General features: G+C 35.0%; 1 long non-coding RNA gene across 1 annotated transcript; it reads left to right on the forward strand.

The window, feature by feature from the left end:
• Nucleotides 1-6,300: 6,300 nt before the first annotated feature.
• LOC145114851 (uncharacterized) lies at nucleotides 6,301-15,950 on the forward strand. Its single transcript, XR_013711287.1, has 3 exons — nucleotides 6,301-6,404; nucleotides 6,802-6,882; nucleotides 15,888-15,950. It is a non-coding gene; the product is annotated as an uncharacterized LOC145114851 (long non-coding RNA).
• The last annotated feature ends 56,139 nt before the right edge of the window (nucleotides 15,951-72,089 follow it).

Below are 72,089 nucleotides of genomic sequence, written 5' to 3' on the forward strand. Positions count from 1 at the left end.
AATATGAAATATTAAATGTCATTTTTAGAAAACAAAATCCATACACTTTATCCAATATTTCAAAAAACAAACATAAATATCAATACGGATTAAAAGTAAATTCAATTGAATTTTCTTCCAGATAATGTGGAGCGAGTTTTAGGAGTGTGCTCCATAAAGTTCCAACCTACCTGCATAAGAGCATAAAAATGGATTAATCATGGAAGAACATCAGAAATGTTTATCTTTCTGAGTTGATCGGGACACAAAACTACTTTTCCATGAAAGCGATGGACAAAACTGCCCTCGCAAGCAGGACTAAGCTCTTGAGGGCACAAACTGAAAAAGAAATCCTGCAATCTCCTAAAATGAATCTTGCTGCATTTTCAGTCCCTATTTTACTACTTCTTAACATTTTTCGCATCGTAAAAATTACCAGTCATTTTGTTAAATCAAGAATAAAATTACCATTTTACCCTTATCTTCTTCATAAAAACTGAAATCAAACCTAAATACGAATCCAAAATCTAATGATATCAAAACTAATAATTAACAAATTATTAGCCACCAACCTACTACATGCGAACACCAAAATATTCAAAAATCGGATGGGGCTGGCAACATAATTTTTTATTAAAATATATATGAGGTCAAAATGGTCATTTTCATAAAATTAACGAAATGGTTGTTTACATGGCCAATTCATGGCAAAAAAAAGTTCAGAAACAGTAAATAGGAATGCAAAATGCAAGAAGACTTTTTTTGAACCATATCAAAAAAAAAAGTGATAGAGTAGAGGGGCCAAAACTATAAATTTTAGAGTTTATTTAGAGATAGCTTACCCAAATAAGTTGTTTTCGGATATTTGTGCCAATTTCAATTTGATTGATGAAGGATACCAATGCCTTAAGGTACCTCCCAAGAGTTATTGCTATTGGGAACAAGATCTTCGAGGCACAATGAGAACTGCATTTATGTGTAACAAGCTATTGATTAACTTTAAGTATAAGATTATAGATAGAATTTTATATGTAGTCATCATTGAGATGAAAAAAATGAAATCAAACTAATACATACTTATTATTATCTTTTTATCATACAAACAAAAGGCTACCTTTTCACTAGAGACAATCTTCTTTCGACTGTTGCAACTCTGAAGATGCTAAAAGAACAAATACATAAATGGATTAGTGAATAAATGTGTTTAATCATACATCATCAGGGTATGAAGAAAGAAGATAAAAAAATGAAATCAAACTAAAGATCAAATAAATACATACTTATATTGTAGATAAATTGCATTAATAAGAAAAGGGAAGTACATTGTTGTTATTCTAATCTTGAAAACATCACAAAGGTTGAACTTTTGTTCTGCACTTGAAAAATAGCAAAAAGGCTGAACTTTTATATTGAACTTTTATTATTTTCCTACCATTTTATTTATGTCTTCCATTGCACATGTTTAAGTAATTATTATGAACAAAAATATTCTTATCATATTCCCTCATTTTGTTGGACAATTGATTCATTATCCGTTTTAGCATAAAAATATAAATACATGTACTAAGAACGGACTCTTGTCCTTGTTGTACTTGCATTTGTACATGTTTTTTAAGTTATATCGTGCAATGTAATGGTCAGGAATCCACCACTTCCATGGGACATTACCTCCTAGTAGGGATAGTTGATCCATATTCAAATCAATAGTTAGATTTAAATGTGGCTCTTGTTCTTGGTGTACTTCTTCCATAATTACATGAACATCATATAATACACAAGGGGCACTACTTTAAACCACATACCAATTTTTGCCCAATTTTAAATCAGGTGCATGAAAAACTTGTTTGGCTTGTTGTCTTTGGGACTAATGACGGAGTTGGCAAGGCTTTTCTAAATATATCAAGCAAAGCATCAAATGATTTGATAGACCAGCCAAATCATATATTGGGTCCTTTTCCTATGAACTATGTTCTTTCTAGACTTGTCCATATGCTATGATAAAAGAATTCATGAAAAGAGTATAAATGTATAATGACAGTGATAAAATTTAATAAAACTCAAGTGGGATCGTTAAATTAAGCAATAAGTTAATCTAAACTTTGTATATGAGATGGAAACTAAAATGTACTACTAACTTACAGATCTATTAAAGATAAACTAGCATGCAAAATAGTCTAAACTATAATCCGGAAGTTGTGAGGTTTAATAACTCTTTTATGTTATACATGTAATTACTTATTGAGGCCATCACATATTTCATGACTCTTAAATAAAGAAATATTGCTTACAACATATTTATCTGTGTACATGCCTTGGAGAGGGGGGAAATCATGAAAAAATATCAATAAGTTACAAAGCCAAAAGAGATAATATCCCTTTAGAATGCTTTGCTTTATATCAGCCAAAACAACCAAATAAAAAAAACCTTGATAAATTTTCTGATGTAAGAGAGATTTTTAAGAATGAATGGAATTTGGTTTTCCGTTGTGACTGATGAAAGCAAAGTGTGGAGACAACCTCAAAGCATGGTTCGAATTAAACAGTTTGGTATAATGGCAGAATAAACAAAAAAAGCAGTTGATTGTAAACTATGTGTTATTTTAATCAAGTTTTTCTGTTTGTTGAGAAAATCATGTTTCTAGTTGCTATGATTTTAGCTACTATTTGGTAGAATGGAATCAGGGAGCCGAACGATTAGGAATTGAACAATTGATTAGCAGGAAAGTGATGTATGCCACATGAGAGCAGAAGATGTAGCTACATCGATGGTAGCAGCAGGGAAAAGAGTACTTGTTTGACTTCTAGTGGAGAATCGAGGTGCGTCGATGGAAGGATATGGACCGGCGACAATGGACCAACGTCGATTGACCGAAGACGGTGGATCGGTGACGATTGACGGCGACGCAGGTACCAAAATACCGATGGTTGGTATGGTGATTTAGGGAAAATATGAGAGATGTGTTGACAGAGAGGCGGGTGACTTTGAGTTTGAACATTAGGCTATGGGGAGTGGTCACCACCAACCCACAGAAAAAGTGTTGTCACCTGTGCGTCTCGTCAGGTTCACCACCAACCCACTAGACATTGGAAATGGTTACCACTACACAATATTTTTTTTATTTTTTATTTTGTAACATTATATTAAATAAAAAATGTAATTTATAACATAAATAAATTTTTTGAAAACACAAAAAAAATAAAACCACATTTCATTAATTAAAAACATAAAAATTTAAAACCTAAATTACTAAAATAAACATAAAACATAACAAATAAAACATTACACTACTTAAAAAACATAAAAATTTAAAACATAAAAACCATAGACAAATACTACTTGTCGTCGTCATCGTCCTCATCCGCCTCGTCGTCACCATCCGCATCTGCCTCGTTGTCATCGCCCTCATCCTCTTCGTCTTCATCGTCATTTCCCCCTTGGAATTTTCTTTCCCATATGTGCTCGGTCAAATCGTGACGTAGATTGTGATGTGTTTCACGGTTTTGTATTTCCAAAACCCTAGAGAAGTATGTCGGGTTGCCAACTTGTATTACTGCAAGTGGATTAAGTATATCGTTCCCGATATATGAACAAATAGCCCTTCCCTATTCTTCTATTATCATGTTATGTAATATAACACAAGCAGTCAACACTGTCGCTAGTTTTTCCCTATCCCATGTTCGTGTCGGATGTTTGATTATGTGCCACTTTTTTTAGGACACCAAACGCTCGTTCCACATCTTCTCGTGCAGATTCCTGTGCTAACTTGAACAATTTTCGTTTTTCATCAGATGGAAATGAATATAACTTGACAGTTGTAACATACTCTAGATATATCTCATCACCTAGGTAATACCCATACTTATATTCATTTCCATTCATGACATGTCTGGTGCTTTACCCTGCAAAATATTGTTAAATAACGGAGACGGTTGAAGCACATTCAATTCATTGTTGGACCCCGCCATACCAAAGAATGCATGCCAAAACCATAGGTCATGTGAAACAACCGCCTTTAATATAACAGTCGGGACCCCATGATCACCTCGCGTGAATTGACCACGCCACGCATTTGGACAATTTGCTCACTCCCAATGTGTACTATCAATACTACCAAGTATCCCTGGAAAACCATGTTTAGCTTAATGTGTGACATACAACTGTTCGACATCACTTTTAGTCGGATGTCGCAAGTATATGTCACGGTACAGCTCTATAACATACTCACAAGAAAGATATGTACAGTCTCGACCCGTCCTCTCAGACATTTTCAAATACTCATTAGAGGCGTCTGCGGCTATGCCATATTCCAATTGTCTAAGAGCGGCCATACATTTTTATATTGTAGTAAAACCACGTTTACTTCTAACATCACATATTAATTGGAAAAACTCATAATTACGTTCCGAATCTCTAGCTATACGTAACAATAAATTTCTACTAATACAAAAACGTTCTTCAAATTTTGATAGATCATATAAACTATCAGGGGCAAAATAATCACGTACCAAAAGTTCATTTGCCGCCTCTCGATCCCGGTTGATCCATTTTCTATGCTTCTTCTCGTTGTGTGAACTTTCACGGACCATGTCTTGTGTCGCAGACAATAGTGTGTGTAATACCAACTCATCATCAGAATCGTCATCCATTTTTTTTTTGATGAATGTGTGTGTTTGATTTGAAAGAGTTTGTGGGTTTTGTTTTGAAAAATATGTGTAAAATGGATGTATATATAGAGAGAAATTAAATTTAAAAAAAAACATAATTTTTTTATTAAATGCTCAAATGGTCGAAAAGTTGACCAACCAATCAGTTCTTCCGTTTTCTTTCGTCATCGTCGCCACGCCACGACCAACCCACCAAAGTCGAGGGCGGTGTTCACGAGTGGAGAGAGCCTCCACGTAAGCAGCTCACGCGTGGAGCTCTCTCCACTCCGGATATCCTTACGATGAAAATAGAAAAAGGACATCTCAACTTTTTCCTCAAGTCAGTAAAAGATAAAAGAGCCCAAGTATAATTTTAGGGCACCTGTTCTCAGAAGGGTAGTATAGTAAATATGTTTGATAAAAATGTTTTGGTTAGCTGTGGATGAGTGCACAGGGACTTAGATAAGGACTTGTCAAATAAAATGAGTCTTTGGAAAATTATGTTTGAAAGAAACTAAAGCTCCAGTCAATTTCAAAAATAAAAAATATTAATTAATGACAACAATTGATAGTCACTAATTGTTTTTCAATTTGTAAATCAGTGAACACTATTGAGTCGTCACAGTTTGGCCGCATATGATTTACAATAACAAAGAGTAATTAGTGACCATAATTTTTGGTCACTCAACCTTCAATACAATGATCATTATTTTTGGTGACTAGGCCTCTAACACCATGACCATTCTTTTTAGTCACTAATAGTTATTATGATATAAAACAAAAGTATTTTAATTTTATTCACGGTTTAATAATGACCAATTTAGTGACCACCACATATAGTTGGTCATTAAATTTGTAGGATTACCAAAATTCAATGACGACTAAATTTTTGGTGACTAAATGATGTTGTTAGTGACCAAATTTTTGGTCGTCACTAAAAAATTGATCACTAATAAGGACTTTTCTTGTAGTGCATGTAAATGCGAACCCGATTAGGTTGGGTTCATTAAACTTGTATGCGAGTACAAATGTTGGAATCAGCCCTATTTATAAAGCCTCCTCCGGGGTGATTGTTTAGATACAAGTGGAGATAGTTGGAATCTTATTTGATATGTAAAGCTAGAAAGTGAGTAGATATTAATATGACATAATTGCCCCTCTTTTCAATTTATTTTATCTATTGTTGATTTGTTTCAGTTAGCGACAAACGATCTCCGGATTTCATCAACATTACCAAGTTTCTCTTTACAAAGAAAACAAAAACAACCCATGCATTTGCAAATTTCTCCATATTTACCTTTGCAATGGTTTTGTAGCAAAACCAAGTTTCTTGTAATGTTTCATGTTGATTCCAAATGTGTCTTAAAAAATGATAAACGAATGATAAAGATAAAATAAAAAACAAAACAAAACAGAATTGTTTGAAATCATTTTTAATTAAACCTACATAATCATTTTTAATTCAACAGATAACCATTATTAACAAAGAACCAATCGTGAACATCGAAAATCATAATGATCAACGGCGAGGGGCGGAACCAACTAATAGCCAGGGGTAGCACGGGCTACCCCTCAAGTTTGTCCGAAAAATGTATATTTTTTTTGAAGATGAAGTGCGACTCGCGTATAACATATTGTGCTACTCCTTAGCCCAATTTTTTTTGAAGAAGATAGGAAGTGAGGATGAAAAGGAGGAGCAGTGAAGTCACCAACACAATATTCAATTGCAATCCAACTTCTGATTTTTTTGTGCTATCTTCTCAATTCCAATCCAACACACGGTAGTTGTCGTACTTTCTTTCTGATTGTCTAAATATTCAATGAGGATTTCTGATTTGCTACAGGGGTTTTTCATATGTGCTTTATAGTTTAATTTGTGGTCTCTTTTTTTTATGAACACCAAGTGTTTGATAAAACTCTTCAATGAAAAACATCCACAAAGTTTCAGCTCCTCTTGTAAGCTGAGTGTATTAGTTTTTGTCTTGTATTCGATCACGTAATTTTTGAAATAGCATGTCACTTTTTTCACTTGTAAGTTGAGTGTATCAATGGTGTCCTCTTTGTTGATCCCCATTCCTTGTATCTCTAATGCATCAAGAGTTCTGGACCTTTTTGTAATTCTTTAACAACAAAGAGGAACAAACATAGTGACACTCACTGATGTGGCGACCATTGCAGCTCCAACACAATCCATGATGGCAACTGAAATCTGATCAATGGAAACATAACAACTGCATCAAATGAAATCTCCAAAAACAGGTACATTACATCTATATTTGATATAGCATGGTTACATTTGTTTAGCCACACTCTATTGTTCACCTTGTCTATATTATTCTCAAATTCAACTATACTCTACTTTTCAATTTCTAAGTGTGCCTCTATAAGAGTGAGTCTACAATATATATTTTCTTAATGATCACTCTGATATTGTTACTCTCTTGCATAGTCTATAGAAATAACCAACTTAATACCCATCTATACATGCCCCTTTAAACACTATTTATTGTATTATTGTATATCATTGTTCTTGTTTCAGCAAGACTTAATCTTAGATAATGATTCAACATTCAAAACCGGGTAATTTTTTCGGTTTTACCCTTGAGTTTAAAAGGTGCATCTTTAGTCCTTACACTAGAAAAAAATTTGTGCCACCCCTAAACTTTTTTTCTGGTTCCGCCACTGTCAACAGCCAAGGGAATAGATATACACTTGTAAATTGGACGCACATACACTGACTATACCATAAACCCACATCTTTACCAAAAAACTCACCTCTTTTTTTCGTTTAATTTTTTTAAGCCAAGTTTTTTATTGAAAAAAACCGAATATACCTTTGTTCACGATTTTTCGTTTTCTTTCTATAGAGATCCATGTTGATTTATAAACACAAACTTTTTTTTTCAAAAAAAAATCAATTCCTTTTGTTGTTTTTTTTCTTCAATATTTAAGTTTATTTTTATCTAAAAAACTAATTATACTAAAAATCTCAATTTTGTGTTCACTATTAATAAACATTAACATCGATTAAAAAAAACTCAATTAGTTCAGATTCACACTGTGAATTTAAACTGTAAATATTTCAATTTTAACATTCACAATGTGAATCTGACTTACTATTTTAACTCTTTGATCATTCAGAAATTAAGTGAAATTTACATATGAATCGAAATATATTTCCATGTAGCTTTATAATATTTTAACGTTTTGATTATTTGTAAATTATTTTTGTAAAATCAACAAATTGATTTATTTACATTGTGAATTTGAACTGTATATAATTTGGTTTTCAAAATTCACAATGTTCTGACTTACTATTATTCAGACTCACAATGTGAATCTGAACTGAAATTTCGATTTTTTTTAAAACATCAATATGAATTTATGTTTAAAGAGTACCAAAAAATATGAATTTTGATATATTTATTAATTTTTTTCGATAAAAAATAGACCTTAATTTTTTGAAAAATAAAAAAAATGAAGTGGTTTTTTTTTAAGTTTATTTTTTTATATATAAATATGAATCTCTATGGAAAGATGACGAAAAATCATGAACAACGTTTTATATATATATATATATATATATATATATATATATATATATATATATATATATATATATATATTCGATAAAAAACATGGCCTAAAAAATTAAACTAAAAAAAGGAAGTGGGTATTGCTATAATCCGGTGCATGTGCGTCCGTTGTAAAAGTTTACAACCCTTCATTTTGCCGTTGATCGCTTTAAATTCCGACGCTTTGGATTGGTTCGTTAATTAATAATGGTTATATGTTCAACTTTTCTGTGTGTGTGTGTGTGTATATATATATATATATATATATATATATATATATATATATATATATATATATATATATATATATATATATATGAAATCAATCGGTTGTTATGAAATAAAAGCTTGGTATTTTTTTTTAGAAAAGGAACCATCTTACTCTCACAATGTCTAGAGTACTAGTGTTTGCCTGTTATCAATACCTTGATTATAAAAAAAAAGGTTTAGCAAACATGCTACTTAATTCATGGATGAAACATTAGTTAGATGGCCTATGGACTAAAATCTATTAGTGTACTTGTATATGTCGTGTATGCATTTGTTAGGTTAGCCCATTATAGCCTTCTGTATTATGTGTGATGTATATAGATTTCATATCAATGCAAATATCAATCATGGGAAAATATCATTTGTAATATGGTATCCGATTTAATCCTTCTTTTACCCTAATTCTCGATCCCATCCTCTGCAAGCAACCCTAATTTGCCGGCCCTCTATCATCTCTCTCTCGCTTTTTTCCAGCTTTCTTTTCACTTTCACAATGTCTGAATCTAGAAGTTCTACACCCACCAAAAATCAAAAACCATTCGGATTCACAAACATTAAAACATTCGTGCCTCTCATACTGGACCTTAATCAGATTAACTATGATGAGTGGAGAGTATTATTTGTTACACACTATCGTGCCTTTGGTGTTATTGATCGTCTTACAAGAAAATCCAAACCCACATCTGATAAAGATGAAGACTGGTACACACTTGATTCTGTGGTAAAAGCATGGATCTACACAACCCTCACTCATTCTCTTCTGAATACCATCTTGAAGACCTGAGCTACTGCACACACGTTTTGGATTTCTCTTGAAAGCCTGTTTCGTGACAATAAAGATACCACTGCCAATGAACTAGATAATGAGTTACATTCTATGACTCTTGGAGATCAGCCGATTGCTGATTATTGTGAGAGAATCACCACCATCTCCAATCTCCTTGCAAAAATTGATCATCCCGTGCCCGAGAGAACTCTGGTCACTCACCTACTCAACGGTCTCTTACCAAAATATGACCATATTGCCATGATTCTTTGCCAAAAAGACCCGTTACCAACATTACTTCAAGCTCGATCAAAACTCATTGCTGAGGAACATCGCCTTAACCGCCAACTCCCTCAACAACCGGCTCACTCGGACCATTCTTCGCCACCCACGGTATTGTACAACAGCACAAACTCGAGCAACACAAATTTTTCTCACGGAGGTCGTCATGGTCATGGTGATCGCTCAAATCGTGGAAGCAGGAGTGGTGATCTTCAACGACATCAATACTCTACCACAACACAATTTTCTTGGCCTTATTCACCACCATGGGCTCCTTTTACTTGGATGTACTTAGCGCCATGGACCATAAACAGACCTGTTAGACCAGCCCCATCTCCACAGTAAAGACAACCAGCCCAACAACCTTCACATGGGCTTCTTGGACCTCCACCAGTGCAACAATCATCCCATCAGCCCCCATCTTCGCATGTTGTTGCATATCACACATCCACCATCACACCAGGTCTTGTCACTCTTCAACAATGGTTTCCTCTTATGGCTCAAGATCAAGCAACTGACCTTGCTCAAGATTACAACACCATGTCCTTAAATGATGGGTCAGATTCTTTATGGTACATGGATACAGGAGCAACCTATCACCTTGCATCCAACACCGGTAACTCCAAAATAATAGTCACGAAAAAATCATTTTTGTTGGAAATGGTCATTCCATACCCGTCAAAAACATTGGTTACTCCAAAATCGATTCCATTCACCGACCCTTACATCTTAATAATGTTATTGTTACACCCAACATCATTAAAAATCTTATTTTTGTATGTCGCTTTACAACTGATAATCTTGTTTCGATTGAATTTGATCCTTGTGGTATTACTGTGAAGGATGTGGGCACTCTCTAGGTCCTGCTTAGGTGTAACAGACCACTGTGATCTTTACCCTGCTCCTCTATCTCTTCATACTTTTGTTGCCCTTCTTTCCACCAGTTCATTATGGCATCAATGTCTCGGTCACCCTAGCGCTCATGTCTTCAATAAATTAATTTCTATTCATTTTATTCCATGTAATAAAACTGTTAGTGCAATTAATTGCCAAGCTTGTCAACTTGGCAAACACATTCAATTACCTTTCTCTAGTACTATTTCTACCGTTTCTAAACCTTTTGAAATTGTTCATTCAGATCTATGGCAATCACCAATTCTTAGCACAAGTGGTATTCAATTTTATGTCTTGTTTTTGGATCATTACTCACATTTTCTTTGGGTATATCCATTGCGAAACAAAAGTGATGTATTTAGAAAGTTCTTACATTTCCGTGTTTTTGTCAAAAACCAATTTCAAACTGATATTCAGAATTTACAATGTGATCATGGCGGTGAATTTGATAACACTATGTTCCATAACCGCTTTGACCAAAAAGGGATCACATTTCGTTTCTCTTGTCCTCGCACTTCCCAACAAAATGGAAAGTCAGAACGCATGATACGAGCCATCAATAACATAATTCACACATTACCTTTTCAAGACCATCTCCAACCCACATTTTGGGTGGAAGCCCTTCACATAGCCACTCGCCTCCTCAACATCACTCCTTCTACATCAATCAAAAATGAAATCCCATACACCAAACTTTTCAACAAACCTCTCGTCTTCACTCATATTCATGTCTTTGGTTGTTTATGCTACCCTCAAATACCTACCCCATATAAATTAGCTCCTCGCACCACACCATGCATCTTTCTCGGGTATCCATCCAATCATCGTGGTTTCTGATCCTTCAACTTAGCCACACGAAAAATAATAATTTCCCGCCATGTTGTATTTAATGAAGAGGTGTTCTCTTTTCAATCCATGAAACCAAATTGCACCCCTTCATACAATTTCCTTGAAACTCCTCATACCCTTTCCCTCATTGTCCGTGATTTTCTCACCTCCGATCATCACCCTTCAAATACCTCTCCTTCCCAAGATCAACCCGATCCTCCATCATCTAGCACATCTCCTCCTACCAGCCCTTCGGCTGTCTTCGATCTCTCGGACTCATCACAACCTCCCACTCCCGACTCTATCTCGACACCTACTCCTCCTCTTTTTTTACTCACCCTATGATCACCTGATCCTCTACCGGTATAACAAAACCTATAAATCGTGTAAATCTCCACACCACCACCAAATCTCACCTCCCTCGGTCACACCTCCAAGCTCTTTAAGAACCAAACTGGACCATTGCCATGAAAGACGAATTTCGTGCTCTTATTGACAACAGAACTTGGGTCTTGGTTCCAAGACCCCCGGGGGCTAATATTGTTCGCTCTATGTGGTTATTTAGAAAGAAATATAAAGCAGACGGGTATCTTGAGCGCTACAAAGCGCATTTAGTCACAAATGGAAAAATCCAACGATCGAGTATTAACTTTGTTGAGACGTTTAGTCCGGTTGTTCAACGAGACACCATACGCACGGTTTTAAGCCTTGCTATTTCTAGGAATGGCCCATTCATCAGTTAGATGTTAAGAATGCTTTCTTACACGGTCAACTGAATGAAACTGTGTACATGCATCATCTTCCTGGATTTCAAGACCCTCACTGTCCTGATCATGTGTGCCACTTACAACGCTCTCTTTATGGACTGAAACAGGCACCTCATGCATGGTTTCAACGATTTGTTGCTCATATCACCGAGATGGGATTTTCTCACAGCCGATGCAATTCCTCTATATTTATTTTTTGCAAGGGGTCAGAGGTTGCATACTTACTTCTACATGTGGATGACATTATCATCACTGCTTCCTCTATAGGCATATTACATTGCATTATCTCTCTCATGGCCTCTGAGTTTTCCATGAAGGATCTAGGTGACTTGTTTTATTTTTGGGGAATTTCTTCAACACGGGACGATAAAGGAAATTTTCTATGTCAACGCAAATATGCGTTGGAACTTCTCGAGAGAGCTCACATGACAAATTGTAACCCATGTCGAACTCCTGCTGACATACAATCCAAATTTGATCCGTCAGGTACCCTCGTCTCTTATCCCTGTTTATACCGCAACTTAGCAGGGGTTGTAATACCTCACGCTCACCAGACTTGACCTTGCCTATGCAGTCCAGCAAATCTATCTATTTACGCATGACCCTTGAGAGCAACATATTCATGCCTTAAAACTCATTCTCAGATATGTTTGTGGCACCCTAGACTTAGGGCTACAACCTCATCCCTTCTCTACTACCTTGTAACACCAGTCAAATTTAGGTCAAAAATAAATTGTTCAATAATCTTAATTGGGATGAACAAAGTGGTAGATATTGTAACAAGGTTTCCAAAAATATAAATAACACTGAAATCCGAGTTATAACGAAGAAGTTATGACCAATCGAAGATCCACGACAAAACCGGCAAAACACTGTTCAGTATAAAAATGAATTTTCGATAAAAGGCTTTTTAGCCATAATAATCTAATTGAAAAAGTTGTAGATTATGTTAAACCGAGAACTTTCATAAAAAGAACGTCAAAATCTGACTTCATATGAGGGAGTTATGATTTTTCTAAGTTTTAGTATAGCAACATACAGCTAAAAACTCGAAATAAAGATCGAGTGATTTTTAGCCGACACAACCTAAATGAGAATTGAAGGTCTCGTCAATAGTAGTACAACGGTAAAAAGACAGACAAAAACGGACGTCGGATAAAGAAGTTATGAATTTTTAACGGATTTTCCTGTCCCGGTCTGTTAAAATTAATAATATTAAAAATAAAGTCAAAATTAGCCGACGAAGTCTAAACGAAAGTCGTAGAGTATAATTTTGCCTACGCGTGCATATAAATAACGTCAAAAACGGAGTTCGTATGCGAAAGTTATGAATTTCGGAAGATTTAGGCTCAAAAACCGTGAAAAATTGGATAATACCGGCGAATCTCGCATGAACAGTAACCGCCACGCCCGGATCCGACACGCGTCGCCTTCTGATTCGACCGAAGTCGCAGTCCAGTGTGCGTCCGACGCGCCTCGCCTCCCTGTCTCGCATCCGAGCTTCGGCTCGTGGCCTTCGCTGCTGCTGCCGCGTGTCCGGTGACTCACCCCTTCGGCCGAACCCTCGCAGCCTATATAAGGGCTGCGAGATTTCTCGGATTTGGCACACGTTTTTCACCATTTTCCATCCTTTTTCACCCCTTTCACTCCCACAACCTCACCTACAACCCCCAAAGCCCCGGTATCAAGTCTAAAACCCTAAGCAAGCCTCGAAGCCCGAAATTCTCGAGAAGCTAACCTCTTTCCAGTCGAAGTGCTGCCTGCATAAAGCCCGATTTTTAATCAAAAACTCACGGTTTCTTCGAGAAAGATCATTTATAGAAACGAAGCGCTGCCCAAATCACCACTTATCAAGTGAGTTCATACCCCTATAATATACCTTTTTAATGGTTTTAAATGCTTTTTAATGGGGGGGGGGATACAAGTTGAACACAATCTAAATTGTGTTAATAATTGTATGTGATAATAATCACACAAAGGATTTCCTTATGCTTTTAAGGATTATCAAATACTTCCAAAATGACTTAAAGCCATGTTAAATATTTAAAGTGATGTAAACTCTTTTGAATACTGTTAAATTCTTTGAAAAAGGTTTTATAAACTATTTCAAATTATAATTATCAATATCATGTTCATATATGTATAAGTATATAAATAAAACTTAAACGACTTAGGACTAATGAGTTGCCTTATCTCCTTTTCCTTATTTGGATGTGGATTTGAGGTCAGGTTAATTGTCCGAATGTCGTTTCCTTCTTAATTATATACATTATACATATGGGAATATAAAAGGTTACTTCAGTCGGTATCATTACCTTTGTATCATGCTGAGCAAAGGGGTACATTAAGGAGAGATCATGCTAATCAGATAGAACGTATAAATTATAATAGGTATAATTTATGATTCAAAACTAAATATACAAGTAAGATTCACGATTGTATACTTTTCATTCCGAGTGTATTAGGAAAGGAAAATACTAACAATTCATTTATCTACACCAGGATACGTATAATACTTTTAGTATATGGATAATATATTAAAGAAGTAATAATACATCATATCGGGTTTGCATTAACAGGGGTACAAATACAACGTGCCAGGGTTAGCAATCACGGGGTAATAATACATCATACCGGGTTTGCATTAACAGGGTTACAAATACAACGTACCAGGGTTAGCAATCACAGGGTAATAATACATCATACCGGGTTTGCATTAACAGGGGTACAAATACAACGTGCCAGGGTTAGCAATCACGGGGTAATAATACATCATACCGGGTTTGCATTAACAGGGGTACAAATACAACGTACCAAAGTTAGCAATCACGGGGTAATAATACAACATACCGGGTTTGCATTAACAGGGGTACAAATACAACGCACCAGGGTTAGCAATCACGGGGTAATAATACAAACTAAATTAGAAATAAACGAGAAATCTATTTTTTTCTAAATGAGTATACAAGGTCTAAATTACTTTGTCAAGAAAAGGGTTATAATTCAATCTTTACTCAAACTAAAATGTGATGGTATGTCTTCAGGACATAGCAATACTTGCTATGTTATATCCTTATAACCAGAATCACCTGGAGGGAGAGCGGACATTATGTGTATAGATCTATATGGGATCGACAATCCCACATCCCGACTGCTAGCTACAGTCCGGCAGACCAGCCATGGGGTGACAAATGTCACATATCCAGTTTCGATACCAGTAGGTCGTTGTGCTCATTCTAGTCCATCATGGTTACAACTTTATCACATTTTAAACCCTAATTAACCAGGTTAATATTAGGGTAGTTACTCATCGGTAGTTTATTTTAAGAAATACTACTGTATTGATCACCTTCCATAAATAAAACTAAACTGTTTTATGAGGATTTAAAACTACTATTCAGAAACGGTTTTATGGGGATTTAAAACTACTTATCAGAACGGTTTTATGGGGATATAAAACTACTTATCATATGGAACTTAGTCATTCTCTCTCTTTAAACTAGTATAACATAAAGGACCTTTAGTGTCTAATTCCAAAATTCCTTAGTTTATCCATCAGAGTTATATATAAGTAATATTCGATTGATAGTGAAATGTGTGACTTCCGCCTTACTTCATGTTCCTTGTTTGGTTGTGGGCTTAGGGCAGATTCACCTATTTAACTGTCCATTCAATATTAGGTTATATATAACTAGTATAAACTAAGTAATTGCAGAGGGAACTATTGATGTTATCATTTTATCACATAAGGAAATATAGGATTTTCTGGAGGAACCAACGAACTTTTCCAAGAACTTAGAGTATACTTTATATAACTAAAATAGTTATGAACTCACCAGCTTAAATACTGATCTACTCTTTCAAAATAACTTGTATTCTCAGGAATCCAGTAGACAGGTACACTCCCGAAGCTTTTGAGAAGACTATCTTGTACCGTACTGCGACTCTTGTCTTGTACTGTATCTACTTTGATGTTTGAATATGTAATGTTTAAACACTTATGTAAAACTTATACTTATTAATGCAATGGTTGTTTGTACTTTGATTACTATATTGCATGTGTTGTGATACTTACATGACGTCCTCCGCCCCTGAACGTTTCTGCTGTTCTGGTTTGGGGGTGTGACAGATTGGTATCAGAGCATTGTTTATAGTGAACTCAGTATATCAGTCATAAAAGATATACAACTATAAACCCATTGGGATAAAAACACTCTGACCAAGAGTTATACTTTAAAAATATAACAATATTTTATAAAAGTATAAGTACATGCAGAATATATATACTAGAATGAGTATCACAAGAAGAACAAAACAAAAGTATTTGGATGTTGGACATTACAGTTAAACCTGGACAGTTATGTAATCATATCGGGGATCAATATAGCCTGATCAACTATATTCATTTAAGATATGACCAACATGTGTTCGGGAGTGATTGTAGTGTTGAAACAAGTCTAAAACTTACCTAGGTACCAGAAAAATTCTAGAACCAAACATAAAGGTTAAAATACTATAGGAGTATTTTAGGATGCAATGACAAGAAAACTGAAAACTTATCAACTTCTTATATCTAGAAGTCTAAGAATCAAACTTATAATTAAAATACCATGGAAGTATTTTAGATACCATAAATAACTTTGGGGAAATGTTAATAAGATCTTTCCTGATAAGTCTATAATTACTAAGTGGATACGTTAAGGTTATATATAGTTGAGATTTTATAAACTTAAAATATGTGATTTTCACTCTACTTCATTTTCCTTGTTTGGATGTGGTTTTAGACTAGGATTACTTATTCGAAGGTCTATTTGATCTGGATTATATATAATCGGTACACACTATGTGATTATAGAAGGACCAAAAAGGATCACCTTCGTAAAAATTTAAAATTTCTCATAGATTCTTTAGACATTCCCATTCTCGTATAAACCCCTTAGATAGATGTAGTCACTCCAGCAATCAATAGAAGAGTCAAGGAGGATCCAACAGAATTTCATTAGGAGAATTGTGAGAAAGAAATATATGAGAAATAACGAAACTATAGAAATCATTTAGTGCCCTTACCCTATTAAGGACACCAATGAGAGAATCGCATGAACTTCCAAGATTCAAAATCTTCATTACGAAGTAATGGGGATCAGTGTCAGAATCGGAAGTAAGATAGCTCAGGAATTCAATATACCTAAGGAGGAGAAGGACACCCTATAGATACCAGGAGAGAACAAATCATTACCGCCCAGAATAGAACAGAGAACAGAGGAAAACCACGTGTGATTCATGTGAAGTGTTTGAGTGCCTTTTCATCTAAGTAATAACTAGTAAATCGATTCAACCTAGTGAGTTAGTATTTACATTACTCACATTAGGTTTTAAGCTTATCTTCTTTTCCTGTCACGGCTAATAGCAATAAATCGGATCACGAAATCTCAGTTGATAGTGATTACTTCTCAAATTCACAAGTCTATTTTATGTAGACTTTATTATGAATTGTTTTCAAATCATTTTGAAAGTTGGAAAACGATATCCACCAATCGAAGGTAACTTAGTTCGGATGACACTCGATTCATAACCATTCTAGAAAGTTATTTATGCTCCTTACCAGGATTGCATCATAGGGATGCAGGTCGAATAATTGAGAACAGTATAACAAAATGAAAGATTTATATGTAGATACAAATGGTTAGAATACATCTAGAGACAACTATCGTCGCTTACGAGCTCATTTTCTTATCGTGAAGCAGAATCATGCCTCCAAAGAAACGTAACCAACCCACCCGCAAAACACTAATCCTTCAGATAAATTCGGCTACGTTTCAAGCTGCAGTCACAACAGCTGTCATGGCACACCTTAATGCTAACAACGCAAATGTTAGTGGTAATGTTATCGACAATCACGATCGTGGTGATAACAAAGTACAGCAACGAGTACCTATTTGTAAGGACACTTCGAACCTCAAACCTAATATCCTGAAATGAAAGTTCGAGAATGAGAAAGGGAGTTGTTCAACTCAAGAACCTAACAGAGGGCAACGAACTGAGGCAGTCAATACCCCCATCAGCCCTGTTATTCCAGCACCGACCACGTCGTACTTAGGAAACCTTCCACAATGCAGCAAGTGTAACTACCATCATCATGGAGTTTGCCGAGAGCTGCATTGCAATAGATGCAACATGAAGGGGCACACTGCCCGCATCTGTAGAGCTCCGGTTGAGTTCATCACTTCAACTACCAATGTTGGAACCATTCCAATATGTCACCTTTGTGGTGAAATAGGACATTACAAGAGGGACTGTCCAACAGAGAAGAACGATGGGGGAGCAGGAGAAGTTTGACCCCAATGCATGGGAAGGCATCAAAGAACCCGACTATATTTTTGGTACGCTTCCAAACCCCAATAATTATCTATAATTATGATTACTCTCCCGTTCAAATTAAATCACAACATTCATATAAAATTTGAAACCCGAACAGGTAAGCTATGATGACTTAGTATATACATAAGGGTCATTTATAATTAAGATTTGTAGACTTAGAGTGAGTAATCCCGCCTCATTTCCTGTTCCTTGTTTGGTTGTGGACTTAAGGCAGGGTTGCTCAGTCAAAGGTCTTACCAATCTTAATTATACATGACTTGTATACACCAAGCGATTATAGAGAGACCTAGTAAGGACCATTTCATGGAAGTTCATAATTTCAAATTATTAGAACCCTCGTATTGGTAGTACCCGCCAATTTCGAATCAAAACGGGGATTCGTAACAGTAATAACAAAATAAAACCGGAAGCGTTGAAAACTTAGGTACATAGGATAGTTCATTATCCTAGTAATCATTTCCCCCAGAACGACTTAATATCTATTTTGTCGAGAAAATTCCGAAATCCTCATTCGACATGGTTTGGCCTGGTCCTTACCATGTAAAAATTCTTATACTGTGTAAAAGAACTTTTTCCTTAATCAACCGTAAGATGAAATTCTTCCAATCCATAACGCAAACCCTTATGTCATCTCTCATTTAAAAACTTCAGAAGTACCCATGCGAAGGGTACCACGCCCTTCTAGCCTACTCAGTAGACAGGAAACTTGAAACGAAAAGCACCGAAGTAGTCTTAGAAGTCAGTAACCACCGAAGTACCCCAATAGATCTCATAGGAAAATCATTATACCGCAGGTCAAGTTCAAGAATAGAGACTAAGAATTCATTAGGTTAATCTATCACTGCTAAGTGTATACGCAAGAGTAGCATATAATTTAGACTCAACAAGATTTAGGATGTGTAATTCCGCCCTATTTCCTGTTCCTTGTCTGGTTGTGGACTTGGGGCAGAGCCACCCAACCGCATGTTTTGTCGATCTAATTTATATACGACTCGTATACACAAGGTGATGATGGATGAGCCAACTATGAGTCTTATCGTGAACTTCAAAGCAAAAGCCCGCAGGCTTACTACAACAACCGAAGATACCTGAGTTGAAGTGATAACGGATTACAACGAGCTTTATAATCAACTTACCAATGCAACAGGTGGATTAGATGCCATTTTGGGTGATCGTCGACAGATTATCCAAGTCCGCGCACTTCCTACAATTTTGAAAAAACAGGCAAATAGAGAAGATAACTAGAACGTGTGTTAGAGAAATTAGTCAGAGTGCACGGTGTTCCAATATATGTTATCCCCGTTGAGATAATAAAATCATCTCCCAGTTCAGGCAGTCACTTCAGAAATCTCTGGGAACTAGAGTAGTCATGAGCATATGTGATCGACTTTGGTAAAGTTTGGGATACTCATTTACCAATTAGTCAAGTCCCTTATCATGCTAGCATTTAAGTTGCTCCATTCGAAACCTTCTGTGGTCGCAAGTGCAGATTCTATCTGCACTGGACTAAAGTAGGACACCCAACTAGCTAGAGGTCCAATTTCCACACAACACCTTTGCTGGTCCGGAATTCATCCGAGAAACTACCGAAAAGAGAATACGAACCAGGAAGCGACATAAAGCTTCCAGAGTTAATCAGAGAAGCTACGACTTCGATAAAAGAAAACCGTTAGAATTCCAGGTTGATGACCTTGTCATATGAAGGTCTCACCCCAGATGGGCAAGATACGCTTTAGAAAGCGTGGAATACTAAATCCAAGGTACATAGGACCATTCAAGATTCTTGCCAGAATCGGTCTTGTAGCTTATAAACTTAAACTACCACAAAAGAACTTAATAACATTCATCCCACCTTTCACATATCTAAACTAAAGAGGTGTCTATCCGATGACACACTTGTTATTTCACTTGATGAAATCAAGTTAAATAAAAGTCTACACTTTGTAGAAGAACCAATAGAAATCATGGATAGGAAAATCAAAAGAACCAAGCATAGTCTTATCCCAATAGTGAAGGTTCGCTGGATCGCAAACTGGGGACCTGAATTCACATGGGAAAAGGAAGATTAGATGAAACGAAAATATTCACATCTTTTCCCTAGTCCTGAGTATCACTTTAGACTTAATTTCGGGACAAAATTCCCTCTAACGGGGGGATAATGTTACACCAGTCAAATTTAGGTCAAAAATAAATTGTTCAATAATCTTAATTGGGATGAACAAAGTGGTAGAGATTGTAACAAGGTTTCCAAAAATATAAATAACACTGAAATCCGAGTTATAACGAAGAAGTTATGACCAATCGAAGATCCGCGACAAAACCGGCAAAACACTGTTCAGTATAAAAATGAATTTTCAATAAAAGGCTTTTTAGCCATAATAATCTAAATGAAAAAGTTGTAGATTATGTTAAACCGAGAACTTTCATAAAAAGAACGTCAAAATCTGACTTCATATGAGGGAGTTATGATTTTTCTAAGTTTTAGTATAGCAACATACAGCTAAAAACTCGAAATAAAGATTGAGTGATTTTTAGCCGACACAACCTAAATGAGAATTGAAGGTCTCGTCAATAGTAGTACAACGGTAAAAAGACAGACAAAAACGGACGTCGGATGAAGAAGTTATGAATTTTTAACGGATTTTCCTGTCCCGGTCTGTTAAAATTAATAATATTAAAAATAAAGTCAAAATTAGCCGACGAAGTCTAAACGAAAGTCGTAGAGTATAATTTTGCCTACGCGTGCATATAAATAACGTCAAAAACGGAGTTCGTATGCGAAAGTTATGAATTTCGGAAGATTTAGGCTCAAAAACCGTGAAAAATTGGATAATACCGGCGAATCTCGCATGAACAGTAACCGCCACGCCCGGATCCGACACGCGTCGCCTTCTGATTCGACCGAAGTCGCAGTCCAGTGTGCGTCCGACGCGCCTCGCCTCCCTGTCTCGCATCCGAGCTTCGGCTCGTGGCCTTCGCTGCTGCTGCCGCGTGTCCGGTGACTCACCCCTTCGGCCGAACCCTCGCAGCCTATATAAGGGCTGCGAGATTTCTCGGATTTGGCACACGTTTTTCACCATTTTCCATCCTTTTTCACCCCTTTCACTCCCACAACCTCACCTACAACCCCCAAAGCCCCGGTATCAAGTCTAAAACCCTAAGCAAGCCTCGAAGCCCGAAATTCTCGAGAAGCTAACCTCTTTCCAGTCGAAGTGCTGCCTGCATAAAGCCCGATTTTTAATCAAAAACTCACGGTTTCTTCGAGAAAGATCATTTATAGAAACGAAGCGCTGCCCAAATCACCACTTATCAAGTGAGTTCATACCCCTATAATATACCTTTTTAATGGTTTTAAATGCTTTTTAATGGGGGGGGGGGGGGGGATACAAGTTGAACACAATCTAAATTGTGTTAATAATTGTATGTGATAATAATCACACAAAGGATTTCCTTATGCTTTTAAGGATTATCAAATACTTCCAAAATGACTTAAAGCCATGTTAAATCTTTAAAGTGATGTAAACTCTTTTGAATACTGTTAAATTCTTTGAAAAAGGTTTTATAAACTATTTCAAATTATAATTATCAATATCATGTTCATATATGTATAAGTATATAAATAAAACTTAAACGACTTAGGACTAATGAGTTGCCTTATCTCCTTTTCCTTATTTGGATGTGGATTTGAGGTCAGGTTAATTGTCCGAATGTCGTTTCCTTCTTAATTATATACATTATACATATGGGAATATAAAAGGTTACTTCAGTCGGTATCATTACCTTTGTATCATGCTGAGCAAAGGGGTACATTAAGGAGAGATCATGCTAATCAGATAGAACGTATAAATTATAATAGGTATAATTTATGATTCAAAACTAAATATACAAGTAAGATTCACGATTGTATACTTTTCATTCCGAGTGTATTAGGAAAGGAAAATACTAACAATTCATTTATCTACACCAGGATACGTATAATACTTTTAGTATATGGATAATATATTAAAGAAGTAATAATACATCATATCGGGTTTGCATTAACAGGGGTACAAATACAACGTGCCAGGGTTAGCAATCACGGGGTAATAATACATCATACCGGGTTTGCATTAACAGGGTTACAAATACAACGTACCAGGGTTAGCAATCACAGGGTAATAATACATCATACCGGGTTTGCATTAACAGGGGTACAAATACAACGTGCCAGGGTTAGCAATCACGGGGTAATAATACATCATACCGGGTTTGCATTAACAGGGGTACAAATACAACGTACCAAAGTTAGCAATCACGGGGTAATAATACAAACTAAATTAGAAATAAATGAGAAATCTATTTTTTTCTAAATGAGTATACGAGGTCTAAATTACTTTGTTAAGAAAAGGGTTATAATTCAATCTTTACTCAAACTAAAATGTGATGGTATGTCTTCAGGACATAGCAATACTTGCTATGTTATATCCTTGTAACCAGAATCTCCTGAAGGGAGAGCGGCCATTATGTGTATAGATCTATACGGGATCGACAATCCCACATCCCGACTGCTAGCTACAGTCCGGCAGACCAGCCATGGGTTGACAAATGTCACATATCCAGTTTCAACACCAGTAGGTCGTCGTGTTCATTCTAGTCCAGCATGGTTACAACGTTATCACATTTTAAACCCTAATTAACCAGGTTAATACTAGGGTAGTTATTCATCGGTAGTTTATTTTAAGAAATACTACTGTATTAATCACCTTCCATAATTAAAACTAAACTGTTTTATGAGGATTTAAAACTACTATTCAGAAATGGATTTATGGGGATTTAAAACTACTTATCAGAACGGTTTTATGGGGATTTAAAACTACTTATCATATGGAACTTAGTCATTCTCTCTCTTTAAACTAGTATAACATAAAGGACCTTTAGTGTCTAATTCCAAAATTCCTTAGTTTATCCATCAGAGTTTTATATAAGTAATATCCGATTGACAGCGAAATGTGTGACTTCCGCCTTACTTCCTGTTCCTTGTTTGGTTGTGGGCTTAGGCAGATTCACCCATTTAACTGTCCATTCGATATTAGGTTATATATAACTAGTATAAACTAAGTAATTGCAGAGGGAACTATTGATATTATCATTTTATCACATCAGGAAATATAGGATTTTCTGGAGGAACCAGCGAACTTTTCCAAGAACTTAGAGTATACTTTATATAACTAAAATACTTATGAACTCACCAGCTTAAATGCTGATCTACTCTTTCAAAATAACTTGTATTCTCAGGATTCCAGTAGACAGGTACACTCCCGAAGCTTTTGAGAAGACTATCTTGTACCGTACTGCGACTCTTGTCTTCTACTGTATCTACTTTGATGTTTGAATATGTAATGTTTAAACACTTATGTAAAACTTATACTTATTAATGCAATGGTTGTTTGTACTTTGATTACTATATTGCATGTGTTGTGATACTTACATGACATCCTCCGCCCCCGAACGTTTCCGCCGTTCTGGTTTGGGGGTGTGACATACCTGCCTTATTGCGTACTCTGATGCTGATTGGGGGGATGCCCTGCCACTAGACGATCCAGTAGTGGCTACTACTTTTTCTTGGGCAACAACCTTCTGTACTGGTCCACCAAACATCAACCAACTGTTTCTCGTTCTAGTGCTTGTAACTGTTGGGTTCTGAGCACTATAACACTCCATGGTGCACATGCAACCCCTAGATCCTTTGGATCTATGTTTTCTCTAATTATACATGTAATTTGAATTTTTCCAAAGCATACATTCTAACTAGCATACAATAGAGGATATACCATATAAAATCAAGTTAGATGAATACCTCTTGATGTAGTTTGTAGTTCTTGGCCTTTCAAGAGCTCAGCACTTCAAGTGTGATGCCTCAAATGGTTCACAAACACCATGAACAAAGGAGGACTTTGAGAGAGAGGTTAAGCACCACCAAAATCGGCTAGGGTTCTCTTAGAACTCATAGAATGCTTAGGGTTACCGATTTTGGCTAAGAGATAACACATATATAGTGTAGGATTCCAAGAGTCATGGGTAAACCCTAATCCATACACTTAGGTTATGATCCATATCTCATGTGGGCTAACTCTTCATGGATACTTACATAAAACTTAGCCCAACATTGATCAATAGCCCAAACATTATATATATCATTGATTTACATAATCAGTCCCCGTTAGTTTAATTAGTCTCTTTTGATCACTAAATTAATTCCAAATTAATTCTTGATCAATACTAATTAAATAATATGATTTCATAATTAATATATTATACTTGCAATATATTAATAAATCATAAATAACCTCTTTCTCAAATATCCATCCTATCAGATTGTTCTGGTGAAGGCAACCCAAATGGACCATGCTACTCTCGGGTGAAGTACATACCAATTATAGTTATGGGCTTAGACACCCAATCCAACAGTCTCCCACTTGGATAAGTCTATTAACTATAATTGTAGGTACGACTTCAGAACCCGACTAGCAATCGTAGCTCTCAAAAGCCGCTGTCGAACTCTGACCTAGTCAATGACGCGTCCATTAGATAAGGGATCATATATTCCTCCATTCTCGATATCGTATGAACTGAGACATGGATTATAATCATTCTCTTTGTTCATGTGTTGTTTCCTGGTTTCCGATTTATGACGACCTGCTAATTGAACAAATCAAATCAGTCCAGGCTTGGCCAAGCACTTAGGGTTGTCATCACTAAATCATCGAGGGGCCCACATATATCGCTTTTATCCACATTGGGTAAAAGGAATAGATAAACTTCGACTCAAATTCTTGCTTGTACTTACTCATCAAATCACACGCAACAATATGTTTTATAACACCAAGTTACTGGTGCGTTTACATATGACAATGTGCAACCGACTTGTAAACTACAACTCACATGTCTTGGTTTCAAGAATATAAGATATTATCGTCTCACAATCACTCGTGATAAAATCCATGAAGTGATTCAGATGAGTGTGGGTTTAATCCAATACTCAAATCTTATTATAGGAGTACTCATGAACACTGCAACAAACTTGTGATATGTCTAAACGCCTTTAGACAATCTACAGACCCATTCATGACAGTCTAGCTTCAATACCTACTTCCAAAGTATGATCGACTGTGCATAGTTTGAATAACCTAGTTATTTGGGAAGTCAAAACATGCAAAGTGAAACACAAGAATAATCGAATCCAATATGGTCTCAAAACTTTTGAATATAAATAAAACACCTTTTATTTAATCACCATATTGATTACACATTATTCATTGTATAATGTTTCGATTAATCAACTTAATACTTGAATTAAAACAATAGTTATGCCATGCTCCAAGCATGCACACTACGTTTGCCTATGGTCCTCTCTTTGTGAAATAGATCAATTGACAACATTTCAATGATGCTCATTTCACAATATCAAATCCTTATCGTAAATGTAAGAATACCAAATCATTGCCATTTGCTAAAATCTATTAGATTCTAAACTTATATGCAATGATCCTCTTGTAATGACTATGCACAAAAGTCATAGAGACTTGGCAACAAACATTACAAAGTATTCCAATGGAGAGCAATTCCATGGAAATGAAGTCTCGTATTCAAAGTACATTCCTTTAAACATCCTTCTTGCATTAAGTTTTCTAATCTTACATAAATTATTATTAACTTCCACTTATGGCAACATTTCCATATTCCCATTTTGACTATCACTTCCGAACAAGAGTTACCTCTTCTCAGAGTATGTCAATATGGTCCTTCCAAAATTTACACTTTACTTCCAACTATCCATGAGCAACCAATCTTTGGTAAACCTCATATTGTCCTCGACAATTGCTTAACCATTTTGGTCATATCTCGTTCTAGTCCCTTTTCCCTCTTAATGCCCTAGGCATATGGAAAATTAGAACATATTAATATTATAGCTTATGTAATCGATCCTATATACGAAGCATATGGAATACGATTAATAATGTCTCACATAAAGACATGATACTTTACCAGTCTTTCGCTATAATATTTCCACATATAGAATTTCCTTATGTTGAATCATTTCAACATAACATTCACATATGTCCATGACTAAATTCGATTAAAATCTCAATCTAAGCTTTTAGATTCGAAATGAAGTATGAATTCCTCTCCCTTAGGCATAGCAAAACAACTTTTCAACCTCTGCAACTTTGCAAATCAAAACTTTTGTTTTCTATAATTAACATTGCTAACTTGCAACAGTTACCATAATGATGATGCTCCCACTAGTATAACAATTATTTCTTTAATAGCATAACACTTATGCTCCCACTAGTTTTGACATGTACCCAGAAATCAGTTGGACTTCTGGTAATCAATACTTGTTGACTTTCTTACCAAGGTTCAGATTTCATATGCAAAATGCTTCGATAAGACTTTATCTATGCTTCTCAAACTCATACATCTTTCCTTAGATAGCTCACATGTGTGTCTAAACAATTTTAGAACTTACAACAATAAGTCTCAACTGTTTAGACCTTTTGCCATTTCTCACAATTTGAACTATGAAGAGGGATGTCGTAATCATAATCGAATTTGAGAATGCAAATATCACAATTGCTATCTCCTTAAAATCTACTTAGTGAAAGCGTTTCCTCACAATCATTTTTATGAATTGGAGAGAAACCTTATGACACTTAGATTTTATGGTGTATGTGTTCCTATCCATGTGAATCTGTCATTTCCAACCATTATCATAAGACAAGTTCTGTGACAAATTCAAACTCATATGGACTGAACTTGTTCAATCTTAATTTCTTGCCACTTGGTAGCACAAGGGCCTACCATGTTTTCCAAGTTGCTTAGCAGCTCACCCTTACTGATCAATGAACTTTCACTGATCAATGTGCATTTCCTTATGCAAACAAATGAGAACTCATAGAACTCACATGCATAGTCAACTTTAACTGGATTGGGCACAGAAACAAGAATATGTCAACACAATAGGTTATGAACCTCAAGTCGTGTGCTAGTTACAATCTTGGAGTAAGACTATAAGACTATAAGATTTCAAATGTCACTCAAGTTACAATCTTGGAGTAAGACTATAAGACTCGATTTTAGAACGAAGTATGATTCATCTATTTGATTTAACCATATCAACAATTCCCGATTCCTCTTCTTAGCCATACAAGTGCACTAAGGTGTCCTTAGAGGATCAATTGTGATATGGTTTTCATAATCATTAAGATGATTATAAAACACGATACTCAAGTACTCTCCCTTCCTTTCAGATTGGAGAAACTTTTATCTTTCTGCCTAATTTGATTCTTCTTATTCGTTCTGCTATACATTGAAACTTTTCCAATGACTCAGAATTATACTTAATCTTGTAAGCATAACCATATTTACTAAACTTTTAGTAAATCATAACGAATAGTCTTATCGTTCTTTGTGGTGGACCTGACCAATGCACAACCAAGTGTACCCGATCCCCTAGTCCTTCACTTGACTCACATATACATGTGAACAAGGAATTAGTTTTAATTTCCCATGTAACATCCCATTTTTCAAGTCCAAAAATTTCAATTTTTATATAACGATTTAGAAAACATTTATAAGAAAACATCATCAAGTCATATCATTTCGTAAAACCATAATCTCATGTCTGAAATCGTATCATAAAATTAGTAACAATGTCAGAGTACAATCCCAAGAAATCTCATAGTGCGGAAATCCAATGCGTGTGTATGATGTGCAACTACCATGTCGGCTCCTTCCCCTTCGCTGAAGAGGTACCTGAAACAAAACTGAAAACTGTAAGCACGAAGCTTAGTGAGTTCCCCCATCGTACCACATACCATACAATCACATAGCCTACATACTGTCGGGCAATTTTGGGGTGCCCGACTGTGACAACCGTCAAAATTCGAGTCGGTTCTAGATTTGAATAAACTTAGTTGCACATATACGCACGACACATACTGGACTTAGTGACTAGAAGCTCAGTTATAACCTACTAGAAACTTGGAAGCAACTAGAAACAATGGATAATGTACTTAGATTTCACATTGATATGTGAATTCTACAACTACTTAACTGTAGAGGCTATCCATATTCGGGTCACTCTTTGACTCGAACACCTTTTCATGAATCATATACACACATCATGCACTTGACCTAGAAGTAGAAATTAGGTCAAAGTCTCATAGAAACTTAAGTCAAAGTTGAAGACTAGGACTAGTATACTTGATTCCTCAATTTCGCTTGAATCTCGGAATCACTACATAGAATGCCAATAAACCGATAAAAATAAATTACAAACATTATTTATAACTATAAAAGAGTTATAATACCATAAGATAATTTAAAGTCTCAAATATTCTATTTATTTTGATATCCAAATTTTTACAAACTCTCAAAAACCCTAAAAACCCTAAAACTTAAATATTATAAAGTTTAACATCAAGAATTCTATAAAAATAGTTATGAAACTTATAATATTATCTTAAAACAATTAAATTCAGGGAAATATAATCAAGAAAAATAAAAATTTAAGTCATTAACATTCATCCTTAATTTATAAGTCAAAAATCAAGGTTTCATGAATAAAAACTTGATTTTAGTGCACATTTTATATAAAATTTAGATATTTTATAAAATAACTTAAATTTTATAAAACAAAATGAATGAGAAAGGGTTATTATACTCAAATTTTCAGACCCCTCTCTTCCCATATCTCTCTCTCACACTCTCATTCTCCAACACACACACATCTCTCTTCTTTCTCTCTTTAGAAAACTCTCTCTACCTTCTCTCTAATTTTTTTCTCCAAACACCACAACCACAGCCTCTTAACCACGAAATTATGGAGATTCATAAGGGTTTTTCAAGCCACAAATAAATTTAAGGTAAAGAACATACATCTCTTGAAGATCCACAACAATGATTTAAGCCATGCATGTGCATTTTACTTCAAAAACCGACTTCTACTTCTTCATCTTCTTCAAACTTGTTTTCTTTTTGTTAAAATGGTTTTTAGAACATCATGGATGTGTTTTAACACCATGCATGTATGATAAACAAGGTTGCATGTTCATGATCTTAGTGCAAAAATCGATTTTAAGGATTAAAACATCAAACTCAAGTTAAGAGTTTTTGAGAAACAAAATTTTGTTCATAAATGCATGTATACATTTTGATAAGTTTTAATCTTTTGATCTCTGGAAACATGACTAAAATATGAGTTTATCATGATATATTTAAAATACTTCAAAAGATTTACTCAAAGAAATGATGAAAACTCATTTTTCTAACCAATCACCATGCATGCAATCTGCCAGATTTCTTTACCTGACTTTAAACTGTCATATCTCACTCGTTTCTTAACCAAAATTCGGGATTCTTTTTCTTAAATATAATATTTTGAGTTAGCTTTCAAACCCATCTGACCTCACTGGAAACTTCAAATATTTCAATTTTTAGCGATTTTTACAAAACTGTTGCTCAATCAGCACATTTTTGTGAATACTAGTTTTGTATTGCATGTTCAAAGATCTTATTCATCACTAAAAATCAAGGAAAAATTAACTTGAGCACTTAACATCATGTATTAAGAGGTATAAAAATATCTTGATTCAAAAGCCTTTGGAACATGTTGCAAAAATTCTCAAAGTAACATCAATAATTTTTACCAAAATCACAAGAATCAAGTTTTCCCTATAATTGTTTAAGCCTTTAGGCATGTTTTTCGACATCAAAAATAAGAAAACAATTTTTCATTGTTATTAAATTGTTTGAAGTTGCATTCTGGAAATTTTCAGCTCAATATATATTTTCTTTATTTTTACATGAAAATAATAATAAAATAGAGTGTTAAAGCATATAAAATACTTAAATTCGTAAATAAATTCTGGAAATATTTGTGGATGACCCTTTAAGTTAATAAACATCTCTCATGAAGTTTCATCGATTTTTGTTACTGTTTAGTATGGTTTTAATTTTCTTTTTATTTAGCTCTAATAAATCATAAAACCACTTTAGGGAATGTGAAAATATTATTTCTTATTTTTCGCAGCTTGTACCTTATATTTAAGACTCCGAAAAATATTTTGGAAATTTTTGAAAATGTATATCTATTTTTCTTGAATTTTTGTGTTTATAATGGACTAAAAACATGAAAAATAGTTTTACTCATCCAAAATTCATGAAAATTTTCCAGAAACTCTTATAATATGTTAGGATGATACATAAAATTTTTGATGATTTTTATCTTCTGTATGCTATTTTTCTTCTATTTTCCCAAGATTTAATACACTTCAATGTACAAAAATCAGAAAAATTGTGTCAAACTTTTTGAAAACACATATGAATATTTTTCCTAGATTATGTACACTGTAAAATAGTTACACAAAAATTACAAGAATTTTTCATGATAATTTACTATTTTTCCATGATTTTATGATTATTCATGGAATTAAATGGTGAAAAATAGTTAGACAAATCAAAAATTCAAGAAAATTTATCTTAAGGTGTTTGACTTCAATTAAAAATGAAATACAAAGTTTGGGAAAGTTTAGAACTAAATTGATTTCGTTTTGAATATTTAATCATTGGAACACCTCTAAAATGTTAAATATTAACATTTCAATAATGGAAATTTTCCACTTAAATTGTTATATAACAATTGATTCTTTGAAACTTAATTTCCACAGAAAAATGTTTGTAACTTATCAATATTAAATTTTGACACATTATTGGCATAATTCTATTGTAGTAGTAAGTATACTAGTATTAGATTTCAATTAGAGATTCATTAGTGTGTAACATCGTTGTAGGAAAACGATAGTGGTACGAGTGGAGCGTAGATCAAGGCATCATTTGCATCATCTCAATGCATTGTGAGTATTCACGCACTCCCCTATTTTCAGTTTTTATGTTTTGGGGTGGAAAAGCATGTCCCGAAAAATTATTATTTGAATGTTGTATTTAAATTGATTTGTATCAAACATGATTGCTATTTTATTGCTATATCTCTCTATGTATGTCTATGCAACACAGAACATGAGAACTTATCGTACTAAGGCCCTTCCCTTATCTCTAACCATTAACTCTTTGAGCCAATGGTCATTATGGATAGCGCTATTAGGAATTGACAACTCCTCACTCGCCCTATTGCTGGAGTGTATGATACCATATTCATCTATGGAACGATAAGCATAGATCTTGATAGGGCTTCAGTCACAGGTTTGGTTGAGACTCATTGTTTGCTCATACACATACAAACTCGTTTCTCGTTATAACAATAAACTTATTATTTATTATGGCAATAAACTCGTTTATCAATTATAGCAATCAACTTTGTTTCTTATTATAGCAATAAACTTTGTATCTCATTATAACAACGAACTTTTGTTACTAAATACTTATTTACTTGTTTTAGCAACAAAATTGGTTGTTTCTTATAGTAACAAACTTGTTTGCTCCTTGTAGCAATGAAACTTGATTACTCATTTTAGTAACAAACTTTATTTCCCATGAGGATATGAACGTTGCATCTCTTTTGGGCAACATACTTTATTTCTCATGATGACAACAAACTTTGTTTACACAAACTTATTTACTCATTTTAGCAATATATTTTTATCTATGGAAACTTATATCAAAATTTGATTTCAATTCATGAAACCAATATTATTTTTAAACTTGTGAGTACTCACCAACTATTTTTATAGTTGACGCTCGTTTTACATGCTTTTTCAGGAATCATCTAGTAAGTGGCACTTAGGGACACTTCACTTTTAGGAGCATTCGCATGTGTTGTATTTCAATTTACATTGTAATTTCTTTTAAAAGTTGTTCAAACCCATTGTGAATTTGTAATGATTTTTAATACTATGGTTGGTGTTGTCTTTTAACTTTTGCGATGAAACCCTTTGTACTGCCACGCCCTGTGTTTCCGCTTTAGCGGGGTGTGACAGGAAATGTTATCAGAGCCAGGTTATAGAGAATACCGGTTTTCCTTTGGAGAACCACAACTATAGCCAAAAATTTTCAAAATGTTTTTAAAATACCGAACATACTACTAGTATAACTAATTCGAGTACGCATTATTGGACTTTAACTAAGTGTAGCCTGGCCAACTATGCTTAATTAAGGAAACTTAATGCGACGCTTGAAACGGTTATAGTATAATTATGTTCAAAACAATTTTCAACTTAAACTTTTGAAAAACAAAATTTTTGGTGAGCGTACGGGCATTGCATATTATAGGCATTCATCTAGATACACTTAGAAACTAAGTTCACTGTTATATCAATGCCCTTATTTAGAAATATTCTTATCCCTTATCAAGTGCTAGGTTAACCACTTAGGTTATATCACTAGCCACTCTAAGAGCAATGCACATAGTACTGATAATGGGTATTCCTCAGTAGCTATTGACTTTAGATATAAGGTTAGTAGTTAGATATACACTAGTAATAATCTTAAGTCGAAACCAATACCAATTATCCCTCAATACCTCTTCATCGTCTTCGTACTAGAGTTACAACTAGGAAAAAGCGTTTCGATACCGACACGAATGATAATTGGAGCATCGCGTAAGGATGTAGATGAGTCACCACTAAGTAATCACTTGGATACCATTGGCGGGCATTCCGGATTCGACTCACAAGGAGACACAAAGGTTTAACCTATTGCTACTAATACGTGAGACCTTGTTACTACGCTACGATTTAGCTTTAGGTTGTTTCCACCTTCAGGTTAAAACTTAACATAGGATATCCCTTTTACCTCTATAAAAGGCCACGAAACTGCATTGACACCATAAAACGTTTTTCAAACAATTTTTCTTGCCCTTTATCTTAGGGAAAAAGACATCGGTACTCGTCTTATACTCGCCTTGTACTCGCCTTAGTATTTAGGTACGATCAGCTACACTAATATACTTATTCCTTACTTCTTAATCTTCCATCGAAAAATTAGTTCGTTTCATCGGCTTTATTTATCATCGATAAAATACTTTATAACCACTTCATACAACTTACTAGACATTTCCTAACAATGTAAGTCATATTCTCGCTAAAAATCTTCTGACAACTTGCTTTAACTTAACACTTTTCTTCAAAACTCAATTTAACCAATATTGGTTTTAACCTTGCTATTTCAATTTCATTTCAAATTCATTTCAATGGATTGATGTGCTTTTAAGGGCATATAAACCATTTTAAACATTGTTTACCATTTTGACACGTCTTCGAAAAACTAGAAACATTTTCTTTTATAATCGTGTTTAAACTCTTTACTATAAAACTTAAACATATGACGTTAAAGTTCATATTATGTGTAAAAGCTTCATCGGATCTTCAAACCACTTTTGTTTTAAGACTTTTGACTACTTCCCCATTTAGGCATCGTACTTTACTTAAATGTGTTTTCTTGAAACCCAACATGGTATTTTTACAACTTTCTAATCCAAATATGTTTACAAGACATCACTGATGCCTACATTTCAAAACACACCTTATTTGTTTATTTTATTTCAAATTAGTTTTATAATCTGTGTTTATAAAACTTACAACATTGCAAAACTTAGTGTTCACTTTTAAATTTCTAGTGACACCTTCAACAATGTATAATTACTCTTCTAAATCTATTGAGTCTTTACCTTATATGTTTTAACTATTATTGAACTCCATTCTAAAAAGTCAAATTGTCAGATTTTCAACTACCGTTTGTAGTGCTTCTTCTTTTTCACAAATGGAGTTTAACTTAATAAGGTAATTCGTGATTATTAGCAAACATTCTAAGACTCTCACATGTCTATTTAATCATCAATATACATCAAATATTAAAGTTTGAAATATATCTCAACCTGGTTTTAATCTACCTATAGGTATTGTTCTTATAATTTTAACAATAACAATCATTGTCGCCGCTACCTTCCTTTTTTTTCCCCCGCACTTGATTTCTTGCTCTCCTTATGACTTTAGATCTCGCACACCCATAATAGTAACATAATACATTGTCTAACTTTGTTTCTGTCTATTTTGCTTCTCATGGTATCATGTTTGTACACATACATACTAGAAGTCTATCCTTTCGTTTTGAGCGATTAATACATGTATAGCCGTGAGGAATAATTTTTATTTAGTCAACTTTGATATATTCAATTACGCCTTTTTATCATATACATCTTGTTTTTATTTTGAAATCTCTATAAACAAGTGATCCTTATTTACATTTGCTCTTTCGTTCTAAATTCAGAAACTTGATATAAAATGCAATTTTCATTGTATTTTTCCTTATAATTAATACACAAGATGAATACTCTTATGCTTATAATTTTTCTATATCCGGAAAATATATGTGAAGGATATGTATCCTTATGTTTCTTCTTTTCTTTAAATACATCAAAAGTTTTGAATTTTACGATTATCTATTCTCTAAATGATTGTTTTTGTAGAAACACTAAACTATGAATGCACTATTTTCAAAGATTAACATTTTTACACCTTTCTTAAAATAGTATTTTACTTTGCAATTTTCAGTGAGTTCCTAAACTCTCAAGCTTGTTTTCATAAGTATTTTGACTCATCGTAAACTTAGATTTGTCCTGACTTAGACAATTAGTCAATTTTTCAAATAGCGTAATATCAGTAATTTCAATAAAAAAAAATGTCCCTTAATGACGACTTAAACCTTTAACTTTAATTAATCTTTATATTATTTTACTACTTTGTTGGATCGCCACACATGTATCTTCATTATCTTGGAATTATTACACATTTTGATAATAGTGAGATTAATTATCATTTCTAAACAGACATTTTGATAACAATGAGATTTTTAATCACTTCTAAACACTTAAAATGCTATATACACAATGTGATTTAATTTATCATAAATTTTCATCGCCTCCATTTGCACCAATGACTCTCTAAATATATTTATTCTTCGAATAAGGTTTTATTATTGTAAGAGTAACCGTAGTAGTAATTATAGCCTCGGAGATGCTCAATCATTCGTAATTTATTTTGTCGACGACACTTAATTAGCCTTTACATTTGAGATGTACCAAAACTCCGTTGCCTACCCTTAGTACGTATTTTTAGGAACTTACCCTCAATCGCTTCTCTTTCATTCGTGCTACCCCTTCTTATTTCAAAATATATCCTTTCCAGATGTAGTAGCCAACCCGGAAGTGAACAAATTGTTCCTAATCTCTTCTTTATTAGGCGGCGAATTTACACTTAGTGCTAATTTAGAACGCGACTTAAGGATCAATGCGGATTTAACGCTCAGTGCAGTTAGTGCTTCAGCAAAACTTATAGCTCTCTTAATTCAGATAATATCTAACTAGATGATCTTTTTCGACTAGGTCGCCATGTTTGGATCATGATTTCCATGATCCTAATTTCTCGCAATCTAAATTGTAGAACTCGAATTAAGGAAACATTAATTTGACTATGGCTAAAGAATTGGGCTTTTCCCTTGAGGAATAAACCCGAAATAATCAAAGAACATTGCAAGTCACCACCTCTCCAACTATATAATTGTATTCGACTGAGTTCTAATAGAATACGTCACGAATTGAATTTCGGGGCGAAATTCTTTCAACCGGGGGAGAATGTGACAACCGTCAAAATTCGAGTCGGTTCTAGATTTGAATAAACTTAGTTGCACATATACGCACGACACATACTGGACTTAGTGACTAGAAGCTCAGTTATAACCTACTAGAAACTTGGAAGCAACTAGAAACAATGGATAATGTACTTAGATTTCACATTGATATGTGAATTCTACAACTACTTAACTGTAGAGGCTATCCATATTCGGGTCACTCTTTGACTCGAACACCTTTTCATGAATCATATACACACATCATGCACTTGACCTAGAAGTAGAAATTAGGTCAAAGTCTCATAGAAACTTAAGTCAAAGTTGAAGACTAGGACTAGTATACTTGATTCCTCAATTTCGCTTGAATCTCGGAATCACTACATAGAATGCCAATAAACCGATAAAAATAAATTACAAACATTATTTATAACTATAAAAGAGTTATAATACCATAAGATAATTTAAAGTCTCAAATATTCTATTTATTTTGATATCCAAATTTTTACAAACTCTCAAAAACCCTAAAAACCCTAAAACTTAAATTTTATAAAGTTTAACATCAAGAATTCTATAAAAATAGTTATGAAACTTATAATATTATCTTAAAACAATTAAATTCAGGGAAATATAATCAAGAAAAATAAAAATTTAAGTCATTAACATTCATCCTTAATTTATAAGTCAAAAATCAAGGTTTCATGAATAAAAACTTGATTTTAGTGCACATTTTATATAAAATTTAGATATTTTATAAAATAACTTAAATTTTATAAAACAAAATGAATGAGAAAGGGTTATTATACTCAAATTTTCGGACCCCTCTCTTCCCATATCTCTCTCTCACACTCTCATTCTCCAACACACACACATCTCTCTTCTTTCTCTCTTTAGAAAACTCTCTCTACCTTCTCTCTAATTTTTTTCTCCAAACACCACAACCACAGCCTCTTAACCACGAAATTATGGAGATTCATAAGGGTTTTTCAAGCCACAAATAAATTTAAGGTAAAGAACATACATCTCTTGAAGATCCACAACAATGATTTAAGCCATGCATGTGCATTTTACTTCAAAAACCGACTTCTACTTCTTCATCTTCTTCAAACTTGTTTTCTTTTTGTTAAAATGGTTTTTAGAACATCATGGATGTGTTTTAACACCATGCATGTATGATAAACAAGGTTGCATGTTCATGATCTTAGTGCAAAAATCGATTTTAAGGATTAAAACATCAAACTCAAGTTAAGAGTTTTTGAGAAACAAAATTTTGTTCATAAATGCATGTATACATTTTGATAAGTTTTAATCTTTTGATCTCTGGAAACATGACTAAAATATGAGTTTATCATGATATATTTAAAATACTTCAAAAGATTTACTCAAAGAAATGATGAAAACTCATTTTTCTAACCAATCACCATGCATGCAATCTGCCAGATTTCTTTACCTGACTTTAAACTGTCATATCTCACTCATTTCTTAACCAAAATTCGGGATTCTTTTTCTGAAATATAATATTTTGAGTTAGCTTTCAAACCCATCTGACCTCACCGGAAAATTCAAATATTTCGATTTTTAGCGATTTTTACAAAACTGTTGCTCAATCAGCACATTTTTGTGAATACTAGTTTTGTATTGCATGTTCAAAGATCTTATTCATCACTAAAAATCAAGGAAAAATTAACTTGAGCACTTAACATCATGTATTAAGAGGTATAAAAATATCTTGATTCAAAAGCCTTTGGAACATGTTGCAAAAATTCTCAAAGTAACATCAATAATTTTTACCAAAATCACAAGAATCAAGTTTTCTCTATAATTGTTTAAGCCTTTAGGCATGTTTTTCGACATCAAAAATAAGAAAACAATTTTTCATTGTTATTAAATTGTTTGAAGTTGCATTCTGGAAATTTTCAGCTCAATATATATTTTCTTTATTTTTACATGAAAATAATAATAAAATAGAGTGTTAAAGCATATAAAATACTTAAACTCGTAAATAAATTCTGGAAATATTTGTGGATGACCCTTTAAGTTAATAAACATCTCTCATGAAGTTTCATCGATTTTTGTTACTGTTTAGTATGGTTTTTAATTTTCTTTTTATTTAGCTCTAATAAATCATAAAACCACTTTAGGGAATGTGAAAATATTATTTCTTATTTTTCGCAGCTTGTACCTTATATTTAAGACTCCGAAAAATATTTTGGAAATTTTTGAAAATGTATATCTATTTTTCTTGAATTTTTGTGTTTATAATGGACTAAAAACATGAAAAATAGTTTTACTCATCCAAAATTCATGAAAATTTTCCAGAAACTCTTATAATATGTTAGGATGCTATATAAAAATTTTGATGATTTTTATCTTCTGTATGCTATTTTTCTTCTATTTTCCCAAGATTTAATACACTTCAATGTACAAAAATCAGAAAAATTGTGTCAAACTTTTTGAAAACACATATGAATATTTTTCCTAGATTATGTACACTGTAAAATAGTTACACAAAAATTACAAGAATTTTTCATGATAATTTACTATTTTTCCATGATTTTATGATGATTCATGGAATTAAATGGTGAAAAATAGTTAGACAAATCAAAAATTCAAGAAAATTTATCTTAAGGTGTTTGACTTCAATTAAAATTGAAATACAAAGTTTGGGAAAGTTTAGAACTAAATTGATTTCGTTTTGAATATTTAATCATTGGAACACCTCTAAAATGTTAAATATTAACATTTCAATAATGGAAATTTTTCACTTAAATTGTTATATAACAATTGATTCTTTGAAACTTAATTTCCACAGAAAAATGTTTGTAACTTATCAATATTAAATTTTGACACATTATTGGCATAATTCTATTGTAGTAGTAAGTATACTAGTATTAGATTTCAATTAGAGATTCATTAGTGTGTAACATCGTTGTAGGAAAACGATAGTGGTACGAGTGGAGCGTAGATCAAGGCATCATTTGCATCATCTCAATGCATTGTGAGTATTCACGCACTCCCCTATTTTCAGTTTTTATGTTTTGGGGTGGAAAAGCATGTCCCGAAAAATTATTATTTGAATGTTGTATTTAAATTGATTTGTATCAAACATGATTGCTATTTTATTGCTATATCTCTCTATGTATGTCTGTGCAACACGGAACATGAGAACTTATCGTACTAAGGCCCTTCCCTTATCTCTAACCATTAACTCTTTGAGCCAATGGTCATTATGGATAGCGCTATTAGGAATTGACAACTCCTCACTCGCCCTATTGCTGGAGTGCATGATACCATATTCATCTATGGAACGATAAGCATAGATCTTGATAGGGCTTCAGTCACAGGTTTGGTTGAGACTCATTGTTTGCTCATACACATACAAACTCGTTTCTCGTTATAGCAATAAACTTGTTATTTATTATGGCAATAAACTCGTTTATCAATTATAGCAATCAACTTTGTTTCTTATTATAGCAATAAACTTTGTATCTCATTATAACAACGAACTTTTGTTACTAAATACTTATTTACTTGTTTTAGCAACAAAATTGGTTGCTTCTTATAGTAACAAACTTGTTTGCTCCTTGTAGCAATGAAACTTGATTACTCATTTTAGTAACAAACTTTATTTCCCATGAGGATATGAACGTTGCATCTCTTTTGGGCAACATACTTTATTTCTCATGATGACAACAAACTTTGTTTACACAAACTTATTTACTCATTTTAGCAATATATTTTTATCTATGGAAACTTATATCAAAATTTGATTTCGATTCATGAAACCAATATTATTTTTAAACTTGTGAGTACTCACCAACTATTTTTATAGTTGACGCTCGTTTTACATGCTTTTTCAGGAATCATCGAGTAAGTGGCACTTAGGGACACTTCACTTTTAGGAGCATTCGCATGTGTTGTATTTCAATTTACATTGTAATTTCTTTTAAAAGTTGTTCAAACCCATTGTGAATTTGTAATGATTTTTAATACTATGGTTGGTGTTGTCTTTTAACTTTTGCGATGAAACCCTTTGTACTGCCACGCCCTGTGTTTCCGCTTTAGCGGGGTGTGACACCGACCTACCCGGTACGACCATTCTGGGGTGCCGACCTACCCGTGTCAAACCATTCTGGGGTGCTGACCTACCCGTGTCAAGCCATTCTGGGGTGCTGACATACCCATCGGTCCTAACAACCGAACTTCGGGGACTATTCCACCCCTACTGCTACTGTTACATATAACATAACATAAACATACTATCATACATATCTGGGGTGCCTGACCTACCCTTCGGTCCTAACAACCGAACTCTACTACTATCACATATAACATATCATGCCAGCATATAACATATCAGGTAGTAGCAAACCTAGATGAATATCACAAAGACAATCATCTAACACACAACTCCTATTGGTGGGCCGACATTGTGGCCGTAGACCCACCGCTACTGGAAGGTAACTCACCTCGTATGAGTGAATGCTGTCAATCCGAGTGAGAAGTCTCTGTCTGCTGCTCCGATGATTCTCCGGCTATAATTCCCATAAAGACACTTAGTCAGAAGCTGATAACTACTCTTAGGGTTAAATGATTGTTTTACCCCCTGGCCAAAGTCAATATCCTGGTCAAAGTCAACTTCAAGTTGACCTGACTCACCCAGTTGGGCCGCCAACTCGCCGAGTCCCTATTCTTTCATCTGACCCCCTTCCTGACTCTACTCGTCGAGTTTAGCAAGGACTCGATGAGTTCCCCTTCTTTAATATCATCGAATTAACCTTCATTCGACTCACCGAGTTGTATGAACAACTCGTCGAGTTCACATTCATCCTAAGAACATGTCCAGTCTGCGACTCGCCGAGTTGTATGAACAACTCGCTGAGTCTATCTACAAGGGTTGGGAGATTGCCTTGGACTCGCCGAGTCTGTTCATACACTCGTCGAGTCCCATGATTCCCAAGTCCCTTTACTAGTCTAAACACTTACGGGACTTCCTTCCCAAACCACTAGTCCAACCATAGAAGGGATTTAGTGGTCACTACACACCGACTCGCCGAGTTCCTATAACAACTCGTCGATTCCGTTCTTGACCCTTACTATACAGTCGATTTAATTGGGTCTTAACATGTCAAAACCATAGATATGGCCCCCTAATATCCATTTTATACTCCAAACTTGGTGCACATGCATGGGGTTTTTGGCTCAAAAATCCATAAAAGGTGCTCTACAATGTGCATGGGGCTCTCATGGCCATAGAGTTGGCACCTTTATGCCATGAGACCCCTCTAATGACTCAGATCTGAAAGTAGAACCCCATGAATCACCTCACAAATCTGAAAATGGCTTAGAAAGCCTTAAATGCACCCATAATCTAAGCTCTAAAGATGAACAACCAAATGGAAGACCAAAACAGGGGGCATTTACCTTGATTGAGCTGAAGATGGAATAAGATCTCTGGATCTACAACCCCCAACTCGAATTCCCAAGCTTCTTCCTTCCTTTCAAGCTTCACAAAGTGTTGACTACAACGGAGGAAGCATCGTGAAAATTTCTATGAATGATTTAATTTCTCATGATCTGATTGATTTCAAAGGAAACACCAATCTACAATAAAGGAGAGGGAGAGAGAGAGAGAGAGAGGTTAATTGGTTTTCCATTTTGTTTTATATTTAATTTAATAAAAAAAACTATAAAAATTAATAAAGAAAAGTTAAAAAGAAAAAAGTAAGGGCAAAATCGTCATTATAAAAAAGTTCAAAGTAAATTGGACCAAACTCGCAATAAAATGAAAATTTTGGACCTTTGTTGCTAGTCATAATCTTTTTGGACCAAAGTGGCAATTTTAAGCTAACCACGGGGGCCATTTGTGCAGTTTTGTCATTAACATAAAATTAGAAGATGATGTAACGCCCGCAGATCCAGGCTAGTCAGTTTAGACACAATAACCGGCGAAAATGACTTTTTTTTATAGAAGGTTATTTAAAATAAATAATCTTAACTAAGTTGTAGTATATGTCACAAGGGTTCCGTACATATAAAGAACGCCAAAATCCGAGTTGTAACGAAGAAGTTATGACTTGTCGAAGTTTCGCGACAAAACCGGCACGACGCTGTGTGACGTAAAAAGTAAGTTTATGAAAAAATACTCTTTAGCCTTAGCGATCTAAACAAAAGTCGTAGTGTTCGTTAAACCGAGAGTGTGCATAAGAAGAACACCCGAATCTGACTTCGTATGAGGAAATTATGATTTTTCTAAGTTCCAGCTTAGCAGTATGCAGCCATGAGTTCGAATATTAGACCGAGCGATTTCTAGCCGACACAACGTAAACGAGAATCGAAGATCTCGTTAATAGTAGCGCAACGGTAAAAAGACAGATGAAAACGGACGTCAGTTGAAGAAGTTATGAATTTTTAACGAAGTTTTCCTGTCCCGACCTGTTAAAAATATAACTTTAAAAATAAAGTCAAAATTAGCCGATTGAGTCTAAACTAAAGTTGTAGAGCACGTCTCTATCTACGCGTGGATATAAAGAACGTTGAAAACGGAGCTCGTATGCGAAAATTATGAATTTTAGAAGACGGAAAGGCAAATTGCCAGACTGATTGCGAGGCCACGCCCCGCGTAGCCTTCTGAAGCCTCGCGTACCGAGCACGCCCCACGTACACCGAAGGTACGCTCAACGGTCTTCTTATGTGTGGTACGAAGTGATCCACGTCGCTCCAGACGAAGGATGACACGTATGTACGGACCTCGGATACCGCCCCGCTCCTACGCGCTGCGTACGAGGGTACGCCCAGCGTACCTCCGCAAGAACACCCCGCATAGACCGAGGCTTCGGCCTATATAAGGAGGTGTGAGATCAGCCGATATTCTCATATCTTTCACTATTTCTTTCTCTCTCTAGCCACTTTAAACCCCCCGAAGCCTAGGGAACCTCCCTAGCACTAGAAGAAAGGCCTGGAGCGCCCGAAGTCTCCAAGAAAAAGAGTTTTTCAGTTTGAAACTCTGTCCGCTCAGAGCCCGGTTGTAGCACCTGGTTCCTGGTATGTAAATTTATCTAAGTATTTTGCATTTTTAGCCTTGGACTCGGCGAGTTGTAGGCCCGACTCGCCGAGTAGAGCCGGGACATGGAACACGTTTAAGTTGGCGACTCGGCGAGTCCATATTCTGGACTCGGCGAGTCCCCGCTGTCTGGTGAAACCCTAATTCCAAGGGTTTGCACCCTATTTAAACCAACCTTATGCGCCCCAAGCTCGCCCCCATTCACCCTCAGAGCCCCTTATATCGTTCTAACATCGTTCCTTGTGAAATTGAAGTGCTTGGTGTGATTTCTTGAAGAATTTGAGAGAGAAAGGAGAGTAGATCAAGAGGAGAGGAAGGAGGCCTGGCATCTTGGTGTTATTTCAGAGATTTCCTTGAGGTATAACTCAGTTTCCCTCTGTTCTCATGCTTATAGTCCCTTAGAGCTCCATTAAAGTCCTTCTTGAGCCATTTCCAAGCTTGGGTATGAACTAGGGTCTGTGATAAGCCGATCAACCTTTAGATCTAGGCATGATTGAGCTCTAGGAGCTCGGATCCACTGCCTTTATGAAGCCATATTGCATGAAAGCCCTAGATCTACTCTTTTAGTGCATTTTGAGCCCTAAAACCTTCATTGGTGTTTATTTACACGTAAAGTTGGAAACTTTACGTGTTAATCAAGCCCTAGGAACCTAGACCTACGTATGGAATGAGCTGGATCCAAGCAAAATCGAGTATATATTAGTGGCATGTGGCCGACTCGGCGAGTCGTTCATCGGACTCGGCGAGTCGAGTCGCGAGTCCTCGAGTTTTCCCTTTTTTGTGTTGCTGAGTGGAGTCGTGAGTCATGGGGGGGGGTGACTCAGTGAGTCGGAAGCCAGACTCACTCATGGAGGAACTCGGCGAGTCAATGCCCTGACTCGGCGAGCCTCAAGAACAGACTCGGCGAGTTGTTCATACAACTCGGCGAGTAGGATGAAGGACTAGTGGTCATCGGTTTAGAAGGGAACTCGTCGAGTCAATGCCTAACTCGACGAGTAGAGACGAGATTATGGTCAATCGAGTGGATAGAGACTCGGCGAGTTGGCAAGCCAACTCGGCGAGTCGGGTCAATTGGAAGTTGACTTTGATTTTGACTCTTGGTTTAGTTAGGGGTAAATGGTCATTTTACCCTGAGGGCGGTTAGCAGTATTTGACTGAGTGTTTTTGTGGGAATTATAGCCGGAGGATTTCCGGAGCAGCAGCAGCAGAAGTCAGTCAGTTCCCACGCAGATTAGTAGCCACTTTGAGGTGAGTTACCTTCCAGTAGCGGTGGGTCTACGGCCACAATGCCGGCCCACCAGTAGGAGTTGCATGATAGATGATTGTCTCTGTGATATTCATCTAGGGTTGTTACTACCTGTGATATGTTTATGTGCTAAAATGACATGATGATATGTACTAGTGACTATAGGGGGAGATAGTCCCCAGATTACCGGCCAATAGGGTCGAAGGGGCGGTCGTGCCCAACCATGCTAGATAGATTATGTGATAAATGTGTTATGTGGTAGTAGTAAGGGGGTGAAATAGTCCCCAGTACCCGGTCGAGAGGACCGAAGGGGAGACCAGCACCCAGATATGGTAGTCAGTACCCGGTCGAGAGGACCGAAGGGGAGACCAGCTCCCAGATATGTTAGACAGTACCCGATCGAGAGGACCGAAGGGGAGACCAGCACCCAGATATGCTAGTCAGAACCCGGTCGAGAGGACCGAAGGGGAGGCCAGCTCCCAGATATGCTAGACAGTATCCGGTCGGGAGGACCGAAGGGGTAGGTCGGGTACCCAGATATGCCGGACAATCTATGTATGTTATGTAACTGTATGGTAGGTGGTATGATGGGGGAACTCACTAAGCTTTGTGCTTACAGTTTATAGTTTTGTTTTCAGGTACCTCTTCGTCGAAGGGGAAAGAGCTGGCGCGGTAGCGGCACATCATACACACACATTGATTTCCGCATCATGAGTTATTCTGGGATTTGTACTCTGACATTATTATGTTTTTATAAAATGGTTTCCGGACACGCGACATTTTTATGAAATGATATGATCAGTGAATGTTTTATTTCTAATGTTTGCTAAGTATATGTTTCAAAAATGAATTTTTTTTGGCTCGTATTTTGGGATGTTACACCGGTTTTCAAGTAAACCTCCCGATTTCGTCAAAGGAAATTATTTTAAGAAGCGAAGCGCTGTCCGAATCATCACCTTATCAAGTGAGTGCATAGTCTCTTTGATGAACATGATTTTAATACAAGTATATATTAAAGTATTAAATATCTGTTAAAGAGTTAAATATCTTTTAAAGAGTTTATGTGTGAGTGCATAGTCTTTCATGAACATGATTTTAATACATGTATATATTAAAGTATTAAATATATGTTAAAGAGTTAAATATCTTTTAAAGAGTTTATGTGTGAGTGCATAGTTACTTTCATCTTACACATAGATATGAAGTATTTTATATAAATTACGTGCTATGTGTGCATATTTACTTGAGATCTATGCTAGATGAAAGATTTAAACTTCTTTGTTTTTTTTCAGATCTAAATCGTATATGTATTTTGTTTTCATATCTGAACCTTTTCTTCAGATCTAGACTGTAGATGTATTTTGTTTCCAGATCTGAACAGTTTCTTCAGATCTAGGCTGTAGATGTATTTTGTTTTTCACATCTAGATATTTTTCTTCAGATCTGAACCGTATATGTAATTTCTTTTCAGATCTAAACTTTTCCTTCAGATCTGAACTGTATATGTATTTTATATCTATGAATACGTTGGGTAGAACATGGGTAGATGAAATTGTTGGTTTTGATACTGCCTGAAATACGTGTTAAGAGCATATCTGATAAATATATGATGATTTAGGATACATAGTAGACCTAAATAAATTAATAGGGATATTGGGTAGTGTCTCCTTGTGAGTACAAATGAGATATACACTGAGGGAATAACTTTAAAACTTGTCATTTATCCGAGAGTATGGTTAGGACATAGTTACCTGTTTTTTGATCCGGGAGTATGGATTAGACATACCCGATCCGGGAGTATGGATTAGGTAAAGAGGTAAATTTTAAATCCGGGAGTATGGATCAGACATACCCGATCCGGGAGTATGGATTAGGTAAGGAGGTAAATTTTAGATCTGGGAGTATGTATCAAACATATCCGATCCGAGAGTATGGATTACGTAAAGATGGAACTTTTAGATTCGGGAGTATGGATTAGGTAAAGAGGTAATATTTAGATATGGGAGTATGGATTAGGTAAAGAGGTAACTTTTAGATCTGGGAGTATGAATTAGGTAAAGAGGTAACTTTTAGATCCGGGAGTATGGATTAGGTGAAGAGGTAACTTTTAGATCCGGGAGTATGGATTAGGTAAAAAGGTACTTTTAGATCTGGGAGTATGGATTAGGTAAAGATGTAACTTTTAGATCCGGGAGTATGGATTAGGTAAAGAGGTAAATTTTGGATCTGGGAATACGGATTAGGTAAAGAGGTTAATTTTAGAGTATGGATCGTCTCGTTGTGAGTATCGACGGGGTGGGGTAAAGTTGCTTATATATGGTGAAATTGTATATTTTGTGTGTTCTAAAATATATATATGATATAACATTGTGGGATTGAAATCCCTATCTACTCACCAAGTTTCCCAACCTGACCCACTCAGTTTATTTGTATCACAGGTGTCGATATAAAGCTACGTTACACCGAGAGATTAAAGAGATGTAGATCACTAGTGTAAATGAATGTAAGTTCTGTTTATGCTTATGTTTTTGTATTGACGATGACATCCCAAAGTTTTAAAATGAATAAAATACATTTCTTCGGAAATGCTTTGATAATATATTTATCATGTTTTTCTGGGAACAAAATTCCGCAACACTTTTCTTTAAAAGTATACTCTGATTTTTTTAAAAAAATGAAGCATAAACAAATCGGTCTTTTCTGGCCGTGAAAATGGGGATGTCACAGTTGGTATCAGAGCATTAGTTTAGCCGAACTAGGAATTTGTAGGATTTCTAGACTTAAACTTAGAATGCTAAGCGATGATTGTGAGATGAGTGTCTACCACATTTTAGACACAAGCACTAGTTTATTTTAGGAAAGATGCCTAAAATGCTTTTATGTGCTAAATGTTTTATGTTTGCCTTGTATGCTATTATTTGTTCGAATCTATGGTTTGTTGCCGACCGAATATGGAAATTTTATGTGTTCAGATTTCTAAACGTTTAATTATGGTATCAGAACTGGCATGTAACTTTTCAGAGTGATGAGGAGAATTTAAACGTCTATCGTAAATAAAGATCTAAATTCACCTACCTTGGTGTATAGATCAACATGGTGAGAACCCGAAGTGGACTCGGAAACGCAAATGGGAACAGGAATCTGCAGCCTCAGCCCCAAGGGATTGAGCAGGTGCCAATAGTAGAAGCTGCACCAGAGTCAGTCACGATGGCTGGAGTACAAGCCATGATTCGGGCTATGATGGCTGAACAGAGGGAATAAATGAGGCAACTGTTGCTGAATAACAGGGATGAACCTTCAAAGCCTATTGAACAACCAAAACTGAATGACGGACAGTTAGAGGAAGGGAATTACAGCCGAACTGTGAGTCAAGCTGAACCGCCAGTGGTTAGGAGGAAAAACCAAGATGAAGGAGACAAGAGGAACGGATGCAAGTATAAGGACTTCACAACTTGCAAGCCATAGACTTTCACTGGGAAAGAAGATCCGATTAGAATCATGGATTGGATCTCGGAAATGGAGTTGGCCTTTATAACATGTGGTTGCAAAGGAAAGCTACAAACTACATTTGCAGTACGTCAGTTCAGAGGTGGCGTTGTTCGCTGGTGGAACACCCTGGGGAAGACCCTAAGCCCCAATGAGCCCCTGCAACTGACTTAGGCAGAGTTCTTGGTGCATTTCAAGCACAAGTACTACTCGGCCCAAAATCTGCTAGAGCTAGAGAACCAATTCCTGACGTTGAAGAAGGGAAGCATGTCCATTGATGAGTATACCAATGTCTTCACAGACAAGATGGAGTTTTCTTTGCGCATCGTCCCTAACGAGTTGAAAAAAATTGATAAATATACAAAAGGACTACCATGGGAGTACTCTGTTCCAGTACGCCAGGCACCTACTCTCGAGGTAGCCATCTGGACTGCTAAGTCTGTTGAAGAAATGATCAAAGGAAGAACCGCCAATAAGGGTTAAGTTGGCGAGAAGAGGAAGTTTGATGGTTCTTCAAGATCCGAAAAAAAAATAATTTCCCAAGGTCTAACCCCAACAACAAGAGGTATGGGGATAACAATGAAGAAAAGTGGTGTAACAGGTGCAGAAGGAAGCACATTGGGAGATGCTCTAAAGAGATGACCTGCTACAAATGTGGGAAGATTGGTCACTATGCCAGCGAATGCACAACCGAGAGGGAGTTTGCTTTAAGTGTGGTGAAGAAGGACACTTCAAGCAAGACTGCCCAAAGAAGGAAGAGGCTACAAAATTGAACATACCACCAAAGCCAAAGGCAAGGGCCTTCCTGATGATCCTTAATGAAGCAGGCAAGGATGCAAGGGATCAGGAGTGAGGATCCATATATATCCACAAGTAGCCATAGAGATAGGATCATGTGGTGTATCCTATCATAAGAGATATAGTGTAGGGTGAAATTGAATACCCATGTAATCGTTTCGAGAAGTAATATAAAACTTGGTTTTGTTATCTGGCGTGTTAAGTTGTTTTGTGATTTTCTCGATTGTGTCCTTCAAGTTTTGTGACTGGGATGCCGAGGATCACAAAACAAGGTGTGAATAACCATGCAAATTAACTTGGTACCCTTAATTTTATCACCTAATCGATGTGCCGGTTAACCACTCGCGTTCCACTGATCTATGATAAACATTAAGTTACCCTTCGCCACTCTTACTAGTCCATGTTAGTGTGTCGGTTAACCACACACGCTCCACTAATGACTTGGTAAGGTACAAAGTGTAAATTTCATGGGTTAGCACCAAATTCACATTTTCCTAAGTAACTAAGATTGGGAATTTATAAGTGTTTAGTTACTTAGTATTTATCATTAATACTTTTAATGAAGGGAGAATTATAGTCCTATCAAACCCGTTCGGCTAACGACCCTCCACCAGTCAAGGAAGTGGTGGGTGAGAGTGGACACCCATTAAACTGCCATTTTATAGGCAGTAACCTTATACCCCCCTTATAGACCGGCTTCGTGAATGAGGCCTACTAACGCTAAGACTGACTTTGTTCTTATACATATATATAACTATTAACTATTAATATTATAATAGTATAAGAGTTGAATTTTAACTTTTTAAAACTCTAAGGGCTTAACTTGGAATTAAAGTATTCATGGGGGGAAACTTTACAAATTCCAAAACTTGAGGGCAAGTTTTGAAACTATTCAAAACTATTCAATTCCATAACTTATGTGTTTAAAGTAGTTTTATTCAAAAAACTCTTCAAGTTCCATAACTTGAGGACAAGTTATGGAAGACTTTAAACTATTAAAAGAATATTACTTTTCTTTATTCATAACCTATGGAAATATTTATGAGTTTTATGAATCTTAAATGTGACTTTTCATATAACTTGAGGAGAAGTTACAAAAACACATTTTAGAACCAACTCTTAGATTAATTTGGATTGAAAACAATAATTTCACATAACTTTTCTATTAATATAAGCAACTCATAAGAACAAGATAATTCAGTCAAATTTTTTTCATGTAATTAGCCTAACCATTAAACTAATACAAAATATGAATCTATTGACAATTATCTTTGAAATTGGATTAGAATGAACATTACCACATCAAAAACAGGTTTATAGGTTCAAAAACAGCTTAGGGTAATGATTCTATTCCAATTCCAGCCTTAAAAGTCGAAAATATGCTGTCATGGGGTCCTACTCGTCGAGTGTATGAACCTACTCGACGAGTAGGATGAGTTTCCTCATGGACTCGGCGAGTCCAGTGCCCAGATAGCCAAAATTTTTGATTTTTCAGCCATTTCAGCAAGTATAACATGAAAACAAGCATTGGCTCTGATACCACTGTTGGGTTTTGGTATAATACAACATCCTATGGTGCACATACAACCCTAAATACCTTGGATCTATGTTTTCACTAATTATATATGCAAATGGTTTCCAAGGTATTGAACCTATAGCTAGCATGCAATTGTCATACAAACTACATAAAATACTAGATAGAGTAACATACCTTTTGTGTGGCTGGAAGTCTTGATGTATTTGGCCTTAAGAAATTGGCGCCAATAGTGTGGAAGCCTCAAATGAAGTCACAACACATCAAGGACAAAGGTAGGACTTGAGAGAGAATCTCCATGCACTCTAAAACCTTCATGAACTCCAAGAACATGCACACACACTCGGGTTGGCGGTTTTAGGTCATAACATATGTATTTATATGTGTTGAATTCTAAGAGTCATGGGTATAAACCAAACCCATACCAATGGGTTTTATGATCCATGGTTCATGTGACCCAACTCTTTATGTATCCATACATAAACTTGGTCCAACATGGATCATAAGCCCAACACATATAAATATAACTAATTACCATAATTAGTCCCCATAGTTTTAATTAGTCTCTTTTGATCACTAAATTAATTCTAAATTAATTCTTGATCAATACTAATTAAAACATATGATTTCATATTAATATATTAGAACTTATAATATATTAATAAATCATATATATACTCTTCTCTCAAAAGTCCATCCTAACAAATGGTCCTGATGATATGCAACCCAAATGGACCATGCTATTCTCGGGTCGAATACATACCAATAATAGTTATGGGCTTAGACACCTAATCCAACAGTCTCCCACTTGGATAAGTCTAAAACTATTATTGCGTATGACTCCAAAACCCGACTAGCAATCGTAGCTCTTAAAGCCGCTGTTGAACTCTGAACAAATCAATGACGCGTCCATTAGATAAGGGATCATATATTCCTCCATTCTAGATATCATATGGACTGAGACATGGATTATAATCATTCTCTCTATCCATCTATTGTTTCCCGATTTCCGATTTATGACGACTAACTAATTGAACAAATCAAATCAGTCCAGGCCCGGCCGAGCACTTACGTTTGTCATCACTAAATCATCGAGGGGCTCACATATTTCACTTTTATCCCTTCCAAGGGTAAAAGGAATGGATAAACTTCGACTCATATGCTTGTTCTACTACTTGTTAAATCATACAGAAAGGCACGTTTTATAACATTGAGTTACCAATGCGTTTTCGTACAATCAATGTATAACCAAATCATAGTTAACAACTCATATCTCTAGGTTTGAAGAATATAAGATATTATCGTCTCACGATCACTCGAGATAAAATCCATGAAGTGATACAAGTGAGCGTGGGTTTAATCCAATACTCGAATCTCATTCCAAGAGCACTCATGAATGTTGCAGCAACTTTTGCTATGTCCAACATCTTAGACATCTACAAACCCAATTCATGACAGTCTTGCCTTAATACCTACTTCTAATGTATTATCGACTGTGGATGGTTTGAATAACTTAGTCATTCGGGAAGAATAACCTTGCTATTCTGGAAGTCAAAACATGCAAAGTGAAACACAAGAATAATCGAATCCAATATGGTCTTAGAACTTATGAATATAAATAAAACACCTTTTATTTATCACCATATTGATTACACATTATTCATTGCATAATGTTTCAAATAATCAACTTTATACTTGAATCAAAACAATAGTCATGCCATGCTCCAAGCATGCACACTATGTTTATCCAAACATTAGTTATGCCATACACCAAGTATGCACACTAAGTTTGTCTATGATCTTTTACTTTGTGAAGTAAATCGATTGAACATAATTCCAATGATTCTCATTTCACAATCCCAAATCCTCATTGTAAATGTAAGAATTCCAAATTCCTGCCATTTACCGAAATCTGTTAGATTCTAAACTTATATGCATTGATCCTCTCGTAATGATTATACACAAAGTCACAAAGACTTGTCAACCGACATTACAGAGTATTCCACTGGAGATCAATTCCATGGAAACAAATTCTCAAATTCAAAGTACATTAATTTGAACATCCTTCTTGCATTAAGCTTTCTAATCTTACACAGATTTGAAGAACAACTTCCACCTATGGAAACCTTTCCAGATTCCAATTTTGACTATCACTTCTGAACAAGAGTTGCCTCTTTTCAGAATATGTTAATATGGTCCTACCAAAATTAACAATATACTTCCAACTGTCCATGAGCAACCAATCTTTGGTAAACCTTAGATTGTCCTCGACAATTGCTTAATCATTTTAGTCATATCCAATTCTAGACTTTTCCCTTCTTAATGCCCCTGAGCAATTGGAAAATTTAGAAAGGATGAATATTATAGCACATGCAATCGATCCTATATCCGAAGCATATGGGACACGATTCATGATGTCTCACATAAAGACATGATACTAGACCAGTGTTTTTGCTATAATATTTCTATTTCTATTTGCCATGTTCTCATAATTCAGATTATGAAAAGGGATGCCGTAATCATAATCGAATTTTAGAACGCAAATAATGTAATCATGACTAAATTCGATCAAAATCTCACAATCTAAGCTATTTAGAATTTGAAATGAAGTATAATTTCCTCTCCCTTAATTATAGCAAAACAACCTTTTCAACCCCTGCAACTTCACGAATTGAAACTTTTGTTTTCTATAATTAACATTGCTAACTTGAAACACTTATCATAATTATCATGCTCCCACTAACATGATGATTATTAGCATAACACTCATGCTCCTACTAGCTTTAACATGTATCCAGAAATCAGTTGGACTTCTAGAAATCAATACTTTATTGACTTTCTTACCAAAGTTCAGACTTCTGATACAAGATGCTTTGATAAAACTTTATCAAAATCATACACCTTTCCTTAGATAGCACACATGTGTGTCTAAACAATTTCAGAACTATGAAAAGGGATGTCGTAATCATAGTCTCAATTGTTTAGACCTTTGCCATTTCTCACAAGTCCATGTTAGTGTGACGGTTAACCACACGCGCTCCACTAACGACTTTGAGAATGCACATATCACAATTGCTATCTACTTAAAATCTACTTAGTGAAAGCATTTCCTCACTATCATTTTCATGAATCGGAGAGAAACCTTATGATACTTAGATTATATGGTGTATGTGTTCCTATCCATGTGAATTTGTCAAACCATAATCACAAGACAAGGTTAGTGACAAATCCAAACTCATATGGACCGAACTTGTGCAATATTAACTTCTTGCCACTTGGCAGCACAAGGACCTACCATGTCTTCCAAGTTGTTATGCAACGAATGCAAAACCAACTTTAACTGGAATGGGCACAAAAATAGGAATATGTCAACACGATAGGTTATAAACCTCAAGTCGTGTGCTAGTGATAAACTACAGGTTTTATTCTTGATCAGATCTTGAAACTCTTTCAGGATCTTTTAGACTCCCACTGTCCTCTTGACATATAACACTCTCTTGCCAAGAACCATTCCTAGACAAACAAATATTCAAGGGATAGTGCAGATTCTTATCAAGACAAACACTTCACCAATTGGCCTTAGTTGGTCTTTGTTTTATCCAAAACATCACAACTTACCAATTTCAAATGTACAAGAGTAGGACACCTTTTACTCTTACATTTGACTAGTGTTAATACACCTTCTTTAAGATGTGTCACTCAAGTTACAATCTTGGAGTATGACTCTAAGACTTGTTTAGGAACGAAGTATGACTCATCTTCTTGATTTAACCATTTCAACAATTCATGATTCCTCTCCTTAGCCATATGAATGCACTAAGATGTCCTTAGAGGACCAATTGTGATATGGTTTCTTAATCATTAAGATGATCACAAAACATGATACTAAAGTACTCTCCCATCTTTTTAGATTGGGAAACTTTTATCTTTCTGCCTAATTTGATTCTTCTCATTCGTTCTGCCATACATTGAAACTTTTGCAATGTTTCAGAATTATACTTAAACTTGTAAGTATAACCATATTTACTAAACCTTAGTAAATCATGACGAATAGTCTTATAGATCTTTGTGGTGGACTTGACCAGTGCACAAGAATGTGTACTCGATCCCTTAGTCCTTCACTTGACTCACATATACATGTAAACAAGGAATTTGTCTTAATTTTCCAAAGATGATGATTCTCATTCATCATACAACTTGCATGATTCCAAGTTTTTACCCAACTGAAACTTGGGTGATGAGAATTTTCCCTTATTTGGTAAATTATGACACTACCACAGTCGGAAGAATCAAATCCATTTTCCAATATTGCTATCAATGGAAACATATAAATAACAATTTCTCACAAATGCCACTGTAAGGATATTTTAAAATAAATAAAATAAAAAACTTTTCTTTTATTTTAAAACTTTGCGGAAAAACTTATCCTTACAATGCAAATGCATGTGAAAAACTATGTTGTTATGTATTCCTAAGCAATCTATCACAACTCTTTAAGTAACAACTCAAAATTCTGATCACCGAACCTTGCGACAGATTTCCATCTTCGCGATCAGAATCAACATATTCTTCCTTTAAGCTTCCTCTTCACTTTGATTCTTAAAACATCAAAATGTGACTTAGTCACATCATGTCATAAAAATCTCCAAATAGGAACTTAATAGAGTTAGATAGTGGACTTTACCTGAAGTAGAGTCAAAACTTTTGACTTTACCATCCTTACAGACTATCAGGTAAATTTGGCCAGCTTCGCAACCAATGCCCCTTCCTTTGGCAATAGAAACCTATGGACTCTTTGGGAATGGTACACTGGACTATCTCAGATTTAGCCTTTCTCTTTACCATTTGGTTAACCAAGTTGACTATGGCCAATCCCTTTCCATTGGGAAGAGAAAGCTTTTCTGGATTTCCAATGTTACTATTATCAATGTCCTTGGAAGTTTGGGAAGTCGATCTTCCAATAAAATTTGCTTTACCAGTGCTCCAAATCATTGCTGATTCAGCAGCACCAAGCAAATAGTTAAGATCATTAAGGGTCATGTCATGGTCTGTCATATAGTAGCTCTAAAGGAACTCACTATGTGACTTAGAGAGTGATTGAAGAACCGAGTCAACAATCAACTTCCTCAAGACCTTGACATCCAACTCTCCCGACTTGTCAATATGTGACTTCATCTCCAAGATGTGATCACACATAGACATTACTTACCAATATGGCTTGATTGACCTTGAACTTGTGGGTTAGGGAGAATAATTGGAGGAGGTGGAGGAAACAGATTTGGGAAGATCATAGTTGTCTGAACCAGACATCTAAAATGGGAGATATTCAAGTTTGTTGATTTAGGTCCTTAATATAACACCGAATATGAAATATTAAGGCTAGGACCTAACACAATATTTTATAAATTGGAAGAGGGATGCCGTAATCCAAGCTATAAAATATTTGAAGGTAGGTGAATGACGATTCACCAATTTCCACCATGAAAAAACGAAACAGGTATTAGGTTTTAATTGGTTTGAAACTCTTAGATCTTTTGAGATTCATTGAACTCTTCAATGACATGTTTAAATCTCGATTGTGCCCTTCAAGTTTTGTGACTGGGATGTCGAGGATCACAAAACAAGGTGTGAATAACCATGCAAATTAACTTGGTACCCTTAATTTTATCACCTAATCGATGTGTCGGTTAACCACACACGCTCCACAGATCTATGATAAACATTAAGTTACCCTTCGCCACTCTTACTAGTCCATGTTAGTGTGCCGATTAACCACACACGCTCCACTAATGACTTGGTAAGGTACAAAGTGTAAATTTCATGGGTTAGCACCAAATTCACATTTTACTAAGTAACTAAGATTGAGAATTTATAAGTGTTTAGTTACTTAGTATTTATCATTAATACTTTTAATGAAGGGAGAATAATAGTCCTGTCAAACTCGTTCGGCTAACGACCCTCCACCAGTCAAGGAAGCGGTGGGTGAGAGTGGACACCCATTAAACTGTACCCCCTTATAGACCGGCTTCGTGAACGAGGCCTACTAACGCTAAGACTGACTTTGTTCTTATACATATATATAACTATTAACTATTAATATTATAATAGTATAGAGTTGAATTTTAACTTTTTAAAACTCTAAGGGCTTAACTTGGAATTAAAGTATTCATGGGGGGAAACTTTACAAATTCCAAAACTTGAGGGCAAGTTTTGAAACTATTCAAAACTATTCAATTCCATAACTTATGTGTTTAAAGTAGTTTTATTCAAAAAACTCTTCAAGTTCCATAACTTGAGGACAAGTTATGGAAGACTTTAAACTATTAAAAGAATATGACTTTTCTTTATTCATAACCTATGAAAATATTTATGAGTTTTATGAATCTTAAATGTGACTTTTCATATAACTTGAGGACAAGTTACAAAAACACATTTTAGAACCAACTCTTAGATTAATTTGGATTGAAAACAATAATTTCACATAAATTTTCTATTAATCTAAGCAACTCATAAGAACAAGATAATTCAATCAAAATTTTTTCATGTAATTAGTCTAACCATTAAACTAATACAAAACATGAATCTATTGACAATTATCTTTGAAATTGGATTAGAATGAACATTACCACATCAAAAACAGGTTTATAGGTTCAAAAACAGCTTAGGGTAATGATTCTATTCCAATTCCAGCCTTAGAAGTCGAAAATATGTTGTCATGGGGTCCTACTCGTCGAGTGTATGAACCTACTCGACGAGTAGGATGAGTTTCCTCATGGACTCGGCGAGTCCATCAGTGGACTCGGCGAGTCCAGTGCCCAGACAGCCAAAATTTTCGATTTTTCAGCCATTTCAACAAGTATAACATGAAAAAAAGCCTTGGCTCTGATACCACTGTTGGGTTTTGGTATAATACAACATCTTATGGTGCACATACAACCCTAAATACCTTGGATCTATGTTTTCACTAATTATACATGCAAATGGTTTCCAAGGTATTGAACCTATAGCTAGCATGCAATTGTCTTACAAGCTACATAAAATACTAGATAGAGTAACATACCTTTTGTGTGGTTGGAAGTCTTGATGTATTTGGCCTTAAGAACTTAGCCCGAATAGTGTGGAAGCCTCAAATGAAGTCACAACACATCAAGAACAAAGGTAGGACTTGAGAGAGAATCTCCATGCACTCTAAAACCTTCATGAACTCCAAGAACATGCACACACACTAGGGTTGGCGGTTTTAGGTCATAACATATGTATTTATATGTGTTGAATTCTAAGAGTCATGGGTATAAACCAAACCCATACCAATGGGTTTTATGATCCATGGTTCATGTGACCCAACTCTTTATGTATCCATACATAAACTTGGTCCAACATGGATCATAAGCCCAACACATATAAATATAACTAATTACCATAATTAGTCCCCATAGTTTTAATTAGTCTATTTTGATCACTAAATTAATTCCAAATTAATTCTTGATCAATACTAATTAAAACATATGATTTCATATTAATATATTAGAACTTATAATATATTAATAAATCATATATATACTCTTCTCTCAAAAGTCCATCCTAACAAATGGTCCTGATGATATGCAACCCAAATGGACAATGCTACTCTCGGTTCGAATACATACCAATAATAGTTATGGGCTTAGACACCTAATCCAACAGGACCGTGAACCCTCGCAACCATAAACGAGGCCGTAATCATGTTTCGGCCGCACACACATCGGATCTTATCGCCTCGGAAACCGAACGTTATCGCATTGGGGCTCGTTCTCGGTCGCAAACCTTCGGACCGTAAATGAGGTTCACGGTCGTGAACCCCTCGGACCGTGAACCCTCATATATATATATATATATATATATATATATATATATATATATATATATATATATATATATATATATATATATATATATATATATATGGTTCAGCCGACTTTTCTTCATTTCTTACACTTCCAAACACAATTCTAAGCCTTTTTCTCTCAAGTATTATCCACCAAGAACATCATATCTCCTCAAGAACACACCAAAATCATCATTGTTCATCTTATTCAAGTGTTAAACACTAGTTCTTCACAAGATCTAACAGGTATCAATTCTTGATCTTGTTATCACTTCAAGAACACCCTTCCATCTTCATATACTAGGCTAAAATCCATTGATATCACTAGTTTTCACGAAGAACGCGAAGAACACGTGAAGAACACGAAGAACAACCACCTGAAAACCTTTGAATCTTCTTAGCAAATTGCTTAGAATCATCAAGTGTTCTTCATTCATCAAGAACACAGGCTCGTAAACTCCTGACCATAAACTTATAGCCGTAAACTCCTGGCCGTGAACACCTATCAGTTTCCAATTTAGCTTCTAACACTCCAATTTGTATGTTATACTTACAAATTAACCCAATTTCCAATCATTCCTATGATTATAATAGCTAATTAGATGCATATATGCTATACAAATTGCTTTATAGGACTTGTTTTGCTACGGGATTATACTTGTGGAACTAAACATCCTATATCAATTCATCATTTCAATCACCCTTCAAAAGGTGAGTTCATACCCCTGTATTTTCATAATTTTTACTGTTTTAAGGGGGGGGGGGGGGGATACAAGTCTAACACAAAGGTTTTGTGTTACAAACAAATGATTTTTTCAAAATATCTTATCAAAATGGATTTCAGTTGTCATCAAATCAAATGGTTTCAAAAATTGTGTTAAAATGACATCAAGTCGCCAAAAGCATTTCAAAATATTAAACTTTTTAAATGATTTTATAAACTTATATTTTTCCCCAGAAATCATATATATATATATATATATATATATATATATATATATATATATATATATATATATATATATATATATATATATATATATAAGATTTAAAAGGCTTAGGACTGATAACTCACTTTGGTACCTTTTCCTTGTATGGATGTGGGCTTATAGTATCGGTTATTTGTCCGAATGTCATTTAAATTTTACGTATATATATTTGTATATGTATATAAATATAAAAGTTATGTCATTCAGTTCAAATACCCTTTGTAACATGTTGAGCAAGGGGTTGCATTCATGAACAGTTAGTATCAATTTAGAAAGTAATAGAAATTATAATAGGTATAATTTATGATTCATAAAATAATAATTCATGATTCAAGTATACCAAAGTATACTGTTTTACAAGAACAAGGGTTTCATTCAAAACTAATCAAGAGTATAAATCTTTCATATCTAATTCAGGGGCATGATATCAATCATTCATTTCAGAATGATTGGGTTTTTATAACTATTATACATGTAACGTCTATATGCTTTTTATGAGTCATTCGGTTCAGGTTGTTTAGTATATTTAAACAACATAGTTAAAGTCCTGACATTATAACCAGAATCTCTAGTCGGGGATCGAAACAAGTGTGTATAGATCTATATTGGGATTGACAACCCCACACTCAGACTGCTAGCTACAGCCAGACATACACGCCTACGAGTGACAGTTGTTATCAACAGCTTTTAACGCCTTCAAAGCGTTGGTTCTAGGTCATATAGTCTCAGTATGGTTATAATAACTCATTAAAAAGATATTAACAATACGTTAGTGTATAATTAACTAAACATAAGTACATTTTCAAAGTACTAGTTTACAAGATACAAATTACGGTATTACATTACAGATTACAATAACAGCTGGTGGAACCAGGCACACTCACAGTTATAGGTTTTACATAAATGAATACAAATACAAAACATTGGTTTACAAATAGAACGATTTTATGAGATTAAAACTACTTTTCATATACAGCAGAAAATATAGGATTTTCTGGAGCAGTTTATATATTCAAGCAACATAAAACATACTTTCAAACATAAATACTTATGCACTCACTCAACTTTATGTTGATACTCTCTTTTCAAATTACTTGTATTCTCATGGAATCAGTAGACAGGTACTCCCCGAGTTTTTGAGAAGATAGAGCTATTTTGAGTCATGTCTTCTTCTTTTGTATAACTATTTTGGTGTCAATATACAGTGATTGAAGTCATGTAAATATTTATACTTTTTAAATACATGGTTGTTTGTACTTTGATTACTATGATGCATGTGTTGTGATACTACAAATGAAGTCATCCACCCCTAGACGTTTCCGTCGTCTGGTTTGGGGGTGTGACATAAACTAGACGATTGAAGTGGAAGATAATCGAAGCAAGCAATATAGGTATCACGATCATTGTTAAAGTAAGAAGCTTGTAGCTAGAAGTATTGCATGCTAGAATGTGATTGTATCACATTAGAACACGAAGGAAGGTATATTCCGTTTAGAAACTTGACTTTAAAAGACTTGAGTCTAGGCAGTGCATCATACGACGAGAGGTCATTAGATCATGACCCATCAGTCTGTTATGGTAATCGAAGGAAAGAACTCATTTTAATCCTATAAGAAGAAGAAGGAGTTTCCAATAAAAATCTAGATTGTAACACAAGGGTTACAATTGAAAGTCTGACATAATACGCAGAGTATGTGCAGGGTTGAGCACCGCCTGCGGTCGAGAATTCCAAGAGTTAGATACTCGTTCGAAGAATCAAAGAAGTCACGGTTATTACCTTGGATGAAGAGATAACATATTGAGTCATTATACAAGCCCTTTCTCGTTGATGATTCTGGGACGTAATCATCCTAAGGGGGAGATAATTGTAACGCTCGTAGATCCGGGCTAGTCAGTTAAGACACAATAAGCGGCGAAAATGAATTTTTGATAGAAGGTTATTTAGAATAAATAATCTTAACTAAGTTTTTTTATATGTCACAAGGGTTCCGTACATATAAAGAACGCCAAAATCCGAGTTGTAACGAAGAAGTTATGACCTGTCGAAATTTCGCGACAAAGCCGGCATGACGTTGTGTGACGTAAAAAGTGAGTTTACGATAAAATGATCTTTAGCCTTAGCGGTCTAAACAAAAGTCGTAGTGTTCGTTAAACCAAGAGCTTGTATAATAAGAACGCCCGAATCTGACTTCGTATGAGGAAGTTATGATTTTTCTAAGTTCCAGCTTAGCAGTGTGCAACCCGGAGTTTGAATATTAGACCGAGCGATTTCTAGCCGACACAACCGAAACGAGAATCAAATATATCATTAATAGTAGCGCAACGGTAAAAAGACAGATGAGAACAGACGTCGGATGAAGAAGTTATGAATTTTTAACGGACTTTTCCTGTCCCGGCTGTTAAAAATATAACTTTAAAAATAAAGTCAAATTAGCCGATGGAGTCTAAACGAAAGTTGTACGGTACATATCCACCTACGCGTGGATATAAAGAACATCGAAAATGGAGCTCGTATGCGAAAGTTATGAATTTTAGAAGACGGAAAGGCAAATTGCAAGACTGATGGACGCCTCGCGTACCTAGTTCGCCCCGCGTACACCGAAGGTACGCTCAACGGTCTTCATATGTGTGGTCCGAAGTGATCCACATCACTCCAGCCGAAGGATGACACGTATGTATGAACCTCAGATACCGCCCCCGCTCCTACGCGCTGCGTACGAGGGTACGCCCTGCGTATCGAGGAACGCCCAACGTACCTCTGCAAGAACGCCTCGCATAGACCGAGGCTTCGACCTATATAAGGAGGTGCGAGGTCATCCGATATTTTCACATCTTTCTCTCTTTCTTTCTCTCTCTACTCTCTCTCTAGCCACATTAAACCCCCCGAAGCCTAGGGAACCTCCCTAGCACTAGAAGAAAGCCCCGAAGCGCCCGAAGTCTCCAAGAAAAAGAGTTTTTCGGTTTGAAACTCTGCCCGCTCAGAGCCCGGTTTTCAAGTAAACTTCCCGGTTTCGTCAAAGGAACTTATTTTAAGAAGCGAAGCGCTATCCGAATCATCACCTTATCAAGTGAGTGCATAGTCTCTTTCATGAACATGATTTTAATACAAGTATATATTAAAGTATTAAATATATGTTAAAGAGTTAAATATCTTTTAAATAGTTTATGTGTGACTGCATAGTCCCTTTCATGAACATGATTTTAATACAAGTATATATGAAAGTATTAAATATCTGTTAAAGAGTTAAATATCTTTTAAAGAGTTTATGTGTGAGTGCATAGTTACTTTCATCTTACAAATAGATATGAAGTATTTTATATAAATTATGTGCTATGTGTGCATATATACTTGAGATCTGTGCTAGATGAAAGATTTAAACTTCTTTGCTTTTTTTCAGATCTAAACCGTATATATATATTTTTTTTTCAGATCTGGACATTTTCTTCAGATCTAGACTGTAGATGTATTTTGTTTTCAGATCTGAACCTTTTCTTCAGATCTAGGCTGTAGATGTATTTTGTTTTTCAAATCTAGACCTTTTTCTTCAGATCTGAACCGTATATGTAATTCTTTTCAGATCTAAACTTTTCCTTCAGATCTGAACTGTATATGTATTTTATATCTACGAATATGTTGGGTAGAACATGGGTAGATGAAATAGTTAGTTTTGATACTGTCTGAAATACGTGTTAAGAGCATATCTGATAAATATATGATGATTTAGGATACAGAGTAGACCTAAATAAATTAATAAGGATATTGGGTAGTATCTCATTGTGAGTACAAATGAGATATACACGGAGGGAATAACTTTAAAACTTGTCAGTTATCCGAGAGTATGGTTAGGACATAGTTACTTGTTTTTAGATCCGGGAGTATGGATCAGACATACCCAATCTGGGAGTATGGATTAGGTAAAGAGGTAAATTTTAGATCTGGGGATATGGATCAGACATACCCGATCCGGTAGTATGGATTAGGTAAAGAGGTAAATTTTAGATCCGGGAGTATGTATCAGACATACCCGATCCGGGAGTATGGATTAGGTAAGGAGGTAAATTTTAGATCCGGGAGTATGGATCAGACATATCTGATCCGTGAGTATGGATTAGGTAAAGAGGGAACTTTTAGATCCGGGAGTATGGATTAGGTAAAGAGGTAATTTTTAGATCCGGGAGTATGGATTAGGTAAAGAGGTAACTTTTAGATCCGGGAGTATGGATTAGGTAAAGAGGAAATTTTTAGATCCGGGAGTATGGATTAGGTAAAGAGGTAACTTTTAGATCCGGGATTAGGTAAAGAGGTATCTTTTAGATCTGGGAGTATGGCTTAGGTAAAGAGGTTACTTTTAGATCCGTGAGTATGGATTAGGTAAAGAGGTAAATTTTGGATCCGGGAATACGGATTAGGTAAAGAGGTTAATTTTAGAGTATGGATCGTCTCGTTGTGAGGATCGACGGGGTGGGGTAAAGTTGCTTATATATGGTGAAATTGTATATTTTGTGAGTTCTAAAATATATATATATATATATATATATATATATATATATATATATATATGATATAACATTGTGGGATTGAAATCCCTATCTACTCACCAAGTTTCCCAACCTGACCCACTCAGTTTATTTGTATCACCGGTGTCGATATAAAGCTACGTTACACCGAGAGATTAAAGAGATGTAGATCACTAGTGTAAATGAATGTAAGTTCTGTTTATGCTTATGTTTTTGTATTGACGATGACATCCCAAAGTTTTAAAATGAATAAAATACATTTCTTCGGAAATGCTTTGATAATATATTTATCATGTTTTTCTGGGAACAAAATTCCGCAACACTTTTCTTTAAAAGTATACTCTGATTTTTTAAAAAAATGAAGCATAAACAAATCGGTCTTTTCTGGCCGTGAAAATGGGGATGTCAATAGTGTCCATAAAAAAATGTCCTATAATCAATAAAAATAAAAAGGTTTATTGTCATAAAAACTCTTAAGTTTTCAGGATTTTATCGGTTTTGCCCATAGTTGAATTTTATCTTCATTTATGCCTCAAACTTACATTAATTTGTTCGTTTTTAGCCCATTACTGGTTTTTACCTTCAGAAGCCGATCATCCCTTATCTGATTGGACGAACTTGCTGACTTGGATGCCACGTCAGCGTTGCTGACTTGTACCTTCAAGGGAAAAGTGATGAGAAGGGGGGGGGGGGGGGGGCTTGGGGGAATCGAACCCGGGTCTTCCACTCAAATGGAAGGAGCATTAACCACTAAGCTGGAAGGAGTTTTGTGTTTTATCTGCTAACTTAATCTATTTAATATGTATCTTACTGAAACTTTTAAATAATAATAATAATAATAATAATAATAATAATTTATTATTATTAATATTATTATTATTATTATTATTATTATTATTATTATTATTATTATTATTATTACTATTATTATTTTTTATGAACTTATACATACATTTTTAAATGTGTAAATATATTTTTAAAGGTATAAATATATTTTTAAAGTTATTTATATATTTAAAAAGGGGAAAAATACAAAACTAGCCATTTTTCCTAATTACTTATCAAAAAATAGCCAAAAAACCCACTTAGCCAAAAATAGCCCACAAAAGAGTAGTCAACTTTTGGTTGACTACGGTCAACAGAGGATGACTATGGTCAACAGAGGATGACTACGGTCAACGCCCGTTGACTACTCTTTTCCCCTAATGGGCTATTGTTTCAAGGGGCCGTTTACTTTTTCGTGGCCCATTAGCCCAAAGTATATAATGAAATTTTTTTCAGATTAGGTCGTTTTCCTATTGTTTTCTTTTGTTTGGCTACGTTTTTCTCTCAATGGAACACTGGAAGAACAACCAGGTTTGTCTACTTTTCTTAAAAAATTTACCGTGTTTGTGATTAGGAGTAGATTTTGTTTATAGGGATAAATTTTTTTTTGAAAAAAATTGATAAAAAAAAAAATATATAACCTACGGTGTACAAGTGCCCAATGCACTATTTGTGCAGTGTCGACTTGTACACCGTAGGTTTCATATGAAACCGTACGAACGTTTTTTTTTTTCGTTTTTTTTAAAATGGTATCAACAGAATAGGAATTGGATGTATTTTGTTGTGGTATAATTTTATTTTTTTTTTTAAAAAAAAGGGAAATCGTAGGTTTTTTAGAAACCTACGGTGTACAAGTATTTACTGCACAGTTTGTGCAGTAAACACTTGTACACCGTAGGTTTCACAAAAAACCGGTTTTTTTTTATTATTAAAAAAGTTTAATAGCCAATAAACATTTGTATCCCCTTGTATGTATCTTAGATTTTTGTTTGGAAAAAAAATCGTAGGTTTCCTAAAATGTATAGTTTTATATATATATTTTTTTCAATTTTCTTAAAAAAAAATTGTTTAAACGTATTTGTAACGATTGTATCCCCTTGTATGTATCTTATGATTCAATGTTTTGCATGTTGTTAAAAATGATGTTATTTTCTATGTCTCAATTATAGCATACAATAGCAATGTACTATCTATTTGAAGAAGCTTTTATGTGTATAATGTGTAGATACTTTGTAGTATACTGTATTGATAAAATAACATTGTGTTTTGGTAGTTTCGGGTTTGTTATAAAATATGTTATTGTCACACCATTTTTAAAGTACAATGCTATTTTTTGTATACTAGTATAGAAAAGACAAAAATTTGTGTAAAATAATTTACTTTGGTATTTTATAGAAAGTAAATAGATTATATGAAATGTTTAACTGTTTTATTGTGTGATACTCCAACACTGTTTTTTTTATAAAACCTTATTTAACTTTATTTTTTATTTATTTTGTAGCTTCCTAAAAAAAAGATGACATGCAACATCTCTGTGAAAGTTTCATGTCACAAGTTGCATGAAGTTTTGAGTCCGTTGAATGGGCCGGTTCGAGAGATATTTTCAAGGACTAGCTTTGGTTACCTCTTGGATCTACCGGCTCAGTCCGGAGACGGACTACTTATTCATGGCCTATTACTTCACATGTTGCGTCCTACCCCTGAAAGTGATGCAGCTGAGCGTCTACATTTCATGTTTTCTAGACGTTCTTTATCATTTGGGCCGGAAGAGTTTTGTATTGTCTCGGGACTTTACATGGGCCGTTGTCCTACTTCAAGGATCGAATTTTCAACCATGTATAGTCACGGATACGGTGATAATACATTTCGGTCCAGAGTCTTCCCGTATCGCACGGACACTACGTTACTTGTAGAAGATATAGAGCTACTTATCTTGAACTGACGGTTCAATGAGATATCGGCTGACGATGTTGTCCGTGCGATTTTGTTATATATCCTCAATCAAGGTTTTTTGGGAAAAGAACCCAAAGACAAAGTCACGAAGGAATTTATGTGGGTGGTGGAGAACCTGGATGAATGGAACAGGTATTTATCAATTTAATATTATAAAAAAAATACTATTTTTTATACGTTTAACTAATAGTTTTGCATATAATATAGGTTCTCGTGGGGGAGTTACCTATGGAGTAAAACATACCCTAGATTGTCGGGTATGTTTAAGAAATTTGAGGATCATATGTCCAAACATCCCATAAAACCTTGTGTGTATACACTATCCGGTTTTGTTATTCCGTTGAAGGTAATAATATAATTTTAAATTTTTTGGTTTTTATTTTTTCATAATCCCTGTTAGTTATTGCTAACTCTTATATATTAATGTATATTTATTACAAGATATGGATATGGGAGATGTTCCCACTAGCTCGGGGGAATGCTGCGTTACGACGAAACAATTTATATCCTCGTATGTTGTGGTGGTTTCACCTTAGGAGGTTAACATAGGAGAAAGTTTGCGATCTTTTCGATGTTGACCAGGACGAGGCACATCAACCGAAAAGAAAGATGATTGCCTCAGATGTCAAGTCATCTACTCCACATTACTTGACATATATTACTAGTCTGAATCCTGAATTGCTAGAAGTCCCTTCTTCTGTACGATACAACTTTAGAAAAGATGTAAGTAAAATGCTAAAAGTAGTATCTAGTATATTAAAAATTTTCAACTATTATTGATATATCAAAAAATTTATGTAGGGAGCATCTTCATTTGATCCATCCTGTGGAAACAACCGATCTACCCAGTCCACCAGAGAAACTCATACGGTGGGAATTAATAGGAGAACAGCCCGAGAAATAATGGCAAGACGTCAAAGCTTGGAGGAAGAAATCCGAGGAATAAAATGTAAAGAGGGATTTGAAAAACGGGATGACAATAATGAAATTTTTGACGCAGCGTTTGGGGTAAAATATTTCATTTTATAAATTTACTATCAATTCTTAACGAAGGTTTCGAGGTAAAATAATTATTTGTTAAATTATTTTTCCTTTAAATGTAGGGGAATGAAGATGTGGGAGGTAGTTATCGGATGACAAGCCCGGTGAACGAACAATTCGGTAGTCCACCGAATTCAAATCGAGTAAACGAGGATGATGATGTTGGTCGTAGAAAACAAAAACAACTCGTGAAGGAGGTTATAATTTTTTTTTGTATATTAATTTTTATATTTTTTCAAAGCATATTAAATAAATTAATATGTATTTTGTAGAAGAAGAAAAAGAAGATTGTTGTCAGCAACATCGTGGATGTGGAAAATCATATACCCGTGCCTCCTGTTGCAAAACCACGTCGTCCGGTTAGGGTATTGAAACGGGATGACAATAATGAAATTTTTGACGCAGCGTTTGGGGTAAAATATTTCATTTTATAAATTTACTATCAATTCTTAACGAAGGTTTCGAGGTAAAATAATTATTTGTTAAATTATTTTTCCTTTAAATGTAGGGGAATGAAGATGTGGGAGGTAGTTATTGGATGACAAGCCCGGTGAACGAACAATTCGGTAGTCCACCGAATTCAAATCGAGTAAACGAGGATGATGATGTTGGTCGTAGAAAACAAAAACAACCCGTGAAGGAGGTTATAATTTTTTTTTGTATATTAATTTTTATATTTTTTCAAAGCATATTAAATAAATTAATATGTATTTTGTAGAAGAAGAAAAAGAAGATTGTTGTCAGCAACATCGTGGATGTGGAAAATCATATACCCGTGCCTCCTGTTGCAAACCCAGGTCGTCCGGTTAGGGTATTGAAACCTTCTCAATATCTTAGCTCTCCATATGTTTTTGTAAGTTTGTTTAAAATTATATTTACTATAAATTTTTTTTAACTATATGGATACTTATTGACTATGTGTATACTGTAGGTTCAAAATGCTCCCTGATATCGTCCGGGTGGAGTAATACGCAATGAACTCCCACCCCCCGTTTCTTTTAGCGATCCCCCGACACTTTTATTGGAGTCGTATGTCATTCCTGGATGTGCCGCCCCTTCATTATACATGGGAAACAAACCGGCTGTTTATTTGAAACATCGGTTGTATAATGAAAGAATCGAAGCAAGGTTTTGGGATCTCCTTTTTTATTCAGTTGATTTGGGATATTTAGATGAAGCGGTATGAAGACATTTGTTTATATTTAAAATTTAAATAATTGATAAGGTCCGTATGTTTAAATTAGATTTAAATGCATCATGTTGACGTATGGGGAAGGCTTTTGAATGAGCGGAGACCGAACGATGCTCGATGGACAATCATGTCATCTTCATTTTTTGCCGCATTTGAGACGTTCGAGTGGGTAGGAAGTGCATTGGGACATCCGTTTGACCCGTTAGATGGATGTAAATCTTGGTTAGAAGTTGACCGTGTAAGTAAACAAATATTATTGATTAATCACTTAAATTTTGATATTACACTAATTAAACGCTATAACTAATTCTAACGGTTGTGTGGTAAAACATGTTTATTTTCCAATTTGTATAAACCCACATCATTGGGTACTTGGGGAGTTATGGATGGACACGCTGTCGTTGAATTTGTACGACAACTTGCGATCTTTTGGCGTCGTCACCATGATTGATTTTGTGCGGTTTGAAGAGCTTGTAGACCGCATTCTTGTTGACATTGATTATTGGAATCACATGGGTTTGCCTGTTCAGAAAGCATCCATTACTGTTACGGATGTTACGGACGTGCCCCAACAGGAAGGGATGTTTGGAGAGTGCGGTATCTTTATGTTGATGTTCATGGAGCAGCTTATTTCTGGACGGGCGATTGGTATATCGACGGCACCTATTTTTGCGGCTACTAACTTTCACAATAGGATGGGCATGGTATACTATGGATCAGCTGCAAAGGCGATTTTGTAGTTAGTTTGATTAGTAATTTTTTAGTAACAAATTACGTGTAATGTTTCATGTCGAAAGATAAAGTCGTATTTTGGTTTATGTTATCAAAATGTCCCGTTATTATGAAACATAAAGAAAGTATCATATCGAGAGAAAATTACATATTATATAGATTAATCATAATAAATAAGCAAATATAATACAATACATATTACATACATAAACTCATAAATAATGCATAAACTTACTAGTTGATTAATCAAGAATTATCAAATTCAAACATTTTGAAAATCATTTGGAAATTTTTCTTTTTCTTGAATCACCCAGTCGTATTTTTTTTGTATGTTTTTGAGAATCTTCTCCATCTTAACCTCTTCTTTGTTGGCGTAGTCTGTTGCATCTTGTACCCAAACCCGTGCAGTTTTAATGTCGCGTTCTTTGTCTTGGATCGACCTCATTTTAGACCAAATATCGGCTTGTAACTTATCCAATCGTTTCCTATCTTCTTCAATGCCTTTAATCTCGTTCTTGATCTCTTCTTCTTTTATTAATAGTTGTGATCGCTTCTCTTGTGGCATCAACCTCCATTTTTCTTGAGAGGTGGACATCAGTTTATGTGATTGAGGTTTATAGAATACATATAAGTCTCTATATATAATTGACAATTTAACCACTTTTTTATAGGTGTTGACTAATGTCAAATAGCTTATGACTACTATATTATGTGTTGTCACATCATACCAAAACATTATTGTACTTCGACTACTGTCTTATAGGATTTGACTACTGTCTACTAGCCATTGACTACTATCTTATGTTTAGTCTTATCGAAGAGTGAATATTCGACACATGATTGTTATTTGACTACTTTTTTATAGGTTTTGACTACTGTCTAATAGCATTTGACTATTAGTTGATTTGATTGACTACTTTTTATAGGTTATGACTACTATCTTCTAGCTGTTGACTGTTATCTTGTGTTATATTTAATGTGGATTTGTTATCAATTCAGAAATGAAAGAAACAATAACAAAAAAAATTGAAGTGTGAAAATGACAGAAAGATCAGAGGAGATGAAAAGGATCTTGGAAAATTTTAATTGGCCATCAACGCCCAACAATAAGCCTCCTTTGGGGACAAGTTCCAATAACCTGTCAACCAATCCCCCTCCCAACGTTGATCCTCCAATAGTAGGAGAGAAGATGGATGAGGAAGTGAAAAAATTGTTGTTACAAAGAGAAGCTGAAGTGGATAAGGCTTTTAAAGATTATCGTCTCCAAAGAGACCTTCTAGACATCTATTGTGATGACATTGATCGTAAAAAGTATTGGATTATAAGTAGTAGGCAAGAAATCCAATCTACCGAGAGTTCGATCCGTTCCAGTGAAGAAAATTTGCGAAAGCTTAAGAGTGAATTAGCACTTCGTGAGTACTATTTGGAGAAAAAAAAGGAAGTCATTGCTATGAAAAAAGAGTATCCGTATGAGTTTCCGATGTGGGAAGAAGATGAGTAGTATTTTAATAATGTTCTTGCTTGTTGTAGTAATATAAAGGTATTATATGTCCAAGTATGTCTTTCATTTTTAATTTTAAGGTAGTATATCTGCAACTATGTTTTATTATTAGTGGTTGGTTAGGAGCTGCAAAATCTGTAAGACTTTTCGGTTTACTTATGTTTAGTAATCTAATTATGTTAATGTCAACTTTGTTTTATCAAATACTCAACAAAATGGTTATGTCTTCTATTTTTGACTTTTTTATTTGTAAACAACATGTGTTGTATAGTCGAATGAATTAAGAATAAATATATATTACAACATGTATAGTACACAAGCAATATAGAAAATTAAGACAACAAATTCTCATACATGGAAACACAAACCATTACAAATAAAAACATACATTACTACATCCTACGTACTTCTACTACTTAGTGGTACATACAGCCTGCATAATCGAGATTTAGACTACAACTTATACACAACAACACCAAAAAAGAAAATCCAACTACAAAGTAACGCTATCTTCAAGTGCAGTACTTTGCTTTGAAGCTTCTTCTTTGATCGAGCTAAGTTAGCGACTATCAACGAATTATTGTCTTTCGCTTCATCCAGCCAACAAATAAACCCAGACTATGGTGGCTGATAAATAAATATCAAAAACATTATGTGTATTCTCTAAATATTCAATCATAAATAACAATATATATATATATATATATATATATATATATATATATAATTAAGTGATAACGCAAATACCTCTTTAGGACAAGCGTAAAATAGCCGTCCAGGGTTGTTTGAAGTCCTTGATGTCCTTATAATACCTTGAGCCCCACAACTGCAATTTGCCATTTTCATTGGTTACTGAGATAGAATTTTTATTAGTGTGGCCAGGTAAATCTCTTCATTTATATAGTGCCATTAAGCTACATATTCGGACACATGATTGTAGCTTGACTACTGTCTTATAGGTTTGGACTATTGCCTTTTAGCATTTGACTACTATTTTACGTGTTGTCTTATCGAACAGTGAATTTCGGACACAGGATTGTAGGTTGACTACTGTGTTGTACGTATTGACTACTGTCCACTTGCAGTTGACTACTGGTTTATGTGTTGTCTAATCTAACTGTTAATATCTGACACAGGATTGTAGCTTGACTACTGTGTTATAGGTATTGACTACTGTCTACCAGCATTTGACTACTACTTTAGGTTTCGAATGCTGCTTCGATTCTTTAAAAAGGTTTTGAAATAATTTAAATCATCCTTATTGATATATTTTACAAAGGTTCCTGTTCACCGCCCTAACGTTAAACATGAGTTTCTCATACAATGACTATGAAGACAGCTTTAC

This window comes from Lactuca virosa, chromosome 5 (genome assembly GCF_052849685.1).
Source record: "Lactuca virosa cultivar CGN04683 chromosome 5, Lactuca_virosa_CGN04683_v6, whole genome shotgun sequence".
NCBI classification, from domain to species: Eukaryota; Viridiplantae; Streptophyta; class Magnoliopsida; order Asterales; family Asteraceae; genus Lactuca; species Lactuca virosa.